Genomic DNA, 68,653 nt, shown 5'->3' with positions numbered 1-68,653 from the left:
TTTGCTCTTCAGAGGCAGATCTTGAATTGTTTTGGCTGCGTTTTCTCCTACAGAGGCTATCCGGCCAGTTTTGGTGGCTGTGTTTTCTTCTACAGAGGCAAACGGTGGAGTGGTGGCTGTGTTTTCTGCACTAGCATCAGATTTGGTGAGTTCTCTTGCATGTGGAGTTGCCAGACAAGTGGTTGTACATTTTCTTCTTTCTCGAGGAGTCCCTGCCCTTCTGGTAGGAGGTTCCCGATGGATCTTGGACTGTTTGGTTGTTGTTCCGCCTCTTTCTCTCTACGGTTTGAGAGAGGGCTGATTGTTTCTAGTGCCTCGCTTCGTCGGAAAGCACTTGAGAGAAGTGTTTGAGAGTTGAGATTTGTTCTTTGCTGTTGTGGATATGGCTCCCCCTTGTACGAACAAAGATGACAAGTTGAAAGAATCCAACTACGCTCATTGCAAGCTTCAGATGCGGGTTTGGTTCATGCACAAGGGTTTGTGGGACATTGTTCAGGGCATTGAAAGGAAGCCCGAGCGTCCTCAAAACTCTAGGAGGTGGACTCAAGATGGGGAGGATGAATTTGCTGTGGAATTGCAAGATTGGGAGAATCGGGGCTCGAAGGCGCATTCTGTGCTCGTGCGGACCATTATCGAGGAGGTCTCACCAACAATGTAAACTCTCTCCATGCTCATCAAGTATGGTCAAAGTTGGAGGATCTTTTGCATGAGATTCATTGATGAGGACAGTTACCTTGCAGGTGCAGCTCTACGGCTTGTTATTTCTTGAAGGCAATTTCATGCAGTCTTTTCTCATGAAGGCCAAGGTTATCCATGGCCAGTTTTCCATGGCCAGTTAGTGGCTAGGGGTGTTGCTTTGTTCTCTTCTCAGTTGGCTGCTCTTAATCTCACCAAGCTTCCTCCGAACTATGATGTTATTTCTCGATCTTTGCGGTGCCAAGTCACATCCACCCAATTGGATTTTGATGATCTTAGCTTCCTACTTTTGGAGGAGTCGTCCGTTCTCATCTCACAAGATAAGTTGAAGGTGTCAGTCAACATATTTGACCAAGCACTTTTCTCAGTTCAAAAGAAAGGTCAGAGTCGTTGCTTCTCTTGCGGAAAGAGAGGACATCTGTCCAAGGATTGTTTGTCCAAGAAGGACAAGACCAAGGGCAAGGCTTCATCTTAGAGAAAAGGCAAAGACACGACACATGATAGTGATACAGATTCTAGTACCACTTCTAGGGCTCCCAGGGCGCTTCTGGCTGAGGAGACCCCAGATGGTGTGCTTCTCTAGTACACATGCAGTTTTCCTCCATGTGCTTCCAGCCAGAAGAGGCTTGTGGGCGGGAGAGGGGCTGATTACAGCTCCACTTACTGGTGCATGGGGACCGTGATTCGGAGTTCCAAGCATTAGACATCTGGCAGGACATGGTTATCTTTGATATAGCAGAGATTATGAATTGGATCTGTTTCAAGTTCATTGTTCGAGGCTTTTGGGATGTGATGTGTTTTGTCCACTATTGGTGATTATGGGCGCGGTATATCGAGCAACTCATCATCTATTTTTGGAGTTCACTGTACACTTGTGTAGGAATTTGTGGCAAAGCAAAGTTCCTTGCTGTTCGTGGTGGCATCTTGTTTCGAGGAAACAAGTTGGTGGGTGCTCTCTCCGAGGTGATTCCAGTATTCGCGATGCTGGATGGTCCATGGTTGCATCTTCATCGACTTATCTTCTTTCAACTCTCGCACACTATGAGCTGCAGAGTGCAGAGGGGGTGTTAGAATTGTGCATCTCAGTGTTCTGGGGCTTCTACTATTTATTTGACATTTTATTCTATTTCTCCTATTTATTTGTGATGTGAGCAGTCGGCCAGCTCACTGAGGCACTATATAAGGAGTTTCTCTTTATTCACTTCATTATCCAATCCACTTGCACATAGTTCAACATTCAGTTGTTGGCCATTGCCATTGTAAAGCTTTCTTGTTGTTATAAAAGGTGATCTTGTCCAACTCTCTCTATCTTCTTTGCACTCTCTCATATGTTTATTGTTTATGCTTCTGCTTGTGATGTGAGCAGTCGGCCAACTCATTGAGGCACTATATAAGGAGTTTCTCTTTATTCACTTCATCATCCAATCCACTTGCACATAGTTCAACATTCAGTTGTTGGCCATTGCCATTGTAAAGCTTTCTTGTTGTTATAAAAGGTGATCTTTTCCAACTCTCTCTATCTTCTTTGCACTCTCTCATATGTTTATTGTTCATGCTTCTGCTTGTGCTTTCTCCTTCACAAGTATCTCCTCCGACCGGGTTTTAGGAGGGAGCAACGGTTGGGAGATGGGAGTCGAGCTGTCGACGTTGCTCAGTGCCCTAGGGTGGTGTGCGTGTTGTTGTTGTTGCGTGACTTCCCATCTTTGGGAGGTTCCTTGTATTTCATGCTGCTTGTGGATGATTGTAGTAGGTTCACATGGGTTTATTGTCTGTCCCAGAAGGACCAAGCGGCAAGCCTTTGCTTGGTTCAAGGAGTGGCATGTTATGGTGGAAAAGAAGTCTGGATTGTAGGTGCAGACTATTTGGGCTGACAAAGGAGGGGAGTTTTCTTCTAATGCTTGTGTGTGGAAAGTCGAAACATGGCATCAAGCGGGAGCTCGCCAATACAGGGTCACCTTCATAGAATGGAGTAGTTGAGTGTAAGAACTGGATTGTGGTGGAGATAGCGAGGATGATGTTGGAGCATCGTGATCTTTCTCGTCCACTTTGGGGAGAGAGTGGCTACGGCTATCCATACCCTCAACTGATCTCCGATGACTTTAGTACCTAAGATGGCTCCTTATGAGACTTATTTTGGCAAGAAACCATATATCTCCCATTTTCGTGTTTTTGGGAGTGATACCTATGTTCACATTCCAAAGAAGCAGAGGGGGAAGCTTGACTCAAAGTCCCAGAAGCTTGTATTTGTGGCATATAACTCTCTTTCCAAAGGCTACATGTTATATGACCCATAGCGCAATGAGCTTGTTGTCGGTAGAGATGTTGTCTTTGATGAGCATGTTCCAGCTTCCAGTGTTGAGGAGCTATCAAATCCCCACCATCTCCTCATAGAACGCTCTTGGTACTAGACTCGAACCTGCAAACAAACAAAACAAAACAAGAGGGGGGATGCAGGCCTGACTCACGACCCAACCATGACAGCCGTGGGCAAGCCCACAGACTTGGTTGTCCCCACCGAGCCATGAGCTGAGCTAACTAGGTTGACGTATCGACCAATCTCTACCTCGTGACGTCCCATACTACCACGAAGCTACCCTCGCGGGCCTCGAGACTGCTGCCTGTCTTGGCTGCGTAAAGCAGGTGCACGTCTGCACTAAATCCAGGCTCCAGACCATAGAGCTCTCACAAATGATGCGAGACTCTATATGACTAATGACTAACCTTGGCCACCCTTTTATAGGCTCTTGGCCGGTCATCGGGCATCCACACTTGGGCGCCTGCCCGTCCATACTTGGGTGCCCGTCCGTTAGTCAATCCCTAACTCAGCTCGCCAATCAGTCTGCCTAGCTCCAAGCTTTCCCAAATCTCGAAGCTAGTCTTGTGTGTGTGTAGCACACGGTAGATACACACTGTGTACACACACTGTGCACATGACAGGAGCCACTACTTCTTGGAGAACTAGATGAGTATGAGGATGATTCCCAAGCTATTGTTCCAACTAGCCAGCCTCAGTTAGTTCTAGAGGTTGAGCCTAAGGTTGGAGATGAGCCCCAGTAGCAGCAGCAGGCTCCGCGACCCACTTGGAGAAAGCATCATTCAGGAGCATGTATTTGTCAGCCTTAGCATTAGATGCATTATTGGGCATTTTTAGGATCATCTCACATAGAAGGGGGCCACCCCCTAGGCAGCCCAACCTGGGCTAGCCTTGCTAAGGGTAACCAAGCCCTTGGGCATTTTTAGGATCATCTCACATAGAAGGGGGCCAGCCCCAAGGCAGCCCAACCTGGGCTAGCCTTGCTAAGGGTAACCAAGCCCTTGACAAGCAGTCAGTAGCCCCTTTGGTGGGCTTGGCAACAGTCGGCCAGGCCAGCATTGACACCAGGTTGGGCAGCAGCATTTAATATCAGTCGACCAGTATTTAATATCAGTTGGCCAGCATTTAATACCAGTCGGGCACAGCAGCATCAGTTGGCCAGTTGCATGGGAAAGTGTGCGCAGCATTAAATAGCATATTTTGTTTACTGTCAGCAGGCTGACAGTCCTCTTTCAGCCGACTGCAGCCCTGAAGCCATATAAATGGGGGTGTTTCAGTCCCCATCAAAATATTCAGGTATTCAGCAGAATTCAGCATCCTAACAACTCCAGGCAACAAGGAAGCTCCTCTTCCTACAGCTATCTGGACTTGCACCAGTGGCGAGAAGAGTCTTCAGCAAAGCCTCGGACTAGGTGGATACTCAGCCGACGTACGGTCTTCCTCGTCCTTGCGTTGGGCATTCATATCACTTGTACTCAGCATTGTACAGCATTTCTCCAAAGAATAATATAAGCAAATACTCCCGCTTGTAGGGGGGGGCCCTTCAGTGGGTATTGGGACCTAATGCTGTGTCGTCTTCTACATTCTGATTCTCTTCTCTCTACTCTCTAAAGTTGATGCTAAAGATTCTCACCACATAAAGGTATAAAGAAGGCCCTGTTGTGCGTTATCACGATCAAGCTCAGTGCATGTAACAGGCACTCACTTATGTGATGCATGATTTGTACGGCCTGTTTGGTGCCCCATCTGAGCCGCCTGTTTCAGACTGCCTTTGCATGGTCTGGTACCCATGCTGCTCTGAATCTGAAGGTGGGCCAAGATTTGTCCTGTGAGTTCAGAAACACACACACCTTGGTGTCCGGTGTTGGGCTCTTGGCCTAACAAGCTACATGGACACTGTACGATTTCATGACATGTTCATGAACTTCTATGAGTTAGCCTTTATTTGAGCTCCTGTCGTTAGGGTTGTGGGGTTTGTTGATAGGGGGAACTTGCAAGAGGGATCTAGGGCATTTGCGCTGTCGTTAGGGGTGTAAGCTTATTGATGCATTTATCAAGAGCAGCTGTGAGATTTGCTGCTTAAGCCTATGAACGGAAAGGATGAAGGCCTATTGTGTTGCACAAGTAGCATCAGAGAGGCTATGTGTCTACAGTGAGCAGGTCTGATAATATAGAAGGAAGTAAATTTGAGAGCCTGCTTACTCGGCTGCGCAAGGTTTCTGTGGCACAGGTGTAGGGAATGCTTACCAAGTCTTCATGATGTAATTCAGTGCAAATATTATTTTTGGCTTCTGGATTATTTGAAGCATAATGGCTGCAATTTTGCAGGGCACAAGTGGAGCTGTTAGAGATGAGACCCTGCTTGATCTCAGGGTCCCAGTTATGTTTGTGCAGGTTAGTTTACAACCTTTAAAAAAAAATTAAATTCAACTATTCACACCATTGAGTCCTTTACATACAAGGAGTTTGCTATGCCATACATGCTTTGTTTGGATGAAATTTTCCCTATTAAATGCACTTGCAGGGAAGTAAGGATGCACTTTGCCCTTTGAACAAGCTCCAAGAAGTGCTAAGCAAAATGGCTTGTTTCACCAAGCTTCATGTCATTGAAGGTGGGGACCACTCTTTCAAAATGAGTAAGAAGGCCATACAGGAACGTGGGATTAGTCAAGAGAAAACAGAGGAAGAGGCAGTTAATAGCATTCAAAGTTTTTTGAAGGAAGTTCTTGGTCTTTCTAACAAGACTTCATAAAGTTTTCTGAAGAAGTCCTTGGTCTACCATGGGCAACCGAGCTAGAAACTAATGTAGGCTCTCTAAACCCACAATGGGCCATTTTGATGATCGTGATGTTTATCTGGGCATCAAAGTACTGATTTCGAAAGATCACCTCTTCTCCATGTATGTATTCCCTCTAAGCCAAGCATCTAAGCATGCAAGAAAAGACCTCTCATAAACCTTATTTTATTGAGGTTTACCAACCATTTCTCTATGGTCTCATCAACTTGAATGGACCTACTAGTGTTTACCTTGACAAATCTTGGGACATGGACTTAGGGTGTAGTTATGGTTATTCTAATTTATACCTCTACTAAGGAAATGGAGAGAAGCTGCATTATGTTGCAAGGCCTCCCTCAGTCTCCATCCTGCTGGTAGATGGGCTGTAGAAGGTGCCACGTGTAGAGGTAAAGAATGTTGACAATGTTGATTATTTTCACTCTCTACTAAGACAAAAGACTTTGAGCACGCGGGTGAGAGTGCAAACATGGTAAACATAAGGGGTTGGGGAAGGTGTTGCTCACCAAAGAGGCCTAAGGGACAGATATCTTCTCGCTGGAGCACCTGTGTTGATAGAAGCCCACCTTGCAGGAAAGGGGGAGTGGACAGAAGAGTTAATAGATTGGAGTAAGAGGTTGGGTGAAAGTAGACTTTCACAACAGAGGGCTTTGAGAGGTGCTATAAGGTGTTTTAGAAACCCTTGTATAGGTACTACAGGCAGTTCTGAAATTTGCAGGGCATGCATTGACCACTGCTGTAGATGTGAGTTGGTGTTTTGAGTGGAGGAGGTACCTTAGGTTCTGGCTGTTGAGTTGGATAGAAGTACAGATATATTAATTGTAACCTTACACATCCTTTCAAGCTACGACCTATTTCTACATGAAGCCTCGCCCAGCAAGATTGTAAAACTAAGGGCATCATGAATAATCCACATTAGAAAAACTAAGACCATGGTTTTTAATACGAGCAATGGGGAGACTACAAAAAAGGGTCTTTACTTTGGAGGGTGATCATACAGTGAAAACTTACACTTGCTTGGGGGTGGTCTTTTCTAGCCTGAAATTCTCCATGCAACCTACATTAGCAATTCCCTTGGCTAGAGGATATGTTCCATCAGCATGGGTATATGCTGAATGGGACAACTTTTTGGGCAATAGATCTCATGCTTTTAGAATGGAGCCAAGAAGAGAGACTACATGTCGTGATGCTCATGCCTTATTCATAGCAACCCTCTATTCCACACACTAGCAGAGTTTAAAGGTTGTCCGCTTCAAACAGATGTCCCATTTCGACTGGTCACATACATACACATGATGTCCAGAGGGTGGACTAAGGCTTGCTCACTTCATCTATGTTCATCACTTTACAAGGAGTTGGTAAGCTTGTATTATGATATTGATGACTTCACAACCTCTAGAACGACCATGTATCATGATAATTTCTCAGAAGTGGCAAATAACGACTTCATTAAGATGCTGTGTTATTTGGGGACACAAATGTCACATGCATTGAGGATCTTCACAAGGCAGATAAGGGTCTTGTCTTACAAGCTTCACATTCAGGCATCTAGAGAGAGAGATGGGTCATAGGAAGTCTGTCACCTATGCATATGGCTAGTACGTGATGCATCAGATCAAGAAGAAGGGCATGCAGTCCTTGCCCAGATCACTATAAAGTTAGAGGGAGATTCCGCTGTTCGTTATGAGAAGGATTTGGTCACTTCCAACGAGTCAGCTAGAACGCGAATAAAAAATATGTGACCTTGTGCTTACATGAGATACATAGACATACAGAGAAACTCATGAGACACATGGGGAGATAAGACATAAAACAACATAGCCAGTTACATCTCACATCCTCTTTCCAAAGAGTAGGTCATTGTAGAGGCTATAAGACAATGGGGCTTAAATAAATTGGGCATTAGCACTTCACTAGAGCAACAAGTGGGTTTTGAACATAGAAAGCATTACCTATTGGTCTTAGGGACTGCGTTCCCTTGCTGGGCATTGTTAGTGTGCCACCATACCCCGAGGCTGAGGATATGGGCTCGTGTGATTTTCCCTCAAGTTTACGGGCTTGCTAGGAAAAACATAGCTTGGTCGAAGTCATGGTTGGTCTCACTATTATGCTAGGTTGTTCTACAAGCTATATATGATGTCATCATGATATTGCCAGTTTCCACATCCCACATGAATAAAAAACATCTTGGGGATGATTTGACTAGACTAGGTACTAACACTTTCAATTGAATCAAAGACCACATGAAAAAGGTTCCCTACCCAAAAGTGGGATGTTTGAAATGTGAATAGAGAGGTGAGGGAAAAAGCCACAAGCATCCAATCTCTAGCTTGACTTCTTGAGGATGAGATCCATGGACTTGGGCAATGAGAGTAGTGGCGATCTCAAAATCAACATCTCTCTTGATTAACACCAACTCGTTGGGGAAAACTCATTGGGGATTGGTTGGTGTGGAAGCTATGTCACCAATCAAAAAATGGAATGCTGTCTCGTTTGTGTGCTCTAGAAAGGGTAGGCAAGTGCAGTGGAGAAAAAGATGGGGCACGGGTTGAGAGAGAGAATTATATTAATATGTACAAAAGGCCAAAATGGCATTTGACTCCAAATGCACAATACAAAGACCATGAAGGTCTTAAGACAAATATCTAGCCTAGCAAAAGGAAATACCAAATAGGTTAAAAATATTAAACATGTACACTGTTAACTAGTCCATTGGTTAACATGGTTTTGCTAGGCCTACTGTAGGCGCTTTGCCATCTTATCCACGTGAACGAGCACTTGTCTTTTATAAGACGACATTAGAACATATAAAGCAGTCTTACCATGTACTTTCAAATAGGGAAAGTCTACGGACGTAGTGTACGTAGTTGCTTAAGACTAGTGATAGAGGCCATACCATTTTTCACTTAGGCCAGCCTAGTGTGATAACTAGTCACTCGTGTATGAGTCATTTTTGACAATAAGCAATAGTTTTCTTGTGAGATCTACTTCTTTCCTCTTGTTGCTTGCTTGCTATTGAACTTGCATGCATGCTATTGAATCTTGCTTGCTTGATGGATGCATGCTATATAGGTTTGACTGTAGGTTTTTTTCTTGCAATAGCTTCTCGTTATTCTTCTCTCGCCTTTTGTGAGAGAGAACCATCACAAAGGACCATCTTTTCTTGCCTCCATCCAAGCATTGAGATCTCTGCCTTCACCCCTTTGGCAAGGAGCATTCTTGTGTGACAATGGATTGAGGATGTGATGGATGAGCAAGTGCACCCACAATAGGTAGTTGCATTTGCAACGTGAAGGCAAGACCCAACGATACATGCTTTTGCAAGATTAAGGTAAGCTCTCGACTGCAACATACTTGGCATCACTATCGAGAATTAGAGCGTAGTTCTAATTTTTTGTCCATTCCAAGCTATTGGAATCACCCAATATTGCACGGTGTTGATTAGCCTAGAACGTAGTTTTTTTTTTTCGTCCATTCCAAGCTATTGGAATTACCGGTGTTGATCAGGAGGTCACACTCCAAAAATAGATGGTTTCGGAGCATTGGATGTGTTTATTTGTTGATTTTAGTTTTGATTTGAAGTTGATGTTGCATTAGGGCATTCTTTTTTCATCTATTGCTAGGGCAAAACCTTGGTTCTTTGATAATTTGCATGAAATTGGAGTCCAAGGAGCTTAGATTTTATCGTTTTGATTTAGGGACTAGCTTAACGATTGTGATTAGGAGTGAAACATATTTAGTGTCGTTGCTACCAAGGATTAGACTAGGGCTTACCTTTGTTTTTCCGTCCATTCCAAGCTATTGGAATCACCTAGTATTGCTCGGAGTTGACTAGGAGGTCACACTTTGAAAGACATACGGTTTTTGAGCATTGGATGTGTTTGTTTGTTGATTTTGATTTTGATTTGAAGTTGACGTTGCATTCTAGTTTTATCTATTGGTAGGGGAAAATCCTAGTTCTTTGATGATTGCATGAAATTGGAGCCTAAGGAGCTTAGATTTCATTGCTTTAATCTAGGGACTAGCTTATCGATCATGATTAGGAATGGAATCTAGAGACTGGCAAAGCCATTGTGATTCATTACTTTGATCTAGGGACTAGCTTAGCAATTGTGATTAGAAGTGGAATAATCCAGTCCAAAAACATGAGCATTGAGCTCTCCATTAGATTGAATTAGAGTGGGATTGTCAATTTTTGTTCATGCATTTCATATTTTTTCATGCATTGTTGGAATTGGTAGGTTAGAAGCATGCTAAATCATTAAAAAATAATTAAAAATACTTAATTAGTTATATAATAATCATTAGCTGGAATTAGGACCATTTATCACATCTTATTAAATTAAAAAAATTACAAAGTCATCAAAAACCAGACCAAACTAGCTCTTAGGTAGGGGACGTGAGCCCATAGTCTTGCGTAAAAAGACGTGAGCTCAATTGAACATGTGAGCCGTGAGTTTGGACACGTGAACCTGTAGTCGTGGGCTTGGAGATAGGAGTCTAGAGTTATGTACGAACTAATTGTTACTACCATAAATACTCGTACAAACACTTACTCATGTCTTGGAAGATTTTCTTGTCATACAATCTGTACCAGCTAAGGAAAATTCTTTTATTGTAAAATTAAGTATACTTATTATCCAATAATTTTACACTAACCCTATCATAGGCCTAGTTCTTAGATTTTCGTGGCCTAGGTAGGCTCATTTCATACAAGAAGAGTATGTGAGTTCGAGTTCATACAAAAAAGGCATGAGCTTGCATGTGTGAACTTGAACACATGAACCTACATATGTGAGCCTATAGACGAGAGTCGAGAGGTATGAACCTACATACGTGAGAACCTAGAGACGCGAGTCGAGAGGTGTGATCTTGGATACGCGAGTCTAGTGTGGTGAGCCGTGTGGGCCTTGTGCTACGCTTGACCTGTTGTGGTGGGCGTGTTGTATGCCTGTGTGGGATGGGCCTTACATTGCGCCTAACTTGCTGTGGGTGGCGGGCGTTGCGTGTGCCTACTATGTGGTGGGTCGTGTGGGCCTTGTGTTGTCTGGGAGTCATGGTGGGGCAACTGGGCCTGTTGTGTACCAACTACGCCTTGCGTGGTTGGGCTTGTTGTCCTGTGTGTTGTCGTGATACGACCCAGACAGTGTGGCTGAGATACCAAATGTAACACATCCCTTTCGGAAATGCGGGCGTTGCGTGCCTATTGTGTGGTGGGTCGTGTGGGCCTTGTGTTGTCGGGGAGTCACGGTGGGGCAAGTGGGCATGTTGTGTACCAACTATGCATTGCGTGGTTGGGCTTATTGTCATGTGTGTTGTCGTGATACGGTCCATACAGTGTGGCTAAGATACCAAATGTAACACATCCCTTTTGGAAAGGCGGTGCGACTCCAAAAATCGAACGCGGTGAAGACAAAAAAAAGTGAAAAGTTTAGCGGCAAATTTATTGTGTTCCTCCCCTCCTTTATTCCCTTGAGAGCTTCCAATTAGGGACTGGGATTTAGCCCCTTTTTGCACGCATGGCTCCCTTGCTAATCGGGATAAGATTTAGCCCCTTTTCGCATGCATGGGCTTGTATGGGCCTTGTGTTGCCTTACCTGTTGTGGTGGGCGTTGCGCACCTAAGGTGTGGTGGGCCGTGTGGGCCTTGTGTTGTTGTTGGGGAGTCACGATGGGTAGCCGAGCTTGTTGTGTACCAACTATGCCTTGCGTGGCTGGGCTTGTTGTCATGTGTGCTGTCGGAGTACGGTTTGTATAGTGTGGCTAAGATACCAAATGTGTTGGTTCTTGCGTTGTGACTCGTCCAGTTGCCCAATCGATATTGCACTTGGTAGCCAACATCCATTTGCGCCCTAAGTTTACAGTGCCTTCCATGGTACCAGCAGGCATAACCAAAAAGCTTTGAATTACGGTCCCCTTGTTATAGGCAACCGGAGTGTGTAGAATTCTTGAGACAGGGGTTTTCTTCTTGTTGATATCTTGAACTTGGATAGCACTCTTGGATAAAGGTGGTTTTCCAAGTTTATAAAGCACCTCCCCGTAAGGACTCTGTAACTCAATTGGGTATCTTAGAGGTGGGTCAGATTCCTGTGAATCCTCCTCTGCCTCCTCGAAAAATACTTGCGTAATCCCCAAGTTGGCTTCTCGTTGGTGCCTAGCACACTGTTGATGTTCTTTGGCTTCAACTCTCGCTTGTATTTTCTTAAGCTCAGCTTGTTCTTTAGCTGCCTTCTTTTGATGGATTGCATATAACTCCTCGTGGCTTAGGGGGTCATAGTATCTTTTGAATTTACTCCCATTAAGGAATCCAATGGTTTCAACTCCGTCGAGAGTCTCCACTCTGATGGTACCTTGCGGGGTAATTTCACATACTCTATACGGTCCCTTACCAGCATATATGAGCTTCTTCTTTTCGTTTCGCACTCCATACATCAGGACTTTATCCCCAACCTTGATGTCCTTGTCCTTTAGGTGGCGATCAAACCATTTTTTCCTTCTATCCTTCTCCACAAGGGCATTGTACACAGCCAATTGTCTTTCTTCGTTTAGTCGCTCAAGGATATATAGTCGCTCAAGGATATATAGATGCTCTACTAAGGGGTTACCATCCCAACCCTCTTGAGTAGCAACACAAAGACTAGGAATGACGAATTCCCACAGCACGACTGCTTCTTGGCCGTACACCATTTTAAATGGTGTGCAATTAATAGCCACTTTGTACGTTGTGTACGATAGGCCCATAAAGCTGTTGTAAGCTTTAGATCCCAATCCGTGCGATGAGCTTCAACTGTCTTTGTCAAAACAGAGATTAAGGTCTTGTTGGTACTCTCGGCTTGGCCATTCGCTTGTGGATAGTAAGGAGTAGATTTATGATGGGATATCATGAAATTTGTTGTGAGCTCCTTATTCACTTCATTTATAAAATGCGTACCATTGTCGCTCATAAGTTCAAAAGGACAACCGAAGCATGTGATTATATTTTCAAAGAGGAACTTGGCTGTTGTCCTTGCATCTGCCTTACGTGTCGCTTTCGCTTCAGCCCATTTGGTCATATAGTCAGTGGCTACGATAATATAGCGAGATTGTGTGTTGCGGGCCGTTGGGCTAATTGGACCTACAAAGTCTAAACCCCACTTTTCAAATGGTTGGTTTACTTTGATTGGATGTAGGGGCATCTGATCTTTCCTCAGGGGTTTCTTGTATCGTTGGCATTCATCGCAACCCTTCACAAAGAGTAATGCATCTTGGAACATAGTGGGCCACCAATACCCCGATTGTAAGATCTTTCACACAGTTAAGTCTCCTGAGAAGTGACCACCGGCTACACCCATATGTGCCTCTTGCAAAATGTATAGATACTCATCCTCTCGGGCACAACGCCTAAGAACGTCATCCTTTCCTCTTTTATAAAGAGTCCCGGCTATCAGGCAATAGGGTTCGCATTCTTTGATCAGCTTTCGAGCTAGATCTTTACGAAGCTCCTTGGGTGGAAATCTATTAACCAAAAAGTTAACAATCTTCTCACTCCATTCAGGCATTGTCTCCACCATGAACAGAGAAGTGTCAGGTAAGTCATCATCAACCCCTGTAGGAGCCTCACCATTAGGTATGCGAGACAAATGATCAGCCATAACATGTTTTTTGCCAGGTCTCACAACAACAGTGAAATCAAACTCAAGAAGAATCAATAGCCATCGTGTGATTCTTCCTGTGGAGCATGGTTTGTTTACCAGATACAACAATGCTTGATGATCCACATAGAAAACAAACTTGGTGGCAAGGAGGTAATAACGAAATTTCCTTACTGCATATATCATTGCCAACCCTTCTTGCTCCGTAGTGGTGTAGTTCATCTCAGCATCGTTCAACGACTGGCAAAGCTAATGGGGTAGTCTAGCTTGTGTTCTCCAGGTTGAGTTAACACACACCCACAATAGCAAAGTTTGATGCATCAATATGCACATGGAAGATTAAATCCCAGTTAGGTATTCGCAAGATTGGAGCACTCGCTAAGGCCTTCTTTAATAGCTCATAGGCACGGTCACATTCTTTGGTCCAAATAAACTCGATGAGAAGCTTCTACAATGGTCGAGCTATCTCGGCGAAGAATAGAATAAACCTTCGATAATAACCAACGTGGCCCATAAAGTGTTGGACTCCCTTATAGTTGGTGGATGGGGGCAATTCCAGAATGACCTTGATTTTACTCTCGTCAGTGGAAATCCCATTTTTGGACACTATATGCTCTAAGATAACTCCGTATTTAACCCAAAATTGGCATTTGAAAGGATTCAATGAGATGCGATATAATCTACACCTTTCAAATATTTTTCGTAAACACGTCAAGTGCTCCTCCCAAGAGGAATGAACACAAAGATCATCTAAGAAGGCTTCACAGAAGTCCCTTAGATATTCCTTAGAGGCCTTGTTTATCAATCGTTGGAATGTCGCAGGTGCATTGGTCAAGCCAAAAGCCATGACGCATGTTGAGAATCCTAATATGGGATTGATCATGGTAATTAGCAACATAGGTTAAGCATAACTAAGGTGGGTTATACCACACCAAGAACTCCATGAGAGAGAGAGAGAGAGAGAGAGAGTAGCACACTCAACACAAGCTCTATTGCATATCACAATGAACCATACAATGAGGCTTCTAATATAGATGGCCCTCATCTCACTTTACATGTGTGCATCCATGTGGCACACTCTTTTCCACTCTTTTGGTCAACACTCACATATCATACAATATCATATATGGCATTCTTATCTTTCCACAATATCTTGCACCTCTAGGGTGCTTTCCCACACATGCATAAATTGAGCTTACATATTTCAACACCCCCTCTTAAAGCGAGGTGTTCTCATCCCTCATGCAACGCATCTCTCAACACCTAATTGAGTCTTGTTTATCTCTTCTCATTGTACTTCAACAATTGTGCACCCAACAAGGTCACAAATGAGGAGTCCTAGCATTTAGATCGGTGAGAATGTTTAAGGCCCCACCACTTTGTGGTGATTATGAATCACCAAAGTATCTCCTCACAAGGCCAAGGTCTCCAAACGAGTGTGGTGGTGTACTTCTCTGTCAGGAATTTGACTTTGAGATTATGGTAAGACTAGGAAAAGAACGTCTTGGTAGATCACTTGTCAAGGATTCCAAGTGGAGATCCAACCTCAAAAGAAGACATATGTTGATGACATCCGCGATAGCATGCTATTATGCAGTCAATGTTACATCTAGCTGGTACATGGATATTATTGTGCTACTTTGTACTTTCAAGCTCCCTCCCTCTAAAGATACTAGGGCTAAGAGGAGGTTGTTGCTAAAGAGTAGACCATACCAGTTGAGGCGGTCAACCAGGTTCCCTTGATAATGGAAGATGCCCACTTAGGACCAGGTGGTGGAAACTCAATAGGGCACATCACGCCATAAAGATTATTCGTTTGAACACAAATCCCTGTAGAGGACACGGTGCAAAAAATACATTCATTTTACCTCCTGTATTATGTTGAACATCAAACAGAGCACTTAATCCACTTGCTAGAAGCTTCAAACAACAAGCAAAAAAAAAAGGGCGTAGCAGATTGTTATAACTGTGTAGAGAAGGGATTGTGAAGAAAGTGAGACTAGTTGACTTTTAATGTATACAATTGGAATCATGTATGGTACACACATGTATTGGGGAGCATACATACATTCACACATGTAATTGAGGTAATGGTGGTCATGGGGAGTGATTTGAAGCAATTTTTTAGAATTTACAAAAAAAGGTTGCATAAACTCATGTGAATAAGGTTCTCCAGTTTCTGACTATATCATCTTGAGGAGGATAATCACATATATGGATGGTGTTAATGAATTAAAGCACATGTATTTATGGCAATGTGGACATGTATATGATGTGTATCATGTATCCTAGATGTATTCATGGTTGAACTAGTTGATGGACAAGGGTTTGGGTTTTGACATTGCCCTGAGCTTTTACATGTGCATGTGGTGAGTAGTGTGCATTGTACTGCATCACATTTGGTTGGTTATTGAGTGCCTAACTGAGCATTGTGTTTGGACAAGATGGGTGATGGTCCTATAAAAATTATTGGTGAAAATATTGACACGAATAATTTTCAAAATTTGAAGTATTGCATGACAAACTTTTTGAAAGGAAAGGGCGATTAGAGCTTAGTGTTAAGTGATGAGGCAGAGCCAACGGTTCTTGTGGGGCTAATGCAACTCTGGCACAACTTGTAGCACAAAGAAATTGGTCAAAAAGAGCATTTGAGGTGTTGCATTATTTCTTAATTTGTGTGATAGAGGGAATGTTATGTCATATCTAGGATGTACATAATCCCAAGGATGCATGGGACACTTTGGTGAAATTGTATGACACTAACACATAGGCAAGGAAGATTTAACTGAAGCAAAAGATGCATAGCATAACTCGGAACAATAGGAGCATACATGATTATGTGCAAGAGATCAAGGGACGATGCACTTTCATCTATTAATGCACCTATGGATGATAGTGATCTTGCGGTTATTACATTGAATGGCTCTTCGATAAGGACTATAAGTCATTTGGCACCTCTATCACAGTGATGAGAGGTGGTGACCCCTCGAAATTTGAGAAGTTTTTTTCACTGCTTATTATGGAAGAGTTGAAGCTTGGATTAGGAACATCATATGGTCACAGTGGGCATGCAAGGGACTAGGCATTCTACACACACACAGGTGCAAGAAGCAAGGGGATATCCTCATTTAGAGGATGCACACGTGGACAAGATAGACCACCACAATAGAATTTTCAGCCCTAATATGATGCTTGCACGAGGTGGTAGAGGACCACATTCCCGAGGCGGGGGGATGTGGTCCTCTAGAGTTAGATCTCCCCCCGAGGTGGGGGGAGATCTAACTCTAGAGGAAGAGGTTGTTGGCAACCTTGACAACAACTACAAAAAATCATGGGATTGAGTGTCACTATTATGGCAAGATTGGTCGTATGGCAAGATATTTTTATAAGAAGAAATGCGTGCTGAAAGAGTTCAACATAGGAATTATGCATCATCTGGCAATGATGCAAATGCAAATCATTTGAAACATGTTATGGATAGCATGACTTCATCCACTTCACATAGTAAAGTGGATGGACATGGTATATGGATTCAGGAGCATCAAACCACATGACTTGCCATGGTGGAGAGTGATTTGATAGGATGTCACAGGGTTATGTTGCTACAAGAGATGATACACAACATCCTATTACTCATGTTAGGAGTGTGCCATTGAGGATTCATAGATTTAGGAGCATCAAACCACATGACTTACCATGGAGAGTGGTCTGATAGGAGCATCAAACCACATGACTTACCATGGAAAGTGGTTTGTTAGGATGCTACCTACATAGTCATAGGGCTATGTTGTTATAGGGGATGATACACAACATTCTATTACTCATGTTAGGAGTATGCAATTGAGGATGTATGTTGGTAGGAAGTGTTTTCTATGCCTTCGATTGCAAAGAGCTTGGCATCAGGTTAGCAAGGATTACAAAATGAGATTTAATGAGCTTTTTTCCTTTGTGGAAGACTTGAAGAGTGGATAAGGGTCAAAAAGAAGAAAGATTGTTTACTTTGGATGTAGGTGTTTTGGAATCGAAGTCAACTGTGTTTTCGCATAGTCATGGCATTGTATAGGAGACTGATATGTGGCATTAAAGGATTGGACTTGTGAACATTCAAAATCTAAAAGCTATGCAAACAAAGGGCATTGTTCGTGGTTTGCCAGCCTAAAAGTCTCTTATCCCAGATCGACATCCCAGATCGACAAGGGCTGCTTCTTATGGGGCCATATACTTCCCAGGGCATGAACACTCCAAGTTACGCTTGTATTAGAGTCTTGAGACCATCAATGTGTAGGTTGGCCTAGACCTACTTGGCCTAGTACATTTTGAAGCCACCTCTGTCCTCACACCAGGCATGTTAGGAGCACACACACATTCACTAAGATGGGTCAAGGTCTCGTTGATGATCGTCTTCACTAGGACTTACCTCTCAGATGACATTTGCTTGGCATCATATCAACTTGTGAGGTACCTTCACAAGTTCCACTAAGTAATTTAATAATTTCCACTAAGTATATTACAAACAATATCCAAATAAATATCAAACACGATCAAGCAACCATACATTTCATGCATGCATCATGAAATGGAGTAAACTATTGCAAGTTTTGATGAGATAGTATTACTTCTTCTTGAATTCAATTTCACGGTGCGAGCTTTGCAAAGGAACGTCTCAAGTCATATGTAATCACCTACTATCAATAATATCAAACGGGGAGGGACCAACAACAGTAGCAGAGAGGTCGAGGATAATTTTCTACATGCGTCCCTATTTCAAATAAGCTTAGTGCCAAGGTGGAGTTATGAGATTATTGATTATTTTAGCAATGTACTTCCCTTAGATGATACCATGTCCCTGAGAAGGAAACACTAGTTGATGAAGGCTGCAGCCCTGTACACCCCCATTTCAGGACAAGTCTATAATAGGAGAGGACAAGATGATGTCTTAAGACACTGTGTATATGAAGATGAATACATCAATATTTTTAAACAAGCTCATGCAGGAGAACCGCCCATAGAGGAGACATCACCAACAAGAAAAGTCCTATATCCAGGACTATGGCACCTGCTGGGCCAACACTCTTCGGTCACCTAATAGTATACGTTAATAAAAGTCTTAAAACTTTTCTTATGCAAAGATGAATATGTTAATATTCTTAAACAAGCTCATGTAGGAGTCACTAGAGGGCACTTCGTGGAGGAGACATCTCAACAAGAAAAGTCATATATAAAAGATTATGGTGGTGGTCCGACACTCTTCAATGATGCAATGGAATATGTCAAATGTTGTGTTGGTGCCAGTACTTCACTATTCTCACCATTCCATAACAAAAGGATAGAATGATATAGCTAATCATGTTCGTAAGACCTTTTCTAAAAGGGGCATTGACTTTGTAGGACTCATTCACCCACCACCTAGAAGCACCCAAGCGTGATACATCATTGTGGCTATTGACTATGTGACCAAGTGGGCTGAGTCTAAGGCCACAGTAAAAGCAAGTGCGGTATGCCAAGTTCATTTGCACATCATCACTAGATTTGGATGTCCTTGGGATTAGATAATTAGCGACAAAGGGACCAATTTCTTAAGTGATGTCATGGAGTTTATTTTAGAAGAATTGATGGTAGTATATCGCAAGTCCTCATACTATTGTTGAGATTGGCAATGCCAAATTGTTGGGGGTGAGATGAGTTGGCCAAATTGAGAGATGATTAGTTCACACACCTAAGTTTACATTGAGGAGGGGTGTTGAAATGTGTAATGTAAAATGAATGGGTTATTTGGTTGAGTGTGTGAATGCACCCTAGAGGTGCAAGATATTGTGGAAAAATAAGAATCCACAGAGGATATTGTGTGAATGGTGAGAGCCACATAAAAGAATGCGGAAAAGGAGTTGCCACATGGCATGATGATGTGTAAAGAAGATTGGGTCAATGGATTTCTATATTAGAAGCCTTTCTTTGTATGGATGACAAGATATGCAGTAGAGATTGTGTGTTGAGTGTGCTACTCTCTCTCTCTCTCTCTCTCTCTCTCTCTCTCTCTCCAGAAATGGCTTTCTTGGTGTGGTTTAACCCACCTTAGTTATGCTTAGTCGATGTTGCTAATCACCATGATCAATCCATATTAGGATTTTAACATGGTATTAGAGCTAGGTTGGGTTCTTGATCATGGTGCATATCTATGTATAGTTTTCTTATTTATGAGGTTATTTGATTAAGCATTATTTTCATTCTATTATGAAAAAATTTAAGCACACTCATTGCCATTAGTATTGCATTTGGAGAGAGATTATGTTGCTAGTGAGATTGGAGAGATCATGAAGTTGCCTATAAAGATGAAAATGGTGTTTTAGCAATATGAAGACATTTGGAGTCTACATCATTAAGGAAGCTGCCAAGGAGACAATGATGTCTCAAGATATGGTATGATTGCAAGTTCCATTTCAATTTATTGGTTGCAAATGTTGTTTCGGTGCTCATCTTGGTTAGGCACATGAAGAAGTGCTCCAATGGGAGGCACTATTGCTGCAAGAAATTTGATGGAATATGCTTAAGGTGGTTGAGCATATATATTTGGGTGCTTTCATGTGAAAGAGAGAACATTTTGGTGCGCAAATGGTGGGTGTGCATTGGAAGCTTGGACATCAAGCTTGTAAAAAGAGAGTGGAGTCTCTCTAATACAGTAATGATGTGCAAAGGCAAATGAAGTATTTGGATGCCTCACTTGGCGTGCAATCTTGTAGAATGACTGAAGCTCTGTAGATGAGCTTAAGCAACTAATATTCTTGGAAAAGCTTGTGGAAGCGTTGAAAAGCCTCAATATATGGAGACATAATAGCAGATATCACACACACAAAAGAGTCGAGCCAGTATTAAGAAGACCCAGAAGAGAAGCTAGAAGCTGATACAGTGTAGAAGGCCCTATTAACTCCAATTGCTTTAATTGCTAGTGTAGTAATGCATGAATGGAAGGTGCTATTATGATTGAGAAGCTCCTTGAGAGTGAGTGGGAGATTGGCTCCAATGCGATGAGTGAAAAGTATCAAAATTTCCATGAAGCTAGTGTTATTGACCCTACAAAGGTTACTAGGTGTCAATGCAACATCAGTTTGCAGCCATGGTCTTGACAACTCAAGCCATTGTGGTGGAGAAGCCTTCTTGGAGGTCCAAGGAGTGATTGCTGTCTAGATAGCACACCTCACAGCAAGCGAGCGCATCTGACATAGCAGTTAGCAAAACATCGGCGGGGGACCCCCTTGGGCATGCCAATGATGGCGCTGTGCTCATCAACACTATGGTAGCTAAAGTCAGTGTAGTAGCGAGCTGCTTGCCCCCTCCTTTGTAACTCCATTGAAGCACAGTTGAGCATGGTCATGCAAGCCTTGCTCACAACCAAAGTGATGTGTTGAAGGAAAAGCCTATCAGAAGGGATAAAGAGAGGTGGTGACCTCGACTATCGTGCAAGGTAGCCATGCAACTCAGAGAAAGAAGAAGGAAACTGAAGAGCACCCAGAAAAAGTGGTAACCATTCGACAACTCTAAGCACAAAGAAGGCTATGCCCTTGACAGTCAAAACCTAGGCGACTTCAGCAAGGTGACTTCAATAGTAAACAAGCGATCCTTACCACACCATTACCACCACACTAGCAAAAATGGAAAACACACAAATAAGAAGATAACTGTTGTGGCTAGGGTTTAAAACCCTAAGGTTCATTCTGGACCTTTCCTTCAATTGGTGCAAAATGACCTTAATAATCCCCCACTCATATGCAAAGGTCAAACTAAATTCAAAATCTCTCTTTCTAAGCATTGTTCAATCGGACTTTTTTTTTATAAAAATGAAAGCATGTACATGTTTTAAAACATGTAATTTTTATTCCCTCCATAGTTTTGAAATAACAAAGCAAATATTGGATTTTGTGGCAAAAGCCGTGGATGTTGAATTTTTTTATAAAGACGGGTCTCCTACCCTTGCATAGCACATAAAAAGGTTTGTAAAATCATCTCACCCAAAATTATGAGGGTTCCCTACCCGGGCCTATGGGTGCTCAAAATGGTTTATAATGTGGTGTGTGTTGAGTTGTGCACATGCGGATGATGCACTTGTGGGTTGGTTTCTTCTCCCGGACACATGGATGTCCTAAAAGCACTTGGGTGGTTCCGCCCAAGCAACTTGGTGCTAGAAACGGACTTGAGGTGTCTAGGTTGGCTAGATACATACATACACACTTGTTGAACACTCCAATTTGCATTGAGGGGGAGTGTTGAGATTGGCAATGCCAAATTATCAGGGGTGAGAGATGAGTTGGTCAAATTGAGAGATGATTAGTTCACACACCGAAGTTTACATTGAGGAGGGGTGTTAAAATGTGCAATGTAAAATGAATGGGTTATTTGGTTGAGTGTGTGAACGCACCCTAGAGGTGCAATATATTGTGGAAATATAAGAATGCCACAAATGATATTGTGTGAATGGTGAGAGCCACATAAAAGAATGTGGAAAAGGAGTTGCCATATGGCATGATGATGTGTAAAGAAGATTAGGTCAATGGATTTCTATATTAGAAGCCTTTCTTGTATGGATAACAAGATATGCAATAGAGATTGTGTGTTGAGTGTGCTACTCTCTCTCTCTCTCTCTCTCTCTCTCTCTAGCAATGGCTTTCTTGGTATGGTTTAACCCACCTTAGTTATGCTTAGTTTATGTTTCTAATCACCATGATCAATCACATATTAGGATTTTAACAATTATCCACAAACAAATGCACAAATAAACAGATAAATTGAAAGCACGAACAAGGTCCCATGCACTATGCTTATTACAAATGTTGAGATATCGAGCTCAACTAGTGTGAATATTGGTGACATGATAGGATGACAGCTCTACAATGTTGTGCAGATATTAGTGACACGCTTGGATGACTGCTCCACACTAGGTGGATATTAGTGATACACCTAGATGGCTTCTCTACATTATGCTTACAAATGTTGAGATATCGAGTTCAACTAGTGCACATATTGGTGACATGCTAGGATGACAGCTCTACACTTATCCCATTAGCATGGTTGGTGAGATTATGGTTGATATGTCACCAGTGGTGGATGTTAGGTTGTGTAACAGCCGCATGTAGATTATTGAAGTCTAGTTCACACTATTGATCAACCGTTGTATGATATAATAGAAGTAGTTTTCCTTTTTATAATATGTACTCTTGTCTCTTTATATTAATGGTTGTAGAGAAGAGAAGAAGATAGAAGAAAATTCAGCCATCCAACTCTCTCTTGCGTCTTGCTCTCTCTTTTGTATGTGTGTTTTCTTTGCAAGGAACTGAAGCTAATCATTGGTTGGTAAGTTGGTGATGTATGATAGCTTATCACATATTGTGAGCAAGAAGCTGGTGGACAAGAACTACTTTTAAGCATGGAAGTTCAGGATGAGACACTTCCTCATGGGAAAAGGATATTGGGAGTTTATTTTAGGTGTGGAGAGAAGGATTTAAAACTTAATGTCACTCCTCTCGATAGGCATAGGCTTTTAAGTCATGGCATGAGAGAGCCAACAAAGTGATGTATTGGCTGTCTATTAGTGTGTTAGGTGCTATGATTAGTCATGTAAAGGATGTAGAATAATGACACCTAAGGATGCATGGGATACCTTGGTTAAGTTGTGTAACATAAGTACCAAGGCAAGAAAGATGCAGTTGACGCAAGAAAGATGCAGTTGAAGCAAGAGCTGTATAATGTCTAGAGAAAAATGATGAGTATACGTGATTTCTTATTCAAAGTAATAATTCTAAGTAGGTAGTTCCACATGATAGGAATGTAAGTTGAAGACCATTGGATGTGGTGCACTTTGATGTTTGTGTTTGTTGGCTACATTGCCTATGTACATGTGCCAGATCAAGTGAGAAGCAAATTGGATATCAAAGTAGAAAAATGTATCTTCATTGTATACTCCCTTGACCAGAATGGTTAGAGATGCTATAACCCCACTACTCATGAGATGTGAGTGAGGAGGTATGTTATTTTTGATGAGATGAATGAAGGATTCTATAGAGGCTGATGTAAACAACAATGTGACTACAGTGAATGGGAGCAATAATCACATGTGCTTAGTGGACCTGGAGAGTCTATTGTTGTTAGACATTAGTTGCTAAGGAGATCTATGGCATTGACTATGAGGAGACATTCAACCTGGTCACGGAGAATGGTAACTGTGAGAGTTGTCATCGCTACTATGGCTGCTAAGTATCATGGATCAAGCTCTCCTATAATGACAAGATATCTACCCAATCATAAACTAATATTACACTAATGACAATACTAATCTAAGGTAGATAGAAATAAAGAAAACTCATCATCATGAGTGTGTATGCTAATTAAGATTCATTCAAGTACAATTAGACACTAAGATGAATTAGCTTGGATACATAAAGAGATTTGAGGTAAGTGCAAGTCATATGTTTATTCCTTGAAAATAGCCCCCTTTTATATGGGTGAGTAAAACATTGGCTTTGCTAGCTCATGTTGTTGGATAATTTAGCTTTGCTCATGTGGTTTCTTGCTGGTGGACAATATCTTGTTTGGCTTACTCAACTCACTCCCTACCAATTCTTGTGCTCTATGGCACCACATTTCTCAACATCCCCCCTTGGTGCCATATTCCTACGCTATTGTAAGATGGTCAAATGCAAGGTTTCCAAATACTTCATCCCCCTTAATGTAGGTGGATTGACATTTGAACTTGGACATGGAACAACTCCCTCCCTTAATGTAGGTGGTAGGTGGATTGAGATTTGAATTTGGACATGGAACATCTCCCTCCCTAGGTGTTTGATTAGCTACTCTCAGGAGTGTTTACATTTGCATCACTTCCCCTAGGTGCTCTTCGGGCTACTCTTAGGTGGTAACGTATGCTGCTTTGATGCTTTGTGTGTGAGTGCCATGCTTTGTGATGTGGTCACTCCATGCATTTGGTCTATTAGCATGCCTAGGATAGTATTTAATGCACTTTTGATATTCTTATGCACACGTACACTTGCATACTCATTTGGTTATGGTGTTTTTATGTAAGTTGTATTCTTGTTTTTTACACACACTAGCATGCTCATGTGGCTGCTAATTAACACATTTTTGACTCGTGGTTGAACACAAAAGATTTGGTGAAATTTTTATTAATGATGTCCATGATGTTGATGACAATCTAGTTAATGATGCTATCGATGCTGGTGAAACCCAAAACATGGTAGCATTTGAAGAATATTAAAAGCTCACATACACGCTTGTCATGTGAATTGCCTCCTATGTAGGCCTTTTTACACTTAGGTGTTTTGAAATTAAGTGTTAAACCCTTAGGATTCATAAAAATCTTATCCTTCGCTCCTCTTGCTGCTGTCGACAGTGTGAGAGGATGGCATTTATGCTACACACTGGGTGCTGTGAATTTGCTTGTCAGTTCTGCTGTGGCCATTCTTCTCTCTACTCGTCAGTTTTGTTGTGGCCTTTCTTCTCTCTTTGCCCGTCGGTTCTACCGTGCACCACCTTTCTCTTTGTTTGTTAGTTCTGCTGTGCACCAGCAGGTGGTGTGGCTATACTGATGTCCCTCTTTCTATTGTTGAGTGGGATGGCGAGCTTGAGCTTTGCATGCTTGTGGCAGAGTTACCCCCAAGATTTGTTGCACGCTGAGTCTTGCGCTGCTTCTTGCTTTGTGGTGTTGGTAAGGGTGGGCTGCTAGCCTTTCCTTGCAATGGCACTCTGGCTACAACCCTTACTCTAGTGTGAAATATGCACAATCGTCTATTGCTCACTTGTGTGCCCGTGATCCTTGTTCTTTAATGTGATGTTGATTGAATAAAGCTTCTTGTAGTTTCCTTTATTATTGTTGTGCTTGTGCTTTTACTAGTGCTTGCTTTGACTAAGCTAAGGATGTAGTGCTACAGCTTGAAAATGTGTAAATTGGGAACTCTCTCTCGAATCTCAAAGGCAGCAAGTAGGGGAAGCTATGAAAAGAAATAAGGACCCTAATTTGGAAAACCTTAATCACACTAAGTGATAGAGATTAATACTAATAATGTGCACAAATGCTAAACTAAGCTATGAAAAGAGACAAGGACCCTAATTTGGAAAACCCTAATCACACTAAGACATCCTAATGATAGAGATTAGTACTGATAATGTGCACAAATGCTAAAACAAGCTAGGCGAGAAAAGCCAAGCTTTGATACCAAGTTAAGAATCATGGATCAAGCTCTCCTAATGACAAGACATTTGCCTAATCATAAACTAATTCTACACTAATGACAACACTAATCTAAGGTGGATAGAAATAAAGAAAACTCATCATAAGTGTGTGCTAATTAAGATGCACTCAAGTACAATTAGACACCAAGATGAATTAGCTTGGATACATAAAGAAACTTGAGATATGTGTAAGTGATATGTTCATTGCTTGAAAATGGCCCCCTTTTATATGGGTGAGTAGTACAAATTAGCTTTGCTAGATCGTGTGAGATAATTCAGCTTTGCTTATGTGGCTTCTTGCTTATGTCTTCTTTGGCTTACTCAACTCACTCCCTACAGATTCATGTGCTCAATGGCACCACATTTCTCAACACACTCCCCGCGTCAAGCTCAACTCCACACATTGTACTCCAAGTAAGCTCCAAACCTGTGGAGCTTCTTTTTGTACCAAGTGCCTTCATGAAGATGTCAGCCACTTGATCCTCTGTGTTGACATATACTAAATCTACATCACCTACTAGAACCTTATTCCTCACAAAGTGATAATACACCTCAATGTGCTTCATCCTAGCATGGTATAATGGGATACTAGCTGTATGCTACTCATGTTATCATAATAAATGATAACATCCCTATCCACGGGGGCTCTCACCCATATCACCAACAAGTAGCTTCTAAAACTAAGTTACCTCACAAACTGCCATAGCAGCGCTCTTGTACTTTGCCTCTGTACTCGACAAGGCAACTGTCGAATGTTATCTTGCTACTCTAACTCATAGTAGCCATTACTTACATTTGACAACAATGAGTGAAACTTTGTAGAGCTAAGTACAATGCAAATACTTTACAGAGCCTAAAAGGCATTGAGCACAATGACTACCAGTACCCCTACAAAAGGGAAGGGCAAGGGACCCTGCTTGAGCCATATGTACCCTTGGAGATCTTTGAAGCCAAGGAGATCTATTTGGAGGCAGCCAAAGCCTCAAAGCCATGGGGGTGTGCGATCTTTAAATTCCAATTCTAGGATCTGCAACCTTTATGCACTTCTCTGTGGATGTCCCCACACCACCCTAGAATGATGCAAGCTAACGTTGGAAGATGAGCCAACAAGATAATTACTGGCAGAAAATTGGGGGATGCTACCCTTGTTTGAGTTACCTCCATGGGAAATGGACCTAGCTAGGTGTGCTACCAAGCCATGCATTTGTTTGACAAGATACACCAAATCATTCATCAAACAACCACCACACTCGGGCCCCCAAACAATGAAAGAAGAATTGTAAAACTCACACAGGTTGGTAAGGCAGACATTTTATGGGATTTTAAAAGAATAAATAAACCTATAACCACCACTGGGACCCCCAAGCAATGAAAGAAGAATTGTAAAACTCACATGAGTTGGTAAGGAAGACATTTAATGGGATTTTAAAAGAATAAATAAACCTGCAAAGAAGGTAGCATGTTTCAAGAACAACAAGCATAAACCGCATTGGGATGATGTAATTTTTCCTCATCTTATCATGCCATGTAGGTTATGTTACACCTATCTCTTCTTTCACAAGCCACATCACATGACCTAGGTGGATGTAGGGTTGCTTATATGCTCCTCATATACTTCAATAGAGCTCACTTATGGCCAAATCCCAATTAGGAAAAGGAGAAATGGGCAAAGAGTATTTATGTAAAGATTAATTAGGTGTGTATATTAAAGAATCCAAAGGAACCCTACCTAGGAATAGCACCCTTGCCAACAAGAGTGATTTACCAAGCCATAGACTCTTTGGATAAGCTCCCACCACTGCTAAAACAAGAGCTAGTTCCCAACCAAACACACCACCTAAGGACAATACACTAGGGGATAGCAACAATGACCACCCAAGAAGTAGAAATTTTCTATCGATGGACACGAGAACATTACTGTTGAGTCTCGGTCAGAGCTAGACACTAAAACCAAAGTAGATAAAGAAGCCCAGAAGAAGAACAAGAAGACTAAAGTAAAGGTAGAAGAGGATAAGAAGACTAAGGTCAAGGCTAAAGAAAAGCAGTAATACACATTAACACTACATCCAGACCCACACCTTCAACACAATCACATAATCATCATGTCAAGCCACCCTCTTAGCTGTATTCATGTAAATGCAAGCAGTTGGGAAATTCTCCAAACTTCTTGAAATGCATTGCACCTTTTGCAAATCACATGTAGCGCGAAGGTGCAAATGTATGAGACTGCATTGAGACCGTAATAGAGGTGAAGAGAATAGTTGGGCAAGGTGGTTCCCTCCATGGCTGGCCGCTCTTAGAGGAAGGCTACCACATACAATGGGGTGTTTTGGGGGGGGGAGCCAAACTGTAAGGGACTCCTCCCAAGGATCACCTAATACACAGGCACATGGTCTTCCCCAATCCCGATGATCACCCACTAGGCTCTGCCCTGGACAATGGTTCCTGAATCCAAAACTGTCAGGAGCAACTGCCATGTAGATACACTCCGCAGCAAAATGGAGTTGCTGAGCGGAAAAACGGGCACATTTCTGAGATTGCGCGAGCATTGATGGGAGAGAAGAATATGCCACATAGCTATTGGACTGAGGCTGTTTCTACAGCAGTTTACATCATGAACATGACTCCAACTGTAGCCATACATGATGTAACTCCAGAGCCAAGGTTTACTGTGGCAGAAAACCTAACTTGTCTGATCTGAAAGTCTTTGGATGCATTGCATATGTGCATGTGCCAGATGACCTGAGAACTAAGCTGGATCCAAAAGCTGAAAAATGTGTGTTTATTGGATATTCCCTTGAGCAAAAGGGATATAGGGTAAGCAGGGATGTTGTTTTTGATGAGATGAGCAGCTGGTATGCTGCTAAAAAAGAAGCTGTTGGGGCTGATGTGAGTGGAAATGTGGTTGCATAGAATGCAAGTTAGCAACAATCACAGTCTTTGAGTGGACAGTGGACCAGGAGAGTCCTCATCTAGTGGTTCAGTTCATAGACCATGTAGTGGTAGGCAACATCATAATACCAGTCTTGCAAATGTGATTAGTACATCACATAAAGGCAAAGAGAAAGTGATTGAGCCCCTTAGTATGCCTGACATTTCTGCAGGGCATTCTCATGTTGATGGAGAGTCTAGTGGCTCAGAGATGAGCCTTGATGAGGATCTTGGGATACGAGAACACCTGGTGTAAAGAAGGCTATGGAAGCCATGAATGCAAAGCTGTGAAGATCTAGGAGAGTGAAGAATCTTGTGCAGAGGTTTACCTATGATGGTTATGTGACACATCACTATGCATACATGGTAAAAGTTGTGCAGGTTATAGAGCCCACATGCATTAATGAGGCTGTTGGAAATGTGTGTTAAGAGAAAGCTATGGATGAGGAGATGGATGCACTATATGGAAATCAAACTTGGGATTTAGTGCAATTGCTTGAAGGCAAGAAAGCCATTGGATGCAAGTGGGTGTACAAAGTAAAACATAACAGTGATGGAAGCATAAGCATGTACAAGGTTAGATTGGTAGCCAAAGGATATGTGTAGACATATGGCATTGATTATGAGGAAACTTCCAGCCCAGTTGCCAAGATGGCAACAGTGAGAGTTGTGATAGTAGTGGTTGCATCAAAGCAATGGTCTTTACATCAGATGGATGTAAAGAATGCATTCTTGCATGGAGATTTGCAAGAAGAGGTGTATATGTTTCAACCACCTGGTTATGAGGATGTGTCACCCGGAGCATGTTTGCAGGTTGAAAAAAGCCTTGTATGGCTTAAAACAAGCACCAAGAGCATGGTCTGACAAGATTTTTAAATATCTTGTCACTATTGGCTTGCATGTAACCAATGTAGATTTCTCGCTGTATGTGACACAGTGATAGAGGGGTTGTGCTTGTTATCATCTATGTAGATGACCTGCTATTAACAAAAATGAAATGCTCATTATGCCAAAAAAAGTGAGTGATGGCACTATTAACATTTACAAAGTATGTGTTAAAAGCATCCCAGCCAACCAGCGCTTCCAAGATGGTGGGAGCTCCCTATGCACTCCATTCGCTTCGTTGTTGCAGCCTCCTCCTACTGCTTATACCTTTGGGGATTTGCATGGTGCTTTCTACACGCCTTCCCAAATCTATTGTACGCAATTCCGAGGCTTTTGTCCCCCTATCTTTACCTTGCATCGTGTGATGTCGTTGCGTTAGTGCTTCGTCACGTTCACCATGTGATATTTTATACATCTAGGATGGACCTCTTTATTACCTGGTGCTGGCATAAACTCACTGTTGATTTGATTCACGACTCATTCCTTCTTGGCCTTATCAAGTTTATGCCATGTAGTCATACAGCCGTGGGCAAAGGCTATATAGCATAACTCATGGATACGAGACTTCATCTCATTACCAACATCATCCAAGACCACATTTCCATCCACTACTTGTTGGTAGCGGGAATGAGCTGGGGGATTTGTGTCGAACAAGCGGTGGGATGAGCGTGAGTGCGGTGTCCCCTCGCAACTGGAAATGGGTGGGCACTCGCACCGCTCAGGGGAAGAAGCGTCTGTGGAGTCACCACCCACCACGGCAACAACCCATCAAATGATCTCGTCTTTTACGACTGGAAGTAGTCAAGCGAGTCGTGGGCGGGGTTTATGTTATGTGCCGTGGAGTGTCCGAGGGTGTGGCCTGTGTGGTGAGCTGTGATGGCTGTGCAGAAGTGCCAGTGTCTCCCCCAAAGTAGGCTTGAACCATAGCCCTTTGCTCAGGGCTCATTTGCGACATGAAATGATAAAATTGGCTCGGGGACATTGCCTGTGTCTACACACATACCATCACAACATGCCCATGCTTATGGGTTTGCCCAACAACATGCCCATGCTTATGCCATGCCATGGAAAGCATCAAAAGCAAGAAGATACTTAAAAAAAAACCCATAAGCATGAGATTAGGGTACTTAAAAAAAAACCCATAAGCATGAGATTAGGGCACTTACCACCAAGAGAGAGTTGAGAGGGAGGGCTTGAGAGAGACAGACCAAGAGAGAGCTGAAAATGACTAAAAACCTACAAAACAAACACAAACACAAACACAAACACAAACACAAACAAAACAAAGCCTATTAGCTACTTTTGAAAACCACACACACCCTGCACCACACCACACATATAATCAAAAGCATTAAGCTCTATGCATAGAGCTTAATATATGCATTAAGCTCTATGCATAGAGCTTAATATATGTATTAAGCTCTATGCATGCATTAAGATCTATGCATAAAGCTTAATGCATAGATTAAGCTCTATGCATGCATTAAGATCTATGCATGGATCTTAATGCATAGATTAAGATCTATGCATAAAGCTTAATGCATAGATTAAGCTCTATGCATGCATTAAGATCTATGCATAGATCTTAATGCATGCATAGAGCTTAATCTATGCATTAAGCTTTATGCATAGATCTTAATGCATGCATAGAGCTTAATCTATGCATTAAGCTTTATGCATAGATCTTAATGCATGCATAGAGCTTAATGCATAGATTAAGCCTTAATATATGCATAGAGCTTAATACATAGATTAAGCTCTATGCATAGAGCTTAATCTATGCATTAAGATCCATGCATAGATTAAGCTCTATGCATAGAGCTTAATCTATGCATTAAGATCTATGCATAGATTAAGCTTAATGCATAGATCTTAATAGAGCTTAATGCATGCATTAAGCTCTATGCATAGAGTTTAATCTATGCATTAAGCTTAGATGCATGCATGCTTAAGCCTAAGATAATCCTAAACCCTAGCACCCAAGGGTGCAAAAAAGCAAGGCAAATAATAAATAAAAAACAAGAGAAAAGGTGAATGGCTACCTAGAATTTCAGCAAATTAGAAGCTGCAAAACAAACAAAAAACATAGCATGTTAGCTCAGATACATACAAAAAATTGGAAAGCAAGAAAAGGGTGGGCGAAGGGCTTAGATTAAGGGTTTAGGGCTGGGGGAGGTGAGAGAAGAAAACTTGTAGAAATTTGGGGGAGAGAATAGAACCTACAAAACAAACAAAAAACACAGCATGTTAGCACCACACACATACAAAAAAAATCTGAAGCAAGAAAGGGATGGGGGAAGGACTTAGGTTTAGGGTATAGGGATAGGGGAGAAGAAAGGAGAGAACCTGCAGATTTTTGGGGAGAGTGGTGAAGAAAATCTAGTGTTTGAAAATGCTAATAAGTGAGGCCCCGCGACTCTGTCAAAAATTTACCTAGAGTCGAAATAGACGTTGAAATACGTATGGATACTGGCGTCGAAATAAGCGTCAAAATAACATTCGATAAAAGCTATTTTCGATGGTGATTTGCGATGCTTATTTTGACGTGCGCTTCAGTTCACTTTTTAATGTAAATTTACATTCAAATTTTGAATTTTTTGGTGGCCCGATAGGTCCACCTTTCCATAAAAAACAAGAATATATCGATTAGGCCATGGATAAAGTATAAAAGAAGCTCCACCTCCCCCTCATTTGGACCCAAATTCACATGTGTATTCAACATAGATGGAGCCCGTGAGTTCTATGAACCTTTCAAATTTTATCAATTTAGAGGAGAAAACGTTGTGCCCATGCAGTCATTGCAAGTACCAAGTCGCCCGACACGTTGAAGAATTTGCAACAACGAGCATTCCAAAAAATGGGGTGAATTTCTAGTGGAGCACTTGCAACATCTACTTATTGGCCTCAATGTTTGCCTAGACGACAATGAACCGATGGATATCCAACTTGAGTGGAGCAAAAGAGCAAGGGAAGAGGCAACCTCGATGGGATTAGAACCCGAGCAAGCTTTCACGTACTCGGATCAAGTTCTAGAACATGACATGGCTGACATGATAGATGCCCTGCACAACACAAGCCACGGAGTAGAGTAGACGATCATGATTTGGAGCATGCAACGGCCCAAGAAGTAGAAGACATCAGATGCCATGTGGAGCATGCTTCTCAAGAGGAGAATGACACATGCCATGGAGTAGATGATCATGATTTGGACCATGCAACGGCCCAAGAAGTAGAAGACATTGGACGACGTGTGGAGCATGCTTCTTGAGAGGAGAAAGAGCTACGTAGGCTTGCCCATCTACCGCTTTATCGTGGAGCACGTGTTTTAGCTATCCACACTTGCCTCTCCATATTGAACTTGCAATCAATAAATGGGTGGTCTGATATGAGCGTTTCAAAACTTATGGGGTATGTGTCCCTTCCCCTCTCTATGTTTCACATGCTTGCATGAATGTCTTGTCTTTCTCCTTTACTATTCATTATGTTATATGTAACAGGTTATTGAAGGATCAAATTCTACCAGAAGACAATGAGATGCCTTCAGACCTTGTGCACGAGCAAAAGAAATGCTGCACTCCATAGGGATGGACTATAACATGCACCAGGCATGTCCAAATAATTGTATTCTCTTTTGGCATGAGTATGCCTTTCTTCACGAGTGTCCACAGTGTGGTTCATCGAGATATAGGCAAGATGTCAAAGGACAAAGGGTCCTTGCTAAAGTCTTTCGATAATTTCCCATCATTCCACACATTCAAACAATGTTCAGATGCAAATACATTGCATCTTTAATGACTTGGCATCGAAACACCAGATCCACAGATGACGTTATGCATGTGCCCGCTAATTTTCCAACATGGAGGCATATTGAAGAGAAGTGGGTGGACTTTGTGGAAGAGCCTTGTCATATTCGTCTTGGACTAGCAATGGATGGAGTCAATCCATTTGGCTTACGCTGTTCATTATGGAGTACATGGCCCGTTTGCCTAGTGAACTATAACATGCCACCATGGTTAGCAATAAAGAAGGGGCACCTTTTACTTTCCTTGATAGTTCCAGGGAAGTACAAGGTTAAGAACATGGACGTCTACTTGGCTCCATTAGTTGACGAGCTACGCATATTATGGGATGGTATCCAAGTTCATGATGTGTGTAAGTGGTTTGGGAAAGGGCTACTAACAGTGCGAGGAAATTAAATAGATAATTTTGGTATTATTTGCATATCTCATCACAATGATTAGCATGTTTGGTGCAAGGCTTTCAATATCTAGTTATAATGCATACCCTATATGTGGGCCTAGATTAGAGGCCCGATACTCAACAACTTTGAGGAAGGTTGTCTACGAGGGGCCACAAAAGTATCCCCCCGACAACTATGAGTTGTGAGAGAGATTTCTAGGGGGGCCTCCTCGTGTGCTAAAGCCAAGTGAGTGGAGGAGGGCATGGAAGGTGGATCCAAGTTGTTCACCCCTCGGAATGAAGCGGTTATCCATCTTCCATCTACTCCCATACTGGAGTGATCTTCTAGTCAATCATCTTCTTGACCCTATGCACATTTTCAAGAACATAGCCGATATGCTTTGGAAAACCATCACAGGTGCTAAGGAGAGCAAGGCACAAATGGATGATCTACAAGAGGTGGATTGCATGCAGCACTTATGGGCATGGAGCAGACCTGATGGGAAGGTGATTCTCCCTAGAGCACCTTGGGTCTTAACCAAAGAAAAGCAGCGGCGTGTAAAGAAGTGCATCACTGAGTTTTGTACTCCCACTCGTTGTTGTATGCATTGCTTGAAGGGAGCATTCACAAAGGATGAAGAGCTTAGTGGCTTGAAGTCTCATATTGGCATACAATCTTACAGTTTTGCTACCAATAGACCATTAAGTATTGCCTTAGCAAAGACATAAGAGAAAAAATATACAAGATTAGTGCAATGGTACAGTGGATATCAAAGAAGGAGACTAGAAGAAATACGTTGGAAGCAGCTCGTTCTAGACTCCATTATTGAAGCAATTACAATGGCGGAGAAATTCTTTCCAACAAGTTTCCTGACCATTCAATTGCACCTACTTGTTCATGTGGCTGACGAGGTTGCTATAGCAGGTGTTGTTTGTTGAAATGAGTGATGCTAGAGTGCCAAGTCACCTAGCCAAGTTATCCCACATGAGCTATCATAGCTTTGTTGTACTCTCCTCATATAAAAGAGGACCATTTCAAGCAATGAAAAATGTAGCAAGCTCTTAAGCCTCTCTATGAGTACAAGTTTCAATCTTGTAACTTAATTGTGCTTATGTCTTAAGCTAAATTAGCTTAGTTCATTCATTACATTTGTTATTAGGTATCACCCACCTTAGCTTAGCTTAGCACTAATCACATGCTAATTAGAAAGTTGATTATCATTAGGGATCTTGATCCATGAATTTCAACATGGTATCAGAGCTTGGTTTAAGCTCTCCATTAGCTTAGCTTTAACTCATATTAGTATAATCTCTTTATTAATCACTTAATTAGTTACTAATATCATCTTATCCTTTCTTTCTCTTTGTGGCCCAAATTTCAAATCCTTAGCTTTGCTTGTCCTCTCAACCATTAGACAAGATCTTTTAGGAGAATGTTGCTCAACCCTAGGCCAATACACAGCTAAGAGGAATTAGCAAAAAACGATGCAGATTCGTCGACTGGTCTTTTTGTCATTTCTCTGCCTACACAACAAATTGGGCCAAGCCATTTTAGCCCAAGATAGGCAATTATATAAGCTTCAAGTAAACCAAAGGGCTTCTCCAATGGTGAAGTATACCGATCGGGGCAAGCATAAAACCAGGTGGCAAAAACCCATGATTTTCACCTGTTTTTTGAAGATTTGAGCTATTTCTTTTATATAAGGCTCTTGTTCTCATCTAGGGCAACACTCTCATGCAAAAATCCCCCTCAATGGTTGCTTCCACATGCCCAATTTCATCCTCCACTTTTTAGCTCTGTTAATAACATTGATTAACACTTAATCACTATCATTAGCAGTCATTTAGCAAAAATTGAGCTTAATCAAAGGCAAAATTAAAAAATTAGAGTGCTATTCCATATTGTGGGAAACTCTTTGTTGTATCAAAATTCATCTCAACCACTTGCATCCATTGCTTAAACTTAAGTGATTCTTTCACCGCATTGAGATTATCTCTAGCATATAGTTTGCAAATCACTTATAAAAGGGTTACACACTGCCTGAGCACTAAAATCAAGGCTTAAGGTAAGACCCCCTTCTCATTATGGAACATGTAACAATTGTCTCAAGATTTAATGGTGATGGGATTTGCACATGGAAAAGCAAGACCATGTACTTGCTTATGCATAAGGGGCTTTGGCACCTTATTGAGGATGAACAAGTGGAGGTTGAGCCACTTCAAAAAAAATAAAGAATTGGGCCTTATCGCTCAAAATCTTGATGATGATATGATTAGTCACATTGCTGGCATCAAGGATGCCAAGTTGGCATGGCAGGAACTCAACAAGATTTTTGGCATCGACTCAAAGATCAATCAACATCTCAACTTCCAAGATGCTATCACTGTGAAAAACTTGGACATACCAAGAATGAATGTCGCAATAAAGATAAAACAAAGCTTGTTTATGACTATTACCGAAAAATTGGTCACTTAGAAGAAGATTGCTATCACAAAAAGAAGCAGGCAAACTACATCGAGACTAAAGCTACCCTAGCTGAAGATGCACTCTTCTAGAGAAAGAACAATTATACTTTTCACCCCTCTTGTCTCTAAAAAAAAGTGTGATATAATCAACCTTTGAGGCCATATGATATCAAGCTGAAATTCATAGCTAAAGTAACTATAATGCCAAAGTAGCCTAGCACAAGGGGAGAGAGAGAGAGGAAGAGTGAAAGCCTAAAAATTATACCCAATCTAGCATCAAGGGGGGTTTGTTGAAATGAGTGATGCTAGAGTCCCAAGTTACCTAGCCAAGTTATCCCACATAAGCTATCATAGATTTGTTATACTCTCCTCATATAAAAGAGGACCATTTCAAGTAATGAAAAATTTAGCAAGCTCTCAAGCCTCTCTATGAATACAAGTCTTAATCTTGTAACCTAATTGTGCTTGAGTCTTAAGCTCCATTAGCTTAGTTCATTCATTATGTTTGTTATTATTAGGTATCACCCAGCACCCTAGCTTAGCTTAGCACTAATCACATGCTAATTAGATTAAGATTAGGATCTAATTAGATAGTTGATTGTCCATTAGGGAGCTTGATCCATGAATTTCAACATTGTTTATAGCCGATGGATGTTTTTCCTCGAGAGATTTATGAAGACACTGAAAGGTTTTTCTTGTCAAAAAGCTCGCCCTGAGGGCAGCATGGCAATGGGATGGCTTGCTCAAGAATCTCTTGTATACATAACAAAATTTCTTAGTACGTCATAGTTGCGAGGTTATAAAAAATGAGAAGGAGGAGCTTGCATATGGTTGTGATTACCATGTAAGTGAGTTTTTATATATACACATGAAACCATAAGACATAGTCTTGTATAAGTTTTAGTTCTTGATACAATTTCATAATCTTCTTTTGCTTTTGCAGTATCGCAAATTTGGTGCACTTTTGTCATGCGGTTGTCACTTTTGAGTGGAGCGAATAGATAAGAAGCGAATAACATTTGATTATGGTGTTAAAGCAAATTTCATGCAAGAAAGTCGTTCAAGTGCAAGTGCAAGAAAGTCGTTCAAGTGCAAGTGCAAGAAAGTCGTTCAAGTGCAAGTGCTTGATTATTGTAGAACGATACAAGACATTATCAAAGTTGGGTTCATAAATTTTTCTATGTTCTTTTTTGATGTGAAGTGGTTCAAGGAAGTGACTCAAGGACCACAAGCAACCATGCATAGAGATAAGAGCGGATTTGTTCACGTAGACTCCACAAAGATATGGACAAACCAAAGGGACACAATTGTGCTACCAGAGCATCGTCTTCAAGGTGGACCCAAGAGATCATAGGTGGTTGTTTGTAATCCAAATTGATCCATGCAGTAAACAAATATTTAGAGATATGGAAATATTAGATGAAGTAGAGGTTGAGGAACCCACTCAAGAAAAGCACAAGAAACAGATATTGATCCAGTTGAACAACTAGAAGAAGGATCAAATGAAGGTATAGTAATTCAACAACTAGCACTTGAACCAGAAGCAAACACAATAACTAATCCGGAATTCGAAGAAGAAATAGAAGAACAACTTTCAACACAACCACCTCTAATGCCTGAAATAGAAGAGGATGATACAAAGGCTACACCCATTGACCAAGATGTAGATGGAGAGGTATTTCTGGAAATAGATGTATTCGGAGCCATGGATCTAGCTGAGGATGAGAGAGTCGATGTGATAAGCTATAACATCTTATTTCATTTTTATTTACTGAGCAATACTTGATTTTTGTCACTGTTTTCTTGTTTTACACACTTGGATTTTTTAAAGAAGTCACACAAAAAAATAAAATAAAAAGAATTTTCAACACGCTTTTCGATGCTTATACCGACTCTTATTTTGACGTCCATTTCGATGCTTATTTCGACATACATTTTTTCCTGTTATTTCTACATTTGTTTGCGACGGCGCGGCCACTGTCAAAACTAGGCGTAAAAAATGGGTCATCCTGTTTGCGATGGCGCGACCACTGTCAAAACTAGGCGTCGAAAATGGGTCATCCTGTAGTAGTGTGTGTGTGTGTGTCTCTCTCTCTCTCTCTCTCTCTCTCTCTCTCTCTATAAAGGAAATCAAGCAATGGAGATGTATTCTTGATATTAATTCATCATGAGCATGGTTTGCATCTTGATCTTCCAAGCATCATAGTTGTTATAGTGTTAAGCTTTATGGCATCTCTAGAAAGGATCATATGAATAGGGACCTTTTGTTACAAAAGATTTTGATATTATTTATCACTCAAGGGTGCTTACTCTTGTTGCTTCCCCCCCCTCCCCTTGGTTCTTCATGAGTTACAATCTTCCATGTGCAATTCTTGATTCTTCACAAGTTATAATCTTCCATGTGCTATACATCATGATGATGGGTTGCATCTTGAGCTTTCAACCTTTCAACATTAGGTTAGGAGGTATTAAAAACGTTATATTTATAGTGGAAATAATGATACAATGGGTTTCCCTTCATTAAAAGATGTCATATAAAAAGTTAACCCTTTTGTCTATGTGAGTTGTTAAAAGTATACTTTACTTATAACTAGAGGTAAGGCATATGAAGTCTTACTTATAACATTAGGTTAGGAGGTTTAAATGGGTTTCACTTCATTTAAAGGTGTCATATAAAAAGTTGACCCTTTTGTCTATGTGAGTTGTTAAAATTATACTTTACTTATAACTAGAGGTAAGGCATATGAAGTCTTGTTTGTAATAGGGAGTTCAATTAGGCTTAGATTTATTGTTCAAAAGTTAAGGCACTCAATAGAGGCATTAGAACAATATACAAATCTATCAACGCATTGTCTACTTTTGCTAGTTTACATGTTAAGAAAATACGAGATTTCTAGATTTCACTTTCACTTTTTGCTCATTTTTAAAGACTCATAAATAAAGTGGTTGGCTAAAATTCTTTCCACTATGGGTTCAACACTTGACAACATCATTTGGTGGTGTGGGGAATAAAGTACAAAAGCTTTGAAGCTATAAGTGCTTTTTCAACATTCCTTTGGATATAGTCTACATACACTCACTATGTTTTTTTGAGTAATATACTACACATATTATTTCAAATGATGATGAATTTTCAACCTTTGCAAAATTTGGCTATCAAGCTTTGCTCTACCTTGTGTATAAACCATATGCCATAGGGCGAATTACTCAATGGTTATTACTTCTTCTTGAGTTCCATTTCATCCATCTACCCATCTTTGTATACGATCATTATTGATTAAGAAAAGACACATTTAGTGGACAATAAATGGGTGTTGATATACTGGGGTATATCTTTGTATACGATCATTATTGATTAAGAAAAGACACATTTTAGTGGACAATAAATGGGTGTTGATATACTGGGGTATATGATATAGAAGCCTTGATGATGTCAATATATCTTAGTGTAAATGGGTAAGAAAAATAAACAACTAAAGATATCATGAGAAGATGAAAACAAAGATGTCAATGTGGAATCATTGGAACACTTTACATTTCTTTCCAAATTCTAAGCCACCCTTGGTGCTATCTTTATATTGAAGAAAGAAATACTTTTCATGATGTGATGATTTATTGAAAATAAGTATCCTAGGTGGATTAATCATGTAAAGTTGTTGGTAGAGAAAAGCATAGACAAGGACATAAACAATGAAAACCCATGGTCTACGCATAGAAGATTGAGTTCTCTTTTCTCTTGTGAGCTTTAGTTTTAAATCTTGGCACAACAAGGAACCATTATCTCTCATTGAAGGAGGTCAAGATCCCTAATTTTAGTCTAGCTTTAAGATGAGACTCTGTTAGATTCCATATTCTCTACATAATTAGATAAGTATCCCTCCCACCCTTATAGCAATAGGAAATGTTGTGGCTTTTACTCTTCAGAGATGGCCACTCTTTGAGGACGAGAGGTCTTCATATGAAAGCTTTAGCTTTCTCACTTTTTATTTGTGCTTTTAAAGGAGGACAACCTTTGATATACTTATTGTTAGTACACTATGATTCCATGAATAAACACAATTGACTTGTGTCTTAAATGAGTTTTAGTGAAGGAGGTCAAGATCCCTAATTTTAGTCTAACTTTAAGATGAGACTCCGTTAGATTCCATATTCTCTACGTAATTAGATAAGTATCCCTCCCACCCTTATAGTAATAGGAAATGTTGTGGCTTTTACTTTTAAGAGATGGCCACTCTTTGAGGACGAGAGGTCTTCATGAAAGCTTTAGCTCTCTCATTTTTTATTTGTGCTTTTATCAAAAACAGGCTGATGAATTATGATAAAGAGAGGGGCGGAATTACAATGACTACAGCCACGTGTCCATCATGCGTGGACACATGGCGCATGACTGCCGCGTGGACACAGTGAGTGTTTCTGCACGTGGCCACGCATGATGAAAAAACAGAAAAAACAAAAATCGACTTCATCCCTGCTGAGTCAGAGGGATCCGATGTTACAACGGCTTTTAAAGGAGGAGAACTTTTGATATACTTATTGTTAGTACACTATGATTCCATGAATAAACACAACTTGAATGAGTTTTATTGTTGTCACAAGATTGCTTTAAAAGTCCAATGGTAATTTTTTATATAACAAAATGAATATTCACATAGTCTGGCTGAAGGTGTTTGTTTCCTGCTGGTTACTAGGTTTAGTTTAGCCTACATTTTCTTTTTTTTTTTTTAAAAAAAAGGTGAGATTTATATTAATGAAAGCTACTAATTGTATCTTAAATAGGTATGAGAGCACCGTAATGGCTAATGTAATGGTGAAGGCACACGCACATTGATCTCGGGGCTTGAGCATCTTGTTAAGGCACCCAACCTAGCACACCTACATTGATCTTGAGCATGTTGACAATGTCATACGTGTACACTTGTAGTGTATTTGATGCAATGCATACACCCAACCTAGCCCACCTAGGCGTTCACACACTAGTTGCATACATATCAAGGGCCACGGATGTGGCTCTTTCAAATTAAATGACTTATTAACAAAGGCATATTTACGTGATCTTGTTAAAGTCAATGAAGGGTAGCGGTGCATTAGCAGCAGACTGCAGTATATTATGATATATACCTGCTGCTACATTATTACCTTTTTAAGGTAGTTCTTTTCACTTGAATGACGAATTGAGGGAAACTTGAAAAGCTCGAAATAAGCTGGGGGCTTCTTGTAACGGACTCGAGTTTGACGTGATAGGGCAACCAACGGCTAGTTAGTGCCTAAACAACAAGTTACAGACTCGACGTCCGACGTGGCTAAGAATGCGTGGCAAACGGTGCTGGACCACGATAGCAGATTCGAAAGGTACCACGTTTGAGGTTGACACGATCCGATGTGGAGGAGAAACGGGATTCCTGGGTTCTCCAGATCCGACGTGGAGGTTGGTGGGGTCCAGCCTCGTGAAAAAAAGGCATAGAACAGAAAAGAAGGAAAGATCTGGCTTTTGGCGATCTCATAATAAGGGCAGCAAGCGGCCAAAGGGGGGTTAGTTGGCCTACACACTGAGTGGCAGGGCAGGGCCAGGGCAGCTCAGCTCAGCTCAGCTCAGCTGCTGGCAGTGGCGGCGGCGGCGGCGGTGTTTGCTTGCATTTCCCTTTTCAAACTAATAACGCCCTCGAGGTTCTGCCAAAAAAGAGCAGCTGTGCAAAATATATAGGCAGCCGAAGGCAGGCGGTGTTTGCTTGCATTTCCCTTTTCAAACTAATAACGCCCTCGAGGTTCTGCCAAAAAAGAGCAACTGTGCAAAATATATAGGCAGCCGAAGGCAAGCAATAAGCCACCGCTCGTCCTTTTCTGGGGTTCCAGTTTTGACTACACATGCCACCTGGCAAATTCCTCCCCTGTGTTGCTTGCTTCCTTGACTCTCATATCCAACCAACCAACAAATCCAAGCGGAGGGAGAGGGCTCTCAACCACCACCATAGCCTACCATTTGCTCCTTGCCAAGCAAGCAAGCAAGCTCCATCCTGAACCTGACGAACAGCCCTTCCTGCGATCACATCTCAGCTTCTACTGCAATTTCCTTCACGGTTTTCTCTGCCAGTGCCCGGCTCCCTTCTCTCTGCTGGTGTCCAGCCGAAACATACATAGCATTTGCAGAGAGTGGACTAGGCCGACTGGAGTGGCTTCTGCTGAGGATTGTTTGGGAGTTTTAGCACGCAGGCTTTCCCCAGCCGCCCCTTGCAGATCCTGTCGGCTCCCCCTCAGCCTCCACTAATTAACAGTGCTCAGAAAAGCCTTCGCCTTGCTGCTTCGTTAATATTGCCTGCGAGTTTGCGTCCCTTATATCAGAGCTCCCATTACTACTAGCTCGGCTAGCTTCACACTTCAATTTGAAACACGTCTATTCCTGAACGTGAAATAAAAATAAACAGGGCGGCGCATCTTGTTCCACTGTGGAGACGATTCCAAAGAGTCAAAGCCTACAAACGCCCCCTCCCCCCCGTGTTGCCTCCCCTTCTTACGCGTTTATCTTACACTCTCACCGACCTCGTGTCTCCTGCATCTTTCACCTCTCGTGTCCCTGTTCTCTCATCAAAACCTCTCGAACAAATTGCTGCAGCGGTGCAACTCCACAAACTCAACGGCAGCTATGGCGAGCTCCAAATTCCAGTACTCAAGCTCCCCCGGCTCCTTTGTCAGCACAGAAGGGACTACTCGTCAACACAATCGAGCATTCAAAGGCCAAGCTGCAAATCTTAGTGCATTAAATGCAAGCAGTAACACAGACTCCGAGTACACCCCAAATGATGCACACAGAGATGCGCTTCAACAGCAGCAGCAATCTACAGGATATAGCGACATGAATCTGGCGTCAAGAAAAGCGAATGAAGCAGGTATGCTTCAGGAAAATTAATGTGCTTCTAAGAGCGTCTTGCTCTGCTTGACTCAGGTTGGGACGCTTGTTGATTCATCGTCGATCTATTGGCCGCAACGTTTCTGTCTTGTAACAATCTTACACAGACAGGACCTCTGCGTTGGTATTAACAATTCTCTTGTGTGGGTTTTGAAGCTGGAAGAAGATTCCAAGCTGCTTCATGGTTGCACAGAATGGTTGGCCCGTTGGACCTCTCCACAGAACCTTCCGAGGAAGAGTTTAGGTTGTGTTTAAGAAACGGGTTAGTTCTGTGCAACCTTATTAACAAAATACACCCTGGGGCTGTCCCAAAGGTACCTCTCCTATTACCCTGAGAACTTCAACTGATCTAACTAATTGTGCAGATCAATAATGGGAAGTGTGTATCTTGCTCAGTAACTTGCTCTCCTGCCGTCCAGATTGTGGAGAATCCGACCGTTTCCAGTCCTCCGCTAGAAGGGGCACCTCTCTCTGCATATCAGTATTTTGAAAATGTTAGGAACTTTCTTGTGGCTGTAGATGAGCTGAAGCTCCCCTCGTTTGAAGCGTCCGATCTGGACGAGGTAAAGCTCATAACCTTACATGTCACCACATCAAATTTGGCTAGCCTATAACCTTACATGTCACCACATCCAGTTTAACTATCAACTTCTGTGTGTCTGACCCTCAAACGTCAAAGTCTGTCTGCCTAATGTAACATCCATCGAATGTATATCGAAGCACCGTACAATAGTTTGCTTCTTCTGCTTACATTCTCCAGGGAAGCTTGGAAACGGGTTTGCCAGCCAAAGTAGTGGATTGCATATTGTCCCTCAAGGCATACCATGACTGGCAGCAAGCAGGTGGACATGGCTTCTGGAAGATTGTGGGTCCCCTGAAGCCTCCTTTTCCCTCCAAATCATCCAACAAGACTGGTTCTAATCTACTGGCGCCATTGACCCTCTCCACATCAAAAGCTAACAGTCAACCCCCTAATCAGTGGCCACTGGACAGTACAAAGAGCTATTTCAAAGACTTTGGCAGTCCCTTAGGAAAAGCTGGATTGACTGGGATATGGAAGGGACACTGTCCCCTCGAAGAATCCGAAAATGCTTGGTCCAGCTGTGGTATGTATCATGGAGCACAATGTACACTATTTATGAGTTCTGCTGAGTTTTAGCTTCCAAAACGTAACTGGATTGTTTGTCTCAACTCTTCCCAGATTCAAGTGCCGCATGGGTGCAGCATGTATGCCAAAAATTTGTTGAAGTTTTTCTCTCCAGAAATAGGAATTCCCAGGAAGCATCTACGTGTGGAATGCAAGAGATGGTGAGTGTCCTTGATGTAGCACTCTTTTCCCTGGCGGCTTCATTCATCATGATGAAACCACACAGCTCTTAGGCCTAGAGTAACCATAATTAACTAGTCAAAGTAGCACAAAATTTTGCAGCAGGGAAAGTGTGCGATTCAGCTGGTCATTCTGTCGTTGTCTGTTGCTGTGTAGTACATGCCCTGTGAGGTGCTCTTACATATGGTGATGATGGTCCTGCATGACAAGCACCCAGAAGAAGTTCCTGTGGTTAGTTGACCTTGTCAGTCATCTTTGTTGAAAATGAGAAAATTATTGTTCCTATCATTACAGGTTTGTGACTGACCCTCCAGCTCTCTACAGGTTGTGGAATTCATGTTGAAGAAAGTCATTGAGGAGTCCGAACAAAGATTTCTCGGCCAAGCGGGGCAGGTAGCATATTGTGTCAAAGCTTTGACATCTTTGTTGCTTTCAACATTTGACGTTGACCTCGTGATTGTTTTTGGATCTTTTGGGGTCAGCTGTTCATTCTTAGAGTATGTGAGGGTGGTGGATTCTTTTAAAAGGTGTCAAGCACATCAACACCATCTTTTATGCCGTTGAGGCGTACTGTGTCTCTCATTTTTTCTTTACAGTCTTATGTTTGTGAGCGTACTGTGTCTCTCATTTTTTCTTTACAGTCTTATGTTTGTGAGCTGTGGTTTGTTTTTTGAATAATTGGAAAATGAAATTGAAGATGGCCTTTCTTGAAACACATGTGAAGCTCAAAAGAAGTCAATCCAAGGCTGTTGAGGACCTTGCCACCAGCTTGAAAGATTGCTCAGAAGATAAAAGGCATGCTCTTCAAAGGGAGTTACAGAGACTCCGAAGCATGGACCAGCAGCGATCCGTCCGATTGGAGTCACAGAGCAATGAGCTTCAGGTGCCCCTATTGCTCAATAACTGTTTTTATAGTCACTCCAATCCGCGGGTATCTTTAAACCCCAAGATTGTGTTTATTTTGGATTCAGGAACTAAGATATGCATTGGAGACTACAAGACTCGAATGTCATGGTATGCAACTGGGATGGGAAGAAGAAGTGGAAGCCTTGAGTAAGTTTTATTTGATTCTCTCCATTACGCATGTAGTATGTATGCTCTTGTTGGTTTTTTTTTTTTTGGGTGGTCTCTAAACTTTTTCTTTTGGCATGAGCAGGTATGAAGCTGCACGGCCTTGCTCAAGCTGCAGCAGAATATCATAAAGTTGCTGCCGAAAATCGGGAACTATACAACCAAGTGCAAGATCTGAAGGGTATGTAAATTCTCTGCAGAGAACTAGAAAACTCATGGGAAGAACGACCTACACGATCATCTTGTGGACTTAAATATGCTAATGTTATGATGTTTACAGGAAACATAAGGGTCTTCTGTAGAGTAAGACCTTTTTTGCCTGGTCAGAAGAGCACTCAAAGTACCGTGGACTTCGTAGGAGAGAAAGGGTCAATTATGATTGTCAACCCTACAAAGCAAGGAAAAGAGCAACGCAAATCTTTCACTTTTAACAAAGTTTTTGGGCCCTCTGCTGCCCAAGGTAAGATAAGTCAGCGAGCTCCCATTATCGCTCAAATTCCACTGACATGGCTCCAATACCTACTTAGCAACCCGCAAGCAGGTTACGTACAAAAGAGGCCCTCAACAAGCTTTTGTTCAAACTTTTCTTTGCAGAGGAAGTTTTTCTTGACACCCAACCACTGATCAGATCCGTATTGGATGGCTACAATGTGTGCATTTTTGCCTACGGCCAGACTGGCTCTGGGAAGACATACACAATGGTGATTGCCCTCGAGAATGTGGAGTCCTTATTTTTAGCTTGCATCCTCTGTCTTGAACTTGCTTGAACATGCTCTCGTTTTGGCAGACCGGACCCAACCACCCTTTGCGGAAAGACTGGGGCGTGAACTTCAGAGCTTTGCATGACCTGTTTGAAATATCTCAGTATAGGAAGGATCTGATCAACTATGAAGTTGGAGTTCAGATGATCGAGATATACAATGAGCAAGTCCGAGATCTTCTTTGTACGGATAGGGCAAACAAAAAATATCCTTACAGAGAGAACCGAATGTGTGTGTGTGTGTGTGTCTGTGTATTCTGCAGTCTCTGATGGGATCTGAATCACCAGACGTTTATTTTATCCTTGATCGAAATACACACTAGAGATTCGGAACAGCTCTCAGCAGAATGGAATCAATGTTCCGGATGCCAACATGGTGCCTGTCAACTCTACTGAAGATGTTCTGGAGCTTATGACCATGGGGCATAGAAACCGTGCAGTGGGGGCCACTGCACTTAATGACAGGAGCAGCCGCTCTCACAGGTAACATGAATTCCAGTGTAAAAATTGATCTAATAAATTCCCATTTTATAACATCAACTAACGCACTATGTTTTGCAGTGTCCTGACAGTGCATGTTAAGGGCAGAGATCTAGCATCCGGGGCTGTTCTTCGGGGCTGTCTTCACCTGGTTGATCTTGCTGGAAGTGAGAGAGTGGACAAATCTGAAGCTACAGGAGACAGGTTGAAAGAAGCCCAGCACATCAATAAGTCTCTCTCAGCCCTGGGAGATGTCATCGCTGCGCTTGCACAGAAAAATGCCCACGTTCCATATAGGAACAGCAAACTGACACAGCTCCTCCAAGATTCTTTAGGTGCTACGTCTTCTAACCCTACTGTGGTTTGCTTGTCTTAATTTTTTGGAAAACCCTTGTGACAAGAAGTTTCCCATATCTGCTTGTTTTAGGTGGCCAGGCAAAGACTTTAATGTTTGTGCATATAAGCCCTGATGCGGATTCCTATGGAGAGACTATCAGCACTTTGAAGTTTGCAGAAAGGGTGGCCGTGGTGGAGCTTGGCGCTGCCCATTCCAACAAAGAGAGCGGTGATGTCCGAGAGCTCAAGGATCAGGTAACTTTTCATAGCAAAGCTCTAACGTCTAAGGCAATGCTTAACTATAATAGTGTTCTCAGGTAATGGTTTTCTGGTTTTGAGAGAACCTGAACAATCAACTATGTGTTGCTAAACTCAAAGTGTTGAGTAGGTGGCCTCTCTGAAAGAAGTTCTAGCTAAGAAGGACGCAGAGCTGGAACGGTTTCAGAAAGAGTCTCGATCCAAGGCCATTAGTGAAAGTGGCCACGAGAAGCCAAGAGTGAAAGCCAGTCATGTTAATGGGGTGGTGCACGGGCAAGGCAACCGCAGGGAGCCCTTGGAAGAAGTGAGGAATGAAGAGGTGTGCATGTATATTAAAAACGAAGGCCACCAGCAAAAAGCCTTCTTTTTCCCTTCTTTTCACTTCTTTGATACACTGTATTCTTTCTCAGGTCCGCCATGCCCAGAACTCTGTTTCTAGCTCGGATTTCCGGCCTGTATATCACCCTATGAAGCCGCGTTCTCCAAGGGGACATGGAGCATTCTATGGCTTCAGTCCAGAAGACGAGTCAGGCAAGCGGAGGGCCATGTCTCCACCAAGCCATGGCATGTTCAAGAACAAAATCAGGCTTCATCATAACCCAGATGAAGACACCCATCAGCAGCAGCTGCTGCTACACGAGCCTAGGTCAACCCCTCCTCCCCATGATAAATCATCAGTTCGTGCTGGCAGAAACAGTTTCAGTGACATCCATGGTGGGCAAGCGAGGCAGCAAAATGGACCTGGCAGCTTGATCAAGCATGCTCCGGGTGACACGAAGCTGGTGACTGCCAACGATAAAATGTCATCGCCACTCTCTTCTGCAGCCCGTGCAGGCTCTCAATTGAGCCCTTACACAGCAACAACCAAGTCCGATTCAATGAGAGATTTCCATTATCAGAGATCCAATTCTCTGTCCTTTATGAGAGACGCAGAAAGCGGAGATTACTCAACGGAAGGCTCAACAACGGTTAGGCGGGATGACTTTGATGAAGACGAAGAGGAGGACGAAGGAACGAGCGACTACTCGGAGGCTGAAAGATGGCAAAAGTATGGAGACATCATCGGTCAATCCTCTTCATGGGCAGATACCCTCAACATGTTGATGGTGCAGGGAGAGGGTCGAGCAGAGAGTGAGCGACGGTACTGTACACATACACACAAGTCTCGTCTCTCGGATTTTAACTGTATTATGCCTTCATCTCCGTCGACTCTTTTGCAGGCTTCTCAGTCACGACCACCAACCGGTTGGTCCCCCTTTGAAGGAGATGGGCATTAGTACTACACCCGGAGGAAGTCCTGGTAGTAGCGTGGGGCCAACAACGCACACACGAGCACAGAGATGCTCTCTCGACGGATCAACTGCAACCACCTTCGCTGTGGAAGCTAGAAACGCTCGTCTCGAAGCTAAGCTTTTTGTTGCAAGTAAGAACCCCTCCCGTACTCCTTGTGTTTGTTTTGCTCTTTAAGTTCTTAACTGTGTGTGTAGCTCAGACCATATCCATTATATTAACCCTACTATTTCTGCACATCCAGTGTCTCCAGCAGAAAGAGCTGCCGTGGACGGTCCAAGTAAAGCTAGGCCCTCACATGATGGTCCATCCACTTGCCCACCATCTAAACGATGGGTTTAGTGGTTTGTATGCTCACATTCTTTTAGCTTTAGATTTACACCCCAGTATAATTGTAGATCATTTTGACTCACAATCACCATAGAGAATTCAACATGGCCTTGTAATCGTAGGCCCTCCACCCTTTGATTCCAGGGTATTCCCACAGTTTTGGCCACATTTTCGGTTTTTAATTTTTTTTGGGAAGAAAAACCTTGGTTTTTCAACCTCTTGCCTCATAATGTAACGACCTCATGACTTGTGTATATCACAACACGTTTATATAGAATCACATGCTCTACATTCTCTTTTTTTCATTCTTGTCAAATACCATATTCTATCCACATGCTCTATATTCTATCCAATGATTGATTTAGGAAGGAGGCCAAAAGTTAGGGTAATGTTTTCATGCATGCTAGTAGCTCTCATAGAAGTTTTACAAGAAATGTCAAAATACATGTTTGTGGATTTGGTGTGCTTAGTTACTTGCTTGCTTGCTCTGAAGTGCATTTTTTGCGAGCTTCACGCCTTAGGAGCCATGTAATCTACGCTTATGGACACAAGAGTGGAAGTATTGTCATACTTTCTTTTTGGTGTTTAAGTGCTTGGTTATCTATTTGGTATTTGGATATGTTGTCTATTATTTGTTCACTAAAATGGCTTGCACCTACTCTTGGGTACTAATAATGTGAGCAAGGATGCCATAGCACATAGTCTATGCTATGGGTGATAAGAGTTGATGATTCGAAACATTCGTACTTTTGCTAAATGTCTTCTAATTCCATTAAACATAATTGCATTTTGCTGGTTGTAGGGTTATACAATAGAGTAATCTTAATTGAGTAAGTTATAGTTTTGGCTTTGTGTGGGGGCACTTGAATTGAATGCCTTTACTATTTTTACCCACAACACTTTTGTTTTTGGTTTGTTGACCCTTGTAGACTCATGTGAATTCAATAACTATTAAGTAAGATACATCCGTCAAATTTCAATATTCTTTAATGTTTATTGTCTTGATTGCATGTTAATTTTTAGTTTGAATTTGGTTTGCATAATGATAACCCATGACATTTTGCAAGTCGACCACACACTCCTTGCTTACAATGCCAAGACATTCTATGTTGTAAATAATGATTTTCTTATCTTGCTTAGATACTTTTATTGTTAAAGGGAAGGGGATTGATTTCAAGTTAGGAAAGTATGAACTTGATTTCACATTGAAGAAATGGTATGAACTATTGAATTATAAACATGATGACAATAACATAGTGCATGCATTTTGCGCACTATTTGGATTATTATTGTAAGGTTTCAAGGGATGATGTTAAAACAACTAGAAGAAAGATTATGTGACAAACATGCTTCTCCATCTTTACAATTTTATTCGTATAATGAGCGCACTCTTTGGATTATTATTGTAAGTTTTCAAGGGAAGATGTTAAAACAATTGGAAGAAAGATTATGTGACAAATATGCTTCTCCATCTTTACAATTCTATTAGTAATGATTTTTTGGGTTGTGGGAAATAGCAACTAGATTTATTTAAAGTGATTGCAAGCGATAATTTTGCTAGTGGACCTTAAAGAGTCTAGAATAGGAGAGTTATGAGTCATATGAGCGATATAACTCATATGTATATCTAGAGCAACCTCCAACCATAGAGTACACATCCCTCCTATTTGAAGCCATGGTACAACAAATAGCGAGATACCTAAAAAATATGGCACATAGGCCATCAATGCAATAACATCATAAGGGCCCACACCATGTTACTGAGTGGTCTCATAGAACCATCACACCTAGTGCCCCAACTTCATCCCCAAATCCAGTATACCAAAAACTCTAATGTCATTCCATATGGAGGCACATGTTACACTCATGTTACAAGTGTGGATTTGAACATGCCTTAAGGGATTGTTGTCCCAATAGAGTGACAATCACCCCCTAAAGCATCAACCACTTCAATGAGCCTTAACTTGTTAAGTATACACAGTCCCCTTTTAATGCCATCACAAGGGTCAAGGGCAGTTGCCAAGGAAATGTCCAAGGTAACAAAGAAGGAGGAAGCGTAAGCTTTGACCTCTAAGCCAGCGTCCCAAGTTGAAAGGAGGACCTGGTGGGAGGTGAAAGCTGGCCTTCCATGGGTCATCATAATCACCACAATATTTTCTCTGATGTGATAGGTGACGATTTCATTTTGACCCCATCAGAGGCATTGGCTTCTAGGGAAGGATTAGTTACACATTGGCAGGTCCAAGCCCTCCTCCGAGTGACTATGAGCTAAGTTGCTAACTAAGCGTGAATATCCCATGAGGGACATGACATGCCTCACAGCCTTCTTATCCTTGGAATCCTGAGCTATGATAAGTTCTCTTTTACAAGGAAATTCTCAACTATGGAGATTCGATTGGATGAATGTGAATTTAAGAGCCTAATAATTAAAGTTGAACTTGAAGAGGAGGATGAGCCGTGCTACAGTGAGAGCGATCTCCTTGCATACTCAAGACCAAAGGACATACAAAAGCACCCATGAACAAACCGGGACACTACGTCAAAGGTGATGAAATGAACATCATGTTACCTATTGTTTATAAAGGAATGATGTCCTCTGTAATCTTGGATGGTTATGATGGTGTCAGCATAATCACAAAAGATTGTTGTGAGGCCTTGGGAAGCCCACCACTCATAGGCATAAGAGACCTCGTGGTCAAGTTTGTCAATGGGAACACAACTAAACCTTTGAGCTAAGTTTTAGTGTAACATGCGGAAGCTTCGGGGGAGATGGGTAACTTCAATGCTCAGAAATCAGCACACTTGTCGTGCATCGAAATTAATGCACAAAATTGCATATAGATGTGCATAAAAATATATAGAGAGAGAAAGAGAGGGAGAAGAGGACACACTATTGGGTCCCGAATACCATCTGTAGGGCCCCCACCATGAATGGCACCATGAATGGTGTATTTGATTTATTAGAATGATGTAAAATATTGAAATAAAAGACTCACTGAACCTTCTTGGTTGAGATGGATCTCTGCCCTTGACCTTCAATCCTTCACCCCTCCTGCGTTAGCTTGATGAGATGAATAGAATGATATGTGGGCTGGGTATTTATACCCTTTCTGGACAGCAGCCGATTGAATTAAAGGCAGTCGGCTGTCTCAATATGCTCCACGACTGAATAATACAGCACAAAATCAGAATTAAATGCTGCGCATGACTAATAATAGGCTTGGGTACTTAGGCGCATGGGCAAAGCAGGCTGGGCACTGTGCGCCTACTGTCCTCGACGTTGGGCAACCTTTATGGGCTGCCCCACACTTGCCCTACTATCCTGGAGGCGGGGCAACCTTTATGGGCTGCCCCACACTTGCCCTACAACCATCCCATGGCTGGATAACCAGTCGGCTACCCATGCCAAGCCCCTAGGGCTGTCTGTAGCCCTCCCATGACCTACCCATGGTTGGTGGGTACAGCTAGGGCCTTCCTGGCCCTTATGGGGATTATCTTATACTTTCCCCATGCCCACATGAGTTCCTAGCCCTATGGGCTGGCCCCTTTTCCTAAATGCAAACCCTAATTGTCTACACAGTGTTCTGGCATCCGGTATCATATAAGATACACAAAGTCATTGGCATCAGTCTCCAGAGGGAGACCCAGCACGGACTGGCATTGTTTCATGTGTAGCAGGACAATGCACACCTGAACTTGGACAAATGGGATGGAACCCTGGATGACTCGTCCTAGACTGGGCTCACATGGGACCAGTTTGCCATCCCAGGTCTTGCACCTTCTGTACACCGGATATGTCTACGTGGCATCCAAGTGCGGGATGCACGTGACATCCCCTTTTGCTTAACTTGACAAAAGTTGCATAGCCTCCAAATAATCCGTCAATAACTTCGGATAGTCATCGAAAAACTCTTTGTCAAGCCATACCACTTCGTGCGTCCCTCGGTCTTGAAACTTCGTGAGGAATTCTTTGCCTTTGGGCCGGAGCCATGCTTGAAACAGTGCAAAAGGATCTGTTCTGGAACCATAACTTTTGCTTCATCAATAATATCTGGTTCTATCTTGTCTTTAACTTCTGAAGGGATCGGACTTGCATATGGCTTTAACCAACTGACATGAAACACATCGTGCATAGTCCAACTCGGAGGTAGCTTCAACTACATTGAAACCTCATTAATCTTTTTCTAGATGGGAAAAGGTTTGAAGCTCTTGAAAGACAACTTTGGGCATCGCTTGCCCACCTGCTTCAACCTTTGCTTCATAATCCAAAGATAAACCCAATTCCCTGCCAAAAACTTCATATCCCTTCTATCTTTATTGGCCCGTTGAGTGTAGGCCTCTTGCGCTCTAGCCAACATGTCTTTTACTGACTCTAAATTCTCTTGGTAAGACTCCGTCACTCTGTTCGCTTCACGTACTGAAGATGAGGTCCTAGTCAAAAACGACTGGAATGGTCTTCCAAAAAACGCTGCCTCATATGGAGTCCTGCCAATAGTTGAAGAAAAAGAATCATTCAAAATAACTTGAACTAAAGGCAAATATGATTCCCACTTACCTTGCTGATCGTGTACATAACACTTCAGCACATCAAAGGCCAACTGGTTGTAGATCTCTGTCTGGCCATCCGTCTCTGTGGGTGAAATGCACTGGAAAAATTCAATTTAGTACCAACTTTATCAAACAATGCCCTCCAAAAATGACTCGTGAATTTGGCATTGCGGTCTGACACTATGGTCCTAGGAATCCCGCCAATCGGGTACCAATGCCGAATGAACAACTGGGCAACATCCTCGGCGGTCACATTGGCCTTGCAAGGAATAAGCATAACAAATTTGCTAAATCTATCAACAACAATAGTTAAGCACTGAGTATTACGCTTACTCGGACTGAGAGGCAGATTCATGTGACAAAGTCCATTGAAATATCTTGGAAAGGTCCCTCAGGAATCGGCAAGGGCTGTAATAACCCTATCTTCTTTCCACGAGGAGCTTTCACCTTTCTACAAATATCATAGTGTTGTACATATGAAAACACATCTCGTCTCATCTTGGCCAATAATATTGCCGTTCCAATTTCTCCAGAGTCGAATTCATGCCCTTATGACCACTAGTAGTAATGGCGTCATGGTGGGCGTCATGGAGAAGAGCTGCCCTTGAACGACTTCATGACACACAATGTCGACCTTTGTAGAAAGGCCAACCATCGCATATCAGAAAGTGGCATGGTCTTGAAGCATCCAATGCCTGTTCCCACTGTGTACTGAATTCCTCAGAATCCACGTACGTGTGCTTCATGTCGTCTAATCCCATACCAACAAGGTCGAGTCTAGTGGTTTGAATCAAAGTCACTTGTCCCTTCCTGCTCAAAGCATCGGCCATTGGATTGGCCTTTCCTGGGGAAGGTACTCAATCATACCACCAAATTGCTGGAATATCTGGCTCCAGCGGTGTTGTCGGTCACTCCACTGTACACTTGGCATTGTCTGAATCCAGCGTAATGCCTAATGGTTAGTGCGAACCTCAAAGTCACGGCCATAAAGGAAATGTTTCCAATGTTTCAAGGCCTGTATAACTGCAAGGAGTTCATGATCGTAGACTGAGTAATTTTTCTCTGCGGGCAGTAACTTACGAGACATGTAAGCTATTGGATGACCATTCTGTTGTAATACACCGCCAATTGGGATGTTACTCACATGGGTAATCACCTGAAATGGCTCGTCCCACGAGGCAAGTGCTAAACAAGGCGCTTCTGATAAAGCCACCTTGAGGTTCTTGAATGCCTCCAACGCTTGTGGCATTCGAATCCGTTGCTTGCTTGTCTTGACACCCTTTAGCAAATCGGTGAGATCCGGCGAGAGCTTAGAAAACTTGTCTATGTGTGTGGAGTATGCCTGGCATATACCCACAAATGATATGATGTCATAAGTTGTCTAAGGTACTTCCCAATTGACAATCTCGGCCACTTTAGCTGGATCAAGTCGAATGCCTTCTGCACTAATTATGTATCCCAAGTAATGCACCTGCAACAAATAAAATTTTGACTTCTTCTCATTGACATAGAGCTCGTTGCTTTCTAGCAACTTAAGGACTTTCTCTACATCAATGTCATGCTGCTCAACCGTAGCTGAAAATACCAATATGTCATCCAAAAATATGAACACACACTTTCCAATTAATTCTCGAAAATCACGCATCATCAATGCGGTTGAATGTAGCTGGAATGTTTGTCAAACCAAAAGGCATGACCACAAATTCATAGTGGGCCCATTTCGTACGGAAGGCTGTCTTGGGGATGTCTCTCTCTACAATCCGCACTTGGTGGTACCCACTCTTTAAATCGAGTTTCGAGAACACCTTAGCTCCATTCAGCCTCTCGAGAATATAATCTATTTGAGGCATCGAGAATCTACTCTTGTTAGTTTGCTTATTGAGTGCACGATAATCGACACACAAACGAGAAGACCCATCTTTTTTCTTGACAAACAAGATTGGTGATACAAATGGCGACACGCTGGGGCGGATGAAGCCAGATTGCAACAATTCTAAGAGTTGGCGGTCCAACTTCGATTTCATTACCTTGGAAAGACGATATGGAAACTTGCTCGGGGGTTCCGAGCCTGGGAGAAGGTCAATCTTGTGGTCCTCCGGTCTGGACGGGGGAAGCTAGGGAGGGAGATTGTCCCGAAGAAAAATCTTCTAGAACTTTTCATGGAGAGCCAAATACTTATCGGAAGCATTGGCCACTGTCTGGGCCGTCTGGATGTATATCATCGCACAATGTGCGCCTTTCCTGACTACTCGCTTAGCCTGTAAGTGGCTTATGAGTGGAAAGTTTAGAATTCCTGGCTCACACTTAATGGTCACTGGAGAATTTGACACATTCCGATTAATCTGGAAAGTGTGCTTGTCCCACTTGACATCAAGAAGAAACTTGTGAAACCACTGAATGCCTAAAGTTATGTCTGCTCCTACAAGAGGGGCAACCATAAAATCATGCACAAATTCTATGCCCTGAATAACTAATTTAGCACCTAGAGCTTCACACTTAACGCTCGTTGTCATGACTATGCTAAAATGCTCAACTTGTTTGTCCACCGAAGTCAGGACGAAACGGGCACGCCGAGCGGCGTGTTATGTGACCACGTCCTCCTTGCTGCCGCTGTCAAACAAAACAACGACCCTTTGGCCACCTATGTAGCCAAAGGTCTTTAGCAATTCGTTTGCGCTCATACTCCTTGTCATGGGCACCCTTCTGCTTATCTTTGAGCTCCCGGCTAATGATTGCTCCAACTAAAGCATTGGGATTTGAAGAACTAGGGGCAGCCCACTGGGGTCTGTGTGGGAGATGGACTCACCACTGAAGCTGTGGAGGCAGCGACAGCGGTTTTTGGAGCGGTAGTCTTCTTAGGACACTCCCGAGAAGTGTGGCCTTTTGTATGACAAAAGAAACACCTACCCTCCTTCTTGTATTGAGAAATCTCCTCAGCACTCAACTTGCCACCTGTCTTGCATGCCTCCGCTTTCTGGTGTGGAGTAAGCTTGGACACATTGTTTGAGTTCTTGGAGCCAGAGGCTCCTGTGCTCTGTCTTGGGGAAGACCTCGTATGGTTCTGGCCTTTTCCCCCCGAGGCAGTAGCCTTGGGAGTAGCCGGTTGGTGGGAAGTCTTGGGCTTGCCACCATTATGCTTCATTTCTGCACTCTGCACAAGCGAGAGTGCGTCTTCGAAGGTGGCTGGCCTAAACATATGCACCTTCCACTGGATTTGCGTGCAAGGCCATACAAAAATTGCCCTTTTTTGTCTGTACATCAGATAAGCCTAATTGCAAACATAAAGTCAAAATTCTATTGGCAAACTAAAGGACTGGTTGCACGTTCTGACACGCTCCCGAGTGGTTGCAGGATCAGGGTGCCCAGTTTTGTCCACTCAGGCACCCTGTAAACAGTAAAAAAACAAGCATTTATTTACCTTTAGTGGCTAATCTCTCCTGGCTAACGAAGGAATTTCCTTTTAAGTTCTGTTGTTGGAACATCACATGCAAAGTTGAAAATATAATTGTATAATCTAATTAAGCATTAGATAGTTGAAACTCTTTATTTCCTTAGGCACAAAGTTAATGTATACACCCTGTCGTCCCAAATTTGGACTGATTCCATAAAATGCTAATATCTTTTACATATAAATTCATATGAGATTCCCACTTTTGATCTTTCATCTTCATATAATATAGAGCTTAACTTGATCTTTTGAGAAAATTTTAAGATATTTGTCTAGCATAAAGCCATAATCCATAATACACAAGACACACTATGAGTTGTGTCCACACACTACTAACCCTAGCTAATGTCTACACACTATGACCAGCTGGACGTGGTCATTTATGTCTCACACATGTTCCTACCTAACATGCCAACACATAGCACAACTGACACACACTTACATCGAGCTTGAATCTCAACATATTTGATACACCACTTTTTAGCATCCATTTGTATCCAAACCAATACATGGTTTTAATGTGTTTGTAATTTTTTTAAGGTGATACAATGCTTACTTTGTCCATTAAGATCTTAAAGTTATATGTAAAAGCCCCTTAGCAAGCTACAAATATTAATTGTTTCAAAATGTCAAAACTACACACAACAAAAATTCTAGATTTAGATTCTTGAGTCATACGCATTACATTCCTTAGTAAACTTGCAACATTTTGTCTATATAGAATAATTCCGCTAAGGTACATTGTACAAACATAATTTGGGCACCTAAAATCTTTGTTTCATGGTTGTTGAGAGAGAATTTAGAAATTTTAAAAAATGTAGCACGATTGAAAAACTAAGATAGCGCTCAAGTAGCAAGATTTACTTGAGCTTGGGACCCCAAAAAATATGTATTAACTTGGTTTTGAACTATATAATCATTTTCGATTGCCAATTTGCACTAACATAACCCTAGTTTTATGGAAGTACCTTTGGAAGGCCAAAATTTTCCTCTTTTTCAGCATCTTGGTAATTAAGAGATTTTTGTTATAGTTCACAAGTAGCTTAGGAACTAGGACCTAAAGGAGATTGTGTTGTTTTGAAACCCCAAGTTCTACCAATTGACTTTTACAAACATGAAAAACATGATTTATTTAAGAAGTTATAGGCATTTTATGGGATTTTTGACAAAACAGCTTCAAATTTCAATGAAAATTTCAAGTTAAGTTTTTTTGTCAAATTTCTAATATAGCTTGTGTTTTGACATCATGAAAAATCCCCTTTATTTTTTTACTTTTAACCGACCTATGGTTGAAACAAGGTATAGAAATGCTGTTTCAAGGTTCCCCAAAAAATTCCAAAGTTTTAGTGAGAATCAGGACACACAAAAGTGTCCTCAGGACACTTTAGTGTCCAATTAAAGAACTAGTGTTAAATGAGGGCTGTTTGGAAACTTGTGAATCCTCATAGTCCTGTTTTATGGAGTCCATTATGTCCTTGTATAACTCAGGTTGAGCCATTAAAGGTGCAAGTGTCGATGTGATGGTGGCTTTATTATAGGAGAAAAGCATTCCTTTGAATGAGGTTTTGAGAGACTGTTTTAATCTTGTAAGATGATTATCGAATTCCTTACGTGCTTTCTCAAGCCTATAGCTCCTACAGTCTGTTTCAAATGACTCTTCTGAAGAGAGTATGTCTACCTCTTGAAAGGGAAAGTGGTACTCATCTAGGCTTTGTATTTTGGTTGCTCTTTTAGGATTGGCATTATGAGGCTCAATCACAACTGGTGCCCTGTAAGACATTCAACCAAGCTAAGCATGATCTCTTGAGCTTGCTTTTTGCATTCCACATATGTCATGTGATCATCATTATCCATTTGGGGTGGTTGGGTCTAGTTTCTTGCTTGGTCTATGTGGTGCACTGAGCAAAGAGCAAGAACTTGTTTTATCCTCACTTAGTGATGTACTAGAACTTGTTTCATTATTTGACTTTCTTTGGTTTGTCAGTTTTTCACTATGTTTACCCATGCGACGAGATCGAATTTTCTTTTGGGTTTTTGTATCTTGTGTCATACATATGGGTGTTGAGGTTTGTGTGGTGGTCTTCGATGTGGATGCTTCTGCATCCTGTATAGCTTTTGCCTCTTTCGTGTTTATGTCCCCTTTTGGGTTTATGTCCTGTATAGACTCCTTTTTCCTATCTTTCAATTCGACCTTGGTTTCGATAGTTTTGTTCATTGTCTTTCTTGGGTTTGGAAGGTTTTGTTTTCTCTTTTAGGTTCTGTTTTAAAGCATGTTCTTCTACCCATGTTGAGGTATTGTCTTTTGCTTTCCTTTTGACTGTTTCTGGTGCCTTGGCTTGTAAGCGTATAAGAACATTCAAGGGTACCGTGAACAATTGCCCGTTTTGTATACTTAAGATGTTAAGAGTTGTATTTTGTGAGACAAGTTGCATTGAAGCAACTCGTCTTGGGCAATCTTGGAACATGTGATTAATGGCACCACATCATTCGCACATGGGTAATCTTGGAATATGTGATTAATGCCACATCATTCACACATGGGTTGCAAGGTGTCAGTGACTATGGGCATGGAAGTATTCCAAACTATGCACTCTGCCACCTTGTGAGGTCCACAACAATAGAAACACTGAAGTGTCCGATTAACTGCTTCCTGAGCAGTTTCTACCCTTTGGACTATTTCTGTTTGGTGCATGGGAGATGGAGGTTTTAAGTCCATTGTGGATGAAGCGAGACACTTTTTAGTATCATGGTCAAAGGTTTTACAATATATGCAATATAGAAGAATAGGTGCCTTGTATGCGCAATGAGGTTTTCATCCTCTCTTAGGGATGTTTGCTACAATGTTTTAAGCAAGGCTGCATAAAATTCGGGGAATGTTAATTCCGAGATCGATCTTTCTTTTGCAATTGCTTCACTTGGTTTAGATGAGGAACACATGCTCATCTTCTAGCATGTTGTCATCTAAACGTATTGCATCTTTGCAACATTGATCGAATGTTTTCGGATCGGATACAATGATCAAGTTGTGTAAGTTGTTATTCTTCAAGCCCATCATGAAACATATCCTCAATTGAACATCATTTAATGTTTCCCATGACTCACAACATGAGTCCAAGAGTTTTATCCGAAGGATAAAATCTCTAAATCTTTCTTTTGCCATTGCTTCACTTGGTTTAAATGAGGAACACCTCGTAGCATGCTCATCTTCTAGCATGTTGTGATCTAAACATATTGCTTCTTTGCAGCAATAGTCATGGAATATTTCTGGATTGGAAAGAATGATCAAGTTGTGTAAGTTGTTATTCTTCAAGCCCATCATGAAACATCTCCTCAAGAGGCTTGGCATACTCTTTGTTTGATCAATCGGGTGTCCGTTTGCCCTAATTAGCATAGGCGCTATACGCACGTGAATGACTGAGATATTTTCCAAAAAAAGCGTATGCTAGGAACTTCCCAGATGGAAGAGGAGGTCCTAAAACCTATTTTCATCACTATCTTAAGAGACGAAAAAGTTTCCCGAGAATTTTTTTTTCTATTTTGCAGCATGTTTTTGAGGGTGTTCTAAAAGGAATTATAAAAAACTCTGTATGAGGAAGTTGTAGTATTTTTGGAGTACTATAACTTCGTTTTCCTGAGTCATCTGTGATTTTATTATTTAGACTCTTAGAAAGTAGCCCGAATATATGGTTTAGGAGATACGGGCCTCCAAACATGGGTGGTTTCCAGTCTTTTTTTTTTGGCCCCTTTTTTTTGGCCGACGGACCCCTGAAAATTTCTACCAGAATTGCCTTTCACGGCCGGAAAGTTTCACCAAAATTGTGTTTCACGGTCGGAAAGTTTTGGCCGGATTTGTCTTTCACGGCGGCCAGAATATTTCACCGAAATTATCTCATGGCTGTAATTTTTTTGGCTGGATCTATCTTTCACGGCCAGAAATTTTGGCCGGATTTGTCTTTCACGGCCGGAATTTTTGGTTGGAATTGTCATTCACGGCCGAAATTGCCTTTTACGACCAGAATTTTTCGTTAGAATTGTCTTTCACGACCAAAAATTTTTGGCCGGATTTGTCTTTCTCACGGCCGAAATTTTTCATTGGAATTGCCTTTCACGGTTAAGAGCAATTGTACATTCCCTACAGAAGTGTTCAAGGTGACTAATTACATGGATTCATCTAGTGAATACAATGATTCACTTATCCAAGGTCCACCAAGGACAACATCATACTCAAGGGAATCTAGGGTAACATGGAATGTAAATTCCATATCGCCACCCACCATCAATTGTTTGAGTAGTGTTTCTAAAGTAACCTAAAACTTTAATGTTTTGTCCACCATTGGCTCCTCTTGCAATACTATTGCTCGTAGGGATGAGTTTAGATTGTCCCAATGACACCTAATTGTCTATTGTCATGATGTTATGACTAGCTCAAGGGCTAATCAATGCGCGTTTGTGCTTAACATCATTGCTTGTAGGGAAATCCAACCATACCATGATAGAATCTTCCAAAGGAACCATGGGTGTTTCGGTTATTGTTTTAGCTTCAGATCCTGTCTCTGTTTCATATTCCCATTCACTTTCATCCTTTGTTTGGGTCTCATCTTTTTCAAGAGTACCCAATGCGTACACTGGCACACTTGGCCCTCTGACAATTCTTAATGAGGGCTGTTTGGAAACTTGTGAATCCTCATAGTCCTATTTTATGGAGTCCATTATGTCCTTATATAACTCAGGTTGAGCCATTAAAGGTGCAAGTACCGATGTGATGTTGGATTTATTATGAGAGAAGAGAATTCCTTTGAATGAGGTTTTGAGAGACTGTTTTAATTTTGTAAGAGAACTATCGAATTCCTTACGTGCATTCTCAAGCCTATAGCTCCTAAGTCTGTTTCAAATGACTCTTCTGAAGAGAGTATGTCTACCTCTTGAAAGGAGAAGTGGTACTCATCTAGGCTTTGTATTTTGGTTGCTCTTTTAGGATTGGCATTATGAGGCTCAATCACAACTGGTGCCCTGTAAGACATTCAACCAAGCTAAGCATAATCTCATGAGCTTGCTTTTTGCGTTCACATATGTCATGTGATCATCATTATCCATTTGAGGTGGTTGGGTGGGTTCTAGTTTCTTGCTTGGTCTATGTGGTGCATTGAGCAAAGAGAAAGAACTTGTTTTATCCTGACTTAGTGATGTACTAGAACTTGTTTCATTCTTTGACTTTCTTTGGTTTGTCAGTTTTTCACTATGTTTACCCATGCGACGAGATCGAATTTTCTTATGGGTTTTTGTATCTTGTGTCGTACATATGGGTGTTGAGGTTTGTGTGGTGGTCTTTGATGTGGATGCTTCTGCATCCTGTATAGCTTTTGGCTCTTTCATGTTTATGTCTCCTTTTGGGTTTATGTCCTATATAGACTCCTTTTCCCTGTCTTTCAATTCGACCTTGGTTTTGATAGTTTTGTCCCTTGTCTTTCTTGGGTTTAGAAGGTTTTGTTTTCTCTTTTAGGTTTTGTTTTAAAGCATGTTCTTCTACCCATGTTGAGGTATTGTCTTTTGCTTTCCTTTTGACTGTATCTCATGCCTTGGCTTGTAAGCGTATAAGCACATTCCAGGGTACCGTGGACAATTGCCCGTTTTGTACACTTAAGATGTTAAGAGTTGTATTTTGTGAGACAAGGTGCATTGAAGCAACTCGTCTTGGGCAATCTTGGAACATGTGATTAATGCCACATCATTCACACATGGGTCGCAAGGTGTCAGTGACTATGGGCATGGAAGTATTCCAAACTATGCAGTCTGTGACCTTGTGAGGTCCACGACAATAGAAACACTGAAGTGTCCGATTAACTGCGTCCTGAGTAGTTTCCACCCTTTGGACTTTTTCTGTTTGGGAGATGGAGGTTTTGAGTCCATTATGGATGAAGCGGGATACTTTTTAGTATCATGGTCAAAGGTTTTATGCAATATAGAAGAATAGGTGCCTTGTATGCGCAATGAGGATTGGGATGGTCGTTTAGTGATTGCATTTAACACAAGGCATTTCGCTCCTCACTTTTAGAGGCATTAAGGATGTCTGGTTTTGAAGGTTTTCATCCTCTCTTAGGGATGTTTGCTGTAATGTTTTAAGCAAGGCTGCATAAAATTCGGGGAATGTTAATTCCGAGATCGATCTTTCTTTTGCTATTGCTTCACTTGGTTAGATGAGGAACACATGCTCATCTTCTAGCATGTTGTCATCTAAACGTATTGCATCTTTACAATATTGATCGAATGTTTTCGGATCGGATACAATGATCAAGTTGTGTAAGCTATTATTCTTCAAGCCCATCATGAAACATCTCCTCAATTAAACATCATTTAATGTTTCCCATGACTCACAACATGAGTCCAAGAGTTTTATCCGAAGGATAAATCTCTAAATCTTTCTTTTGCCATTGCTTCACTTAGTTTAAATGAGGAACACCTTCTAGCATGCTCATCTTTTAGCATGTTGTGATCTAAACATATTGCTTCTTTGCAACATTTATGGAATGTTTTCGGATTGGAAAGAATGATCGAGTTGCGTAAGTTGTTATTCTTCAAGCCCATCATGAAACATCTCCTCAATTGAACATCATTTAATTTTTTGCATGACTCAGAACGTGAGTCCAAGAGTTTTATCCGAAGGATAAAATCTCTAATGGACTCATTGGGTTGATGCTCAATTGAATAGCATTCTATTACTGCACTCCATCGATCACATTGTCTGGAAAAACCATGTATAAAGGCAAGTCAAGGTTTTAAGGTTAGTCTTGACCGCCGACATCAATGTGATGAACCATCGACTAGCTTTTCCCTCTAAGCATAAGTTCAACGCATGAAACTTAGTGGGGCAGTTGGGAATTTCAAAGGCTTCACATCTCTATTCAAACATTTGAAGGAATTGAACAGGGATCTGTTGTTCCGTAATATTTGCCCATAATTTTGGAAATTTGTATGGCCGTATTTATGTATGAATCATTGAGACTGTATGTGAGTTCTCTTATTGGAAGAGACTCAGTGAGTCCTTGGGCCACCCCCCTTCCTAGACTAGTTAGTATGTTCAAGGTGTGGGCATTCAAGAAAGGGTTGATACTTATAGGATTTGCAAGAATGTTAAGCAAGGGGCCAAAGCCCGGTGGAATCCAAATGACAGGAGGTGTAAAACTCGATGACACGCTTGTTATAGGCATGGCCAATGGCATTGGGAGGTGAATTTGTGGCATAGATCTCAATGGCTCGAAGATGTCAGCCATTGGGTTCAATGCTTGTGTCATCCCTGGCAATCCCTCTATCGTGGCCATGTTGGAGTGCCTAAATGCTCCTTAATAGCAATCACATTTTTTTTAACTTTTTATACTTTCCCACACCCGCAGCCTCAAGAGGCTTGGAATACTCTTCATTGGATCAAACGGGTGTCCGTTGGCCCTAATTACCATAAAATTGACTCACAAGTCCAACAACATAGCTCAAGTATAGCCTTGTAATGGTCATGTAGATCAAACTACGCACTATGCGCATGTATGTAGTGGGGTCCTCTAAAAGCTCACCTGTATCTGTAGAAAGCTTTGTGTTCTGCTCCAATGGCACTGAAATAGGCTTACAGCCTGCCATACCGTAGTTTCAAACTTGTATAGACATTATTTTATTAGATTTAAAGATCAAAATAGCTGATTAGTTGGGGAGGTGATAGATGCTGTACATAGTCGGTACCCCAATCCCCCACATGCGACATTCTCGGATGTATGAGGAAGGATGCGAATAAGGGAGATCTTAAGTAATAAAAGATCTCATCTTAAGAAACTCGCATACGATGATGGGCTAAATGTAGCTGTGGGTGGCTATCCTTTCGAGAAACCTGCCACACTGCGCACAAATGCGAGTGGAAGGAGGCAAAGAAACGAGTAGAGAGTGGCGTGAAGAGCAGGCAGCATGTGGAGGCACGACGGATCCAGATGGAGACCATTGGATCTTTGCATTTCGGATCTCGCGGCGTCGAGTCATGGGAGGCAGAGTTCGTAAGTATCTTGCCACTTTGTTTGATTGTTTACTTAATTCATTGATTCTATAATTATTTTAATCTTACAAATTGTGTTGATTATGATACAGCGATGGGTTATGGGGAGGAAGCCCACAACCCACGATACTAGGTATGCTCACCGGCATAGCAGACGTGACACGCGGGCCCTCTTCAGAGCCGAGGGACGTATTACGGACGTGCAGTCGCACGTGAATGACTTAGAGATATTTAAAAAAAAAAGTGTATGCTAGGAACTTCCCAAATGGAAGATGAGGTCCTAAATTTTCCAAGAATTTTTTCCCTGTTTTGCAGCATGTTTTTGAGGGTGTTCCAAAAGGAATTTTGAAAAACTCTGTATGAGGGAGTTGTAGTATTTTTGGAGTACTATAACTTTGTTTTCCTAAGTCCTCTGTGATTTTATCATTTATACCCTTAAAAAGTAGCCCGAATATGGCTCGTCTCGTGATTTTGACTTCGAAAGACTAGTCCAAAGTTTAAGCGCTCGATGTTAGCTTTCCGGTAAAGCCCTAGAGCACCTTCATCGGATATACGGTTTAGGAGATACGAGCATCCAAACATGGGTGGTTTCAAGAGTCTTTTTCCCCCCCCTTTTTTTTGGGCCGATGGACCCCAAAATTTTTTGCTAGAATTGCCTTTCATGGCCGGAAAGTTTCGCCGAAATTGTCTTTCACGACGGTCGGAAAGTTTTGGCCAGATTTGTCTTTCATGGCCGGAATATTTCGATGGAATTATCTCATGGCCGTAATTTTTTTGGCCGGATTTGTCTTTCACGGTCAAAAAGTTTGGTCGGATTTGTCTTTCACGTCTGGAATTTTTGGTTGGAATTGCCTTTCACAGCCGGAATTGCCTTTCATGACCGGAATTTTTTGTTGGAATTGTCATTCACGACCAAAATTTTTTGGCCGGATTTGTCTTTCTCACGGCCGAAATTTTTCATTGGAATTGCCTTTCACGGTTAAGAGCAATTGTACATTCCCTACAGAAGTGTTCAAGGTGACTAATTGCATGGATTCATCTAGTGAATACAATGATTCACTTATCCAAGGTCCACCAAGGACAACATCATACTCAAGGAAATCTAGGGTAACATGGAGTGTAAATTCCAAATCGCCACCCATCAATTGTTTGAGTAGTGTTTCTAAACTAACCTAGAATTTAATGTTTTGTCCATTGGCTCCTCTTGCAATACTAATGCTTGCAAGGATGCGTTTAGATTGTCCCAATGACACCCAAGTGTCTATTGTCATGATGTTATGACTAGCTCGAGGGCTAATCAATGCGCGTTTGTGCTTAACATCATTGCTGTGTAGGAAAATCCAACCATACCATGATAGAATCTTCTAAAGGAACTATGGCTGTTTTGGTTATTGTTTCATCTTTAGATCCTGTTTCTGTTTCATATTCCCATTCTCTTTCATCCTCTGTTTGGGTCTCATCTTTTTCAAGAGTACCCAATGGTACACTAGCACACTTGGCCCTTTGACAATTCTTAATGAGGGCTATTTGGAAACTTGTAAATCCTCATAGTCCTCTTTTATGGAGTGCATTATGTCCTTGTATAACTCAGGTTGAGCCATTTAAGGTGCAAGTGCCGATGTGATGCTGGCTTTATTATGAGAGAAGAGAATTCCTTTGAATAAGGTTTTGAGAGATTGTTTTAATCTTGTAAGGGAATTATCAAATTCCTTACGTGCTTTCTCAAGCCTATAGCTCCTACAGTTTGTTTCAAATGACTCTTCTGAAGACAGTATGTCTAGACACCTCTTGAAAGGGGAAGTGGTACTCATCCAGGCTTTGTATTTTGGTTGCTCTTTTAGGATTGGCATTATGAGGCTCAATTACAACTGGTGCCCTGTAAGACATTCAACCAAGCTAAGCATGATCTCTTGAGCTTGCTTTTTGCATTCCACATATGTCATGTGATCATCATTATCCATTTGGGGTGGTTGGGTGGGTTCTAGTTTCTTGCTTGGTCTATGTGGTGCATTGAGCAAAGAGCAAGAACTTGTTTTATCCTCACTTAGTGATGTACTAGAACTTGTTTCATTCTTTGACTTTCTTTGGTTTGTCAGTTTTTCGCTATGTTTGCCCATGCGACGAGATTGAATTTTCTTATGGGTTTTTGTATCTTGTGTCGTACATATGGGTGTTGAGGTTTGTGTGGTGGTCTTTGATGTGGATGCTTCTCCATCTTGTATAGCTTTTGGCTCTTTTGTATTTATGTTCCTTTTGGGTTAATGTCATGTATAGACTCCTTTTCCATGTCTTTTAATTTGACCTTGGTTTTGATAGTTTTGTCCCTTATCTTTCTTGGGTTTGGAAGGTTTTGTTTTCTCTGTTAGGTTTTGTTCTAAAGCATGTTCTTCTACCCATGTTGAGGTATTTTCTTTTGCTTTCCTTTTGACTGTTTCTCCTGCCTTGGCTTGTAAGTGTATAAGCACATTCAAGGGTACCGTGTATAATTTCCTGTTTTGTACACTTAAGACAAGAGTTGTATTTTGTGAAACACGTTGCATTGAAGCAACTTGTCTTGGAACATGTGATTAATGCCACATCATTCACACATGGGTCACAAGGTGTCAGTGACTATGGACATGGAAGTATTCCAAACTGTGCAGTCTGCCACTTGTGAGGTCCACGACAATAGAAACATTGAAGTGTCCGATTAATTGCTTCTTGAGAGCAGTTTCTACCCTTTGGACTATTTGTGTTTGGTGCATGGGAGATGGAGGTTTTGAGACCATTATGGATGAAGCGGGACACTTTTTAGTATCATGGTCAAAGGTTTTACAATATATGCAATATAGAAGAATAGGTGCCTTGTATGCGCAATGAGGATTGAGATGGTCGTAGTGATTGCATTTAACACAAGGCATTTCGCTCCTCACTTTTAGAGGCATTAAGGATGTCTTGTTTTGAAGGTTTTGATCCTCTCTTAGGGATGTTTGCTGTAATGTTTTAAGCAAGGCTGCATAAAATTCGAGAAATGTTAATTCCGAGATCGATCTTTCTTTTGCCATTGCTTCACTTGGTTTAGATGAGGAACACATTCTCATCTTCTAGCATGTTGTCATCTAAACATATTGCGTCTTCGTAACATTGATCGAATGTTTTTGGATCGGATACAATGATCAAGTTGTGTAAGTTGTTATTCTTCAAGCCCATCATGAAACATCTCCTCAATTGAACATCATTTAATGTTTCCCATGACTCACAACATGAGTCCAAGAGTTTTATCATCTGAAGGATAAAATCTCTAAATCTTTTTTTTGCCATTGCTTCACTTGGTTTAAATGAGGAACACCTCGTAGCATGCTCATCTTCTAGCATGTTGTCATCTAAAGGTATTGCTTCTTTGCAACATTTATGGAATGTTTTCGGACTGGATACAATGATCAAGTTGTGTAAGTTGTTATTCTTCAAGCCCATCATGAAACATCTTCTCCATTGAACATCATTTAATTTTTCCCATGACTCACAACGTGAGTCCAAGAGTTTTATGCAAAGGATAAAATCTCTAATGGATTCATTGGGTTGACGCTCAATTGAATAGCATTCTATTACTGCACTCCATCGATCACCTTGTCTGGAAAAGGTATGTATAAAGGTTGATTTCAAGGTTTTAAGGTTGGTCTTGACCGTTGACATCAATGTGATGAGCCATCGAATAGGTTTTCCCTTTAAGCATAAGTTCAACGCATGAAACTTAGTGGGGCAGTTGG

The 68,653-nt window shown here is 41.6% G+C and overlaps 3 protein-coding genes across 4 annotated transcripts in view; 2 read left to right on the top strand and 1 right to left on the bottom strand.

Annotated features, from left to right (window-relative positions):
* The window catches only part of LOC147605267 (alpha/beta-Hydrolases superfamily protein), a 10,353-nt gene extending 4,363 nt beyond the window's left edge, over positions 1-5,990 (top strand). For both annotated transcript variants that reach the window (XM_086794262.1, XM_086794261.1), the window contains exons 5-6: positions 5,339-5,404; positions 5,535-5,990. In XM_086794262.1, the coding sequence (XP_086650388.1) occupies positions 5,339-5,404; positions 5,535-5,762 (294 nt within the window). In that variant the 3' untranslated portion in view covers positions 5,763-5,990. The remainder of the gene's footprint in view (positions 1-5,338; positions 5,405-5,534) is intronic.
* Positions 5,991-8,436: 2,446 nt separating this feature from the next.
* Positions 8,437-12,490, bottom strand: LOC147605266 (uncharacterized). The gene is made up of 2 exons (XM_086794304.1): positions 11,837-12,490; positions 8,437-8,454 (listed from the first exon to the last, which is right to left on the bottom strand). Exons 1-2 carry the CDS (start codon positions 12,488-12,490, stop codon positions 8,437-8,439), a joined length of 672 nt encoding a protein of 223 aa, XP_086650430.1.
* Positions 12,491-42,067: 29,577 nt separating this feature from the next.
* Positions 42,068-49,181, top strand: LOC147605265 (kinesin-like protein KIN-14Q). The gene is made up of 20 exons (XM_086793887.1): positions 42,068-43,010; positions 43,187-43,344; positions 43,450-43,593; positions 43,791-44,136; positions 44,232-44,338; positions 44,514-44,588; positions 44,682-44,750; positions 45,082-45,240; positions 45,329-45,410; positions 45,514-45,609; positions 45,709-45,888; positions 46,023-46,129; positions 46,216-46,395; positions 46,508-46,671; positions 46,750-47,003; positions 47,096-47,259; positions 47,393-47,581; positions 47,673-48,403; positions 48,483-48,685; positions 48,797-49,181. The coding sequence occupies exons 1-20, from the start codon at positions 42,767-42,769 to the stop codon at positions 48,892-48,894; spliced, it is 3,750 nt and encodes a 1,249-aa protein (XP_086650013.1). The 5' UTR covers positions 42,068-42,766; the 3' UTR covers positions 48,895-49,181.
* Positions 49,182-68,653: the final 19,472 nt, after the last annotated feature.

The sequence above is a fragment of the Cibotium barometz genome, chromosome 60 (assembly GCF_041138505.1).
Source record: "Cibotium barometz isolate CiBa-2024 chromosome 60, ASM4113850v1, whole genome shotgun sequence".
NCBI lineage: Eukaryota > Viridiplantae > Streptophyta > Polypodiopsida > Cyatheales > Cibotiaceae > Cibotium > Cibotium barometz.
Note: the sequence above shows the minus strand (reverse complement) of the source record. Positions and strands in the feature narration are given on the sequence as shown.

Coding starts and splice junctions, on each gene's coding strand:
- LOC147605266 (XM_086794304.1), bottom strand. CDS start 12,490: ATGGTGTACGGCCAAGAAGCAGTCGTGCTGTGGGAATTCGTCATTCCT.
- LOC147605265 (XM_086793887.1), top strand. CDS start 42,767: ATGGCGAGCTCCAAATTCCAGTACTCAAGCTCCCCCGGCTCCTTTGTC. Junction 43,345..43,449: donor ACCCTGGGGCTGTCCCAAAG/GTACCTCTCCTA, acceptor CCTGCCGTCCAG/ATTGTGGAGAATCCGACCGT. Junction 47,260..47,392: donor TCCGAGAGCTCAAGGATCAG/GTAACTTTTCAT, acceptor AGTGTTGAGTAG/GTGGCCTCTCTGAAAGAAGT.